At 32.1% G+C, this 72089-nt stretch overlaps 2 protein-coding genes across 2 annotated transcripts; both read right to left on the bottom strand.

The window, feature by feature from the left end:
* Nucleotides 1-3167: 3167 nt before the first annotated feature.
* Nucleotides 3168-16359, bottom strand: LOC134724496 (kelch-like protein diablo). The gene is made up of 8 exons (XM_063587546.1): nucleotides 16227-16359; nucleotides 12933-13943; nucleotides 12055-12201; nucleotides 10121-10252; nucleotides 8129-8305; nucleotides 7364-7510; nucleotides 5936-6101; nucleotides 3168-3680 (listed from the first exon to the last, which is right to left on the bottom strand). Exons 2-8 carry the CDS (start codon nucleotides 13888-13890, stop codon nucleotides 3521-3523), a joined length of 1887 nt encoding a protein of 628 aa, XP_063443616.1. The 5' UTR covers nucleotides 13891-13943; nucleotides 16227-16359; the 3' UTR covers nucleotides 3168-3520.
* Nucleotides 16360-29936: 13577 nt separating this feature from the next.
* On the bottom strand, nucleotides 29937-31543 carry LOC134726761 (uncharacterized). Its single transcript, XM_063591174.1, has one exon. It carries the CDS (start codon nucleotides 31455-31457, stop codon nucleotides 30486-30488), a length of 972 nt encoding a protein of 323 aa, XP_063447244.1. The 5' UTR covers nucleotides 31458-31543; the 3' UTR covers nucleotides 29937-30485.
* Between the last annotated feature and the right edge of the window lie 40546 nt (nucleotides 31544-72089).

Here is a 72089-nt window from a genome sequence, read left to right on the forward strand (position 1 = left end):
CTTGGAGCTTATTGTTTACAATTACTGGAATATTTATAGATTACCGATGGTTTTTTAGACATGAGAAGTTTTCTCAGCTACAATCTCATTTAAGGGCAACAACCCTGAGACGCAATGTCAGCGAGAAACATTCCTGAATTTGAAAGACCATTGATAATCTGTTTATTGCTATTTTGCTTATGATGTCTTTGATGTGTACATTGACAATAGCATTCGAGCCATAGTAGCTGATAGCGAGACGCGTGATTTGAACAATTATCACAAAATAATCTTAGGGAAAATACATAAAATAGCTTTAACTATATATTTATTAGCTAGATGAAAATATTATGCACTTAAATGTATCAGCTAAAATAGTATTCTTAATACTTACATCTATAATTAAGGGGGTACCAAGCACTATGACTAACAAAGATTTGGCTTGTTTAATTTTCAAAAAAAATAGGACAAAGAAGTTACTTGTCCTGTTACCAAAAACATAAAAATTTCAAAAAAATTGAACCATAAATTAACTAGAATAATTTTATTGGATATATAGCAGTTTGACAAATGCAATTTTTATCATTAAAAAGCTTGATTTCTCAATACTATTAAAACATTCAGCTGATTTTTTAAGAGTTAATTCCCTTATGTGTTTTCGTTACCCCCTTAATAATTCATTACTAAATAAATGCAGAATAAATAACACAAGATTGGTGGGTTTTAATTCAAATTGAAACTTTGGCACATGATTTTATTCAAACTGTGATCATCAATTCATTGATTGGTATTGAATCCCCTCACCCCTTGAAAAAATGATTATGTAACATAGTTGGTTTTCTCAATTAGATAAAAAAAATATGTATGATGATATGCGTGGTTAAACTTATCATTCAAAACTTCAATATCTATTCCAAAATAAAAATAGGTTTATTTTTCACAATGTCACTAGTTACATAATGAGAGTAGACTAACTTAGTACTATCTGCCTTCATTAATGATGGTTCCAGATGGTGTATACAAATTTGAGCTCACTGACTTTTAAACAACTGACCTCACATAAGAACCGGCTACCTTCAGTGACTTCAAACTGCTTCTATTATCAGGTGAAATTGACATTGAAAATCAGGAAAAAAAATCTTTCAGTAAATGAAAAAATATTTCCTTATATGTTGAAAATACTGTGGATAAAAAAAAATTCCCCCTGAATTTGGTTTTAGCTCATTGAGAAAAAATGATATTTTCTTGGATATTAGATTTTGTGTTTTTTTCAAAGTTTGCAAACAAGCATATAGAAAATTTGTACTCATAGCACACATACATGTGTGTTTAACCTATACTTATAAATTCCAAAAAGTTTGAATACAATGAATAATATATCTTCCAAAGTACTGTAAAAGTCTAGTCCTGCATTGGAAATTAAGATGCACAAATCATCCGTCAATCAATAACAGACAATATACAACTCATTTAAAGATGTTCACTGATACCGTTGTTCTTTTTTTGTCTTATATACAGACTCCTTTGGGTTTTTTCTGTTCAGTGCCAATATCAATTATAACTGCTAACCCCTACTTTTCTTCTTAAAATATACTGAACGGCTTTAGAAACGCAACACTAGATTATTTTTGTGTTATTTTTGAATGAATGTGTCAACGTCAAAAGCGATGACTGCCTGTTACTAACGCCAAAATGATTGTCAGAAAGGTCAACAAATTCTCTCTGACATTTTTTGGGTTCTGTTTTACACCTTCTGATTTTGCATTTGTTCAACCCATTAATTGGTTTTGGCAATTATGCGGTTGGAACTTGAGGGCTTTACAGGTTTTCCTTCAGTCAATTCTTTGGCAATGCAGTTCATGTGAAACATTTATGGCATGAATCTGTACTCAATGGCACTTCGCAATTTGGTTATCAGTTGACGTTGCGGCCGTAAACATGATTGGCAAATGACGTTGCATAATCAAATTATGTTGTTGTTTCATTGTCACTACACGTTGATCTGTTCATTGATCGCCAGCAACAAATCTTGTCTACTTGTATCGTTGTCGGAAGGACAGTAGAACGAGTTTCTGAAGTCATACGGTATGGTTGCAGCACATTTACGTTTTCATGTTTGCAGTATTCTTAAGGGCTAATTCAGTTCTTTGTTTGTTTTATTTCTCAGACTTGGCAAAATGGAGATGCAACATTTAAAAAAAAAGTAAGTCAGGCAAAGGATTAAAAGAACTGTTTCACAAAGCAAAAAAACTGAAACAATATTTCATGGGACCAAAATTTCGCTTTAAGAAATTCGTGTGACTTCAAAAATTCGGTATGTTCAATAACCACAGGTTAGACAGATTTTGATTTTTTGTAAGGAGAAAGAAGCATAATAAGCATGAAATGTAGTTGTAAGAGAATCAAAAAAGATTTGGTTAAAAAAAATCAAAAAAATGAGTGTTGCGTTTCTAAAGCCGTTCAGTATATGATTACATATACTTTTAAAATCTTATAAAATCCTAGTTATTTTTTCATAGTTTTTGAAAGAAGAAAAAAAGGCCAGTATGAAAAATCTATAGAGAGAATCATTTCCTTCCTAATTTTCAATATCTTATAATTTAATTTTGGATGTAACACATGTTCTGATTGGCTGACGTTATTTTGTTATGAGCCTATAGACATAATTTAGTCATGTGACCGTGACGTCATCAACGTTTTTCCATGGTTTTCTACGGATTAAAATGGAATTTAGAATTAAATTATAAGAAATGTTTTTGAGACATTTAAGGAATGACTGTAATATTTTTTCTGTCTATGAAGAAATAACATAACAAAATTTGGTGCACACTGAATAACACGCGTAACGAATTATTTAACAGTGTGCACCACATTTTATATGTTATTTCGAAAAGACACAAAAAATATTACAGTCATTCCTTAAATATCTCAAAAACAAGTACACACACCTTCTTTTTTCTCTGCTTTTTAGTTCCTTCATTGATACTTTGGCTTCATTTATTTCCATGGGTATTAATTTTTTGGCGGATTAAGGAAAATGTGCATTTTTCGATGGATTTTAATTTAATGGTTTTGCCAATCTGTGCATAAAAAGCCTAAATAAAATTTGCAATTCGTTGAAAATTTGAATTTGTGGTTCACCTGTACCCACGAAATCACAAAAACTGGTATTCAACAAATAATAATGAATCCACAGTATATTATCAATTAATAACAGTCTTTTAAAAAGCTTGGTATTTTGAAACAGTTCGGCATTCGTCCTTAAGCCTATGGTTGGAAACAGAGGTCAAAAGTACAAGAACACATATTGATTCACAATCAATTAGTAAACCTCCAATGGTATTTTTCAATGTAATCACATGGTTTCATTTATTTACAATCAACTATTGAAATTCCAATGGTATTTCTCAATGTAATCACATGGTTTCATTAATTTATAATCACATGATAAACCTCCAATGGTATTTCTCAATGAAGTCACATGGTTTCATTAATCTATAATCACATTATGCTTATTTTATTTTAAGTGGCTGCCATTACATTAGACAGTGCACTGGTGTGTCGTATTTCTGTCCTTGCCAATCAGATCTTTTCTTATCACCATGGAAACACAGCTTAACCAACTACGACTTGTTTGCATTTCACCGATAATTTCCCAGCTGTCACTTATAGGATCATAGCATTCAATTGTATCATGATATCTGAAATATCAAATGAATGAATAATATGTAAATAGCTTCACAGCTTTATGTTAAAAATTCTTAAATAAATAAAACTGTTGCTAATTCTAAAAAAAAATACTATCAAAATAATAAGTCATACATTTCCTAACAGTGCTTGTTGCTGTTAAATACTCTATTTTTTTTCATATTTGTCTTTTTGGAGAATTTATATTATTTTAGCTTTGATGGAAGTCTCTGTTCAATTTATGTAAAAATAAAAATCACAAAAATACCAAACTCTGAGGAAAATTCAAAACAGAAAGTCCCTAATCAAATGGCAAAATCAAATGATAAAACACATCACAGGATTAATTAAGCTTTACAAACTGCCTATGACTGTATGTGTAATATCATTGGGTTTATTATAAATCTCTTAATGAGATATACTCTACATCTCTTTTTATCTATATCCTGTAAGTTGAGGATGTACTTATGGGAAATTAAAAAAAATTAGAATCTAAATTTGATACTTGAAGTCAGAAAAGCATTAGCAGTGATTTTGCTAGCGCTCGTCACTTTCGTATTTTACGAAACGGTTTTCAAAATGACGAAAATATTTCATATCAATTTCGTCACTTAAATTTGGAAAGTGTAAAAATATTTACACATTGATTTACTTGAATTCTACCTGTCTTTATGTTTCTGACAAGTTTATGACCCTCAGGTAATTAACGTTTACCAAAGGTGTTAAAAGTTGTGATGACAGGTAATCCGCCTATCAGATGGGTCACTAATCCCTTAATTATTATTATAAAACCTCATAAATGACCATCATAATAATTTATTTAAGTTAAATCAGTCAGTCATCATATCATTTTAATCATTTCTCACAATTCTGTAGTATTTTCGTCATTTGAACAAAATTAATAATCTACACGGACATTTCAACTTTATTTTAATTTCAATATTTCCCTTACGATCATAATCATAATTTGCAGTTTGCTTGTCGTAGTTTCGTCATTCTAACGTATTTTCGTCATACTTTATATAAATATTCATCAAAAACTTTCGATGGTGTTTCCTGTTCTATGTATTGCGCATGCGTAGAAGTTCGTAGATGAATCCGGTTTTATTCTGAAATTATAATTCAATTGTCACTTCCTGTTTTCATTTCATTTCGTTTTAAAAAAACAAAAGTAAACGTGATCTACAGTCTACAGTCATTAGAATCGTCACATTAAGTATAGATGCAGATCCTTCTATCCAATATTAAAAAGAAATTGATTCCAAATAGATATTTAAACGTATTTTCAAGGATATAAATGATTGTGAAGTGAAAAAGTTCATTTGTGCAGTGGTTTAAAAAATAAAGGCACCCAACTTTTGTTGATCAGGGGTGTGCCCTGAAAATAACTGAAGTGAAGTTGAGAACCATATTACCAGATCCCTGTTCTTATCTTCATATCTTAGCATCACATCAGTCAATTCATTCAATATTGCCAATAACTGCCTACATTAGCTATCCTAAAGTCTTCAAAGATCCAAGACTAGTTCCTTGAAGGATTGGACATATATGTATAGCTAGTTTGATAAACATCCTAGACCCCTTGCTATTATAAAAAATAAGGCTGATTTTTATCACGCCCAAAAGTGACTAAAGCCCTCAAAATCCTAGCTGAAACCCTGGCATTAGTTAAAGAAAAAATTAGCCAAAAAAAGTGATAGGTTATGGAGCTCCTTTTTAAGATATTTAAAAAAAAAATTAAATGGCCGGAAAAAAATGACTTGGACTTTTACCTTATATTTGCATTGGTATTATTTGGGCCTCAAATCGAAAGAAAAGAAATCTAGAATCTGCTTAATTTTGGTTAATGACCTTTTATCAGCAATTGAATTCTTATATGAAAAGAAAAAAGGGTGTTATGGGGCAAAATATTTTACCCTGTATTGTAGGGGGGGGGAAAAACCCAAGGAATCCGAAAATCTGACATAAATATTCCTTAACCTGACCTACCTGTATGTACATTCTTAATAGATTTTTATGAGCATTTATCATTGTGCTAATTGAACAATGTACACACTTGCAAGATTGATTATTATGTTTTGGGTAAATTCTGCTTATCAATAAGGCTATTCAGATTTGAAATGTTGGGTTTTCATTTTTTGAAAACATTATGTCTGAATTTTGGTAATAATGAAAACAAACATCGTAAAAATGTCTGATCTAATAGAACCCCTGAATGATTTCATAATGAAAATCACTTTAAAAGCATTATGTGGATTTTTAAACATACCTGTCCCACCCTTCTTCTCCCCCACAGGCATATATTTTACCACCGACCACCGCTACACCTGGCCTATATCTTCTCTCATGTAGAGGACATCTTTCTATCCATGTGTTCGTCTTTGGGTCATAACATTCTACTCTCTTTGTGTTCTCTGTGGAAGCATGCCACCCTCCTACAAAATAATAAAAATTAGGTAATTTACAAAAAAAAAGGCGGCTTTCCATTTAAGTAATTTTCAGTTAGAGAATTATGCACAAATTCTTTCATGACTTGTTACATTGATACTTAACTTTAGAAAAAGTTACTTTCAGAACAGTATTCATTCCTTTAACAGGCCAATGGAAATAATTGGGACTAAAACTATTACAATGGAAAATTATTGATTACTGTAAATTATGAAATGTTAGCTTTATCATTGTCACGAATGATCAATTGACAAAAATATCATATTTACTACAGTAAATGTTACAAAAATATAAGAGACCAAATTTTAAACTTGCAAATAGAACATAAAAGCTTTCAGAAGTTCAAATCTATTGCTAAATTTACTTAACTCATACAAAGGCAACTCCCAATTTAAATAAAATGTTTTACAGAGCTTACAAGTTGAGTCCTGTGTGTAGTTTTGGAGATTATATCTACTATAATCTATTTTTGAAGACATTTTAAGCATTCAGGAGTTATCTCCCATAGCTGAGGATATTATTACAGATCTTTACAGCTATCTGCCATTTTGAGAATTAAATTTTTTTTCTACAGAGTTTAAGAGATATCTACCTTTGCCAAAGATGTATTTAAAGGAGATATAGTTATCTACCATTTTAAAAAGTATATTTGTTTGTAGAGTTTTAGAGTTATCTCCTATTTCTAAAATATTTCATAGAGTTATCTCTTATTTAACCAACACATTTTTAATATATAATACTTTATTAATTAACCTCAGACACATAGATGTACAAGAGGACATCATATATACACGTATACACATGTTTATACATTCACACTAAACATAATAATGCTACATACATGGTAAAATATAGCAGAATGTCAATTAACAAACTACCATAACATTCAACTTCAAATAACTATCTTTTTTCCAAAGAATTATCTCCCTTTTGTATATTCAAGAGAACAGTTTACTAAAGAGTTTGACTAGATTTTTTTACTACAAACATGACAAACTTGGAATAATCATCTCCCTTTCCGAAAGGTATGTTTTATGGAGATATAGCTGTCTCCAACTTTCTATAGAGTTTTATATTTATCTCCTATTTCCAAAATATTTTTACAAAGATGGAGAGTTATCTTCCATTGCAAAATTTTTTTAGCGAAAACATGAGTTATCTCCCATTTCTAAAATAGTCTGCTGTTTGACTTGATCCTTTTTCTACAGAATTATCTCCCTTTTGTATAGATAAGAGAACTGTTTTCTACCTATGACATAGATTTTTCCATCCAGTACACAGGCACCTGAACCAGACCGTGGAATCTTCATTGACCTCATTTCACTCCACGTCTGGGTACGTGGATTAAATAACTGTACAATGTCAATTCCATCTCCATCTTCTAACACAGCGCCACCTACAAAGTATTGGAATAATTGAAGAAAGAGGATATGGTGTATCAACTCATGATAAAATACCACTGCATGTACATGAATTCATGTTTACAAATCCTAATAACATTAACATGTATGCATTTAGGGGAGCAAAATATAGGTCAGAGCAATGTGGCATGTAAACATAAACATTAAAATTGAGAATGGGAATGGGGAATGTGTCAAAGAGACAACAACCTGACCAAAGAAAAAAACACAACAGCAGAAGGTCACCAACAGGTCTTCAATGTAGCGAGAAATTCCCGCACCTGGAGGCAACTTCAGTTGGCCCCTAAACAAATATATACTAGTTCAGTGATAATGAACGCAATACTAATTTCCAAATTGTACACAAGAAACCAAAATTAAACATGCATATTTAGGAGAGCATAATATAGGCCAGAGCAATTTGGCAGATAAGCATTATATTTTATTCCCTAAAAGTATATGATTTGTTAAAATAAAATGACTTATACACATGTATAAAATATATAAGATATTCTGTATCTATGTTCATACCCTGTTTTAAATGTTATATTTCCACCCTAATAATCTAAACAATGTAAAGTTTTTAAGTTTGTGCTCAAATTAAAAAAAGTTACCTGTCACATATAACATGCCATTGAGAGATACACATGCAGGACTGGTCAGTGCTATCTTCATAGGTGGTATCATGGCCCAAACATTGGTTTCTATATTGTAATACTCTACACTGTCCAATCTAACGTTACCATCCCAGCCCCCTATAGCATACATAAATCCATCTAACATCACCAAACCTGTAAATAAAATGACAATATATTGTAATACTCGACACTGTCCAATCTTATGTTGCCATCCCAGCCCCCTATAGCATACATAAATCCATCTAACATCACCAAACCTGTAATGAAAATGACAATATATTGTAATACTCGACACTGTCCAATCTTATGTTGCCATCCCAGCCCCCTATAGCATACATAAATCCATCTAACATCACCAAACCTGTAAAGAAAATGACAATATATTGTAATACTCGACACTGTCCAATCTTATGTTGCCATCCCAGCCCCCTATAGCATACATAAATCCATCTAACATCACCAAACCTGTAAAGAAAATGACAATATATTGTAATACTCGACACTGTCCAATCTTATGTTGCCATCCCAGCCCCCTATAGCATACATAAATCCATCTAACATCACCAAACCTGTAAAGAAAATGACAATATATTGTAATACTCGACACTGTCCAATCTTATGTTGCCATCCCAGCCCCCTATAGCATACATAAATCCATCTAACATCACCAAACCTGTAAAGAAAATGACAATATATTGTAATACTCGACACTGTCCAATCTTATGTTGCCATCCCAGCCCCCTATAGCATACATAAATCCATCTAACATCACCAAACCTGTAAAGAAAATAATTCTGTAATATTCTTCTACAGGTTACAAGAGCGCAATTATTTGTTTACATTTTAAGATGGCATTCAGAATAGAATCTTGTACCGCTTGTGATTGGATGATGCAGGATTGGAATTACTTTTGATCGAAAGCTAATCTATTTAATTACTGTAAACTGTAATTACGCGAAATTAAATAGCCGCGAAGTAGTCAAGAAAGGATAAAACGCGAAATAAAGTATCCGCGAAAATTAGTTGGTTTACAGTAATTAAAAATCCAGAAAATCAAATTTACATTTAGCAAATGAAGAAATTATCTTCCATTTCTGCATGTAGGAGCCAATTAAAAAAATTGCATTTTTCATTAGGCCACAATTAAAAAAAATTTGGTTTGCCCAAACCCTACCCAAAGGTTGAGACAGTGGGTAGGTAGGTAGGCATTTTCTTTTTTTTTTTCAAAAAGAGAAATTGAAGTATCGGGTGTTTATTAGTCTTCATGCCTATCTGATTAAAAAAAACTTCTTCAATCAGGACAATAAAAGAATTTGAGTAGGCAGCTTTTTTCTGGGTAGGTAGCGTTTGGGCAAACAAACCTATTATTTATTATGGCCTTAAGAAAAAAAAAAAGGAAGTTATTCAACTGCAAAATTTAAGTCAATTTTTGCTGCATGACCATATACATTTATTTTGGTTGTAATGCAACACTGGTAGTTCTAGTAACAGTAGCTTGGTTTTTTCCAGTTTGAATAGTCTTTGAGAAATAAAATATGGAACACCACTGATACCCTATGAAAGTTGCATTACAAATATTGCGCTCTTGACACCTATAAAACTTGTAAAATAAATTGAGTTATCTCCCATTGTACACTTAACAACACACCGTGTAAAAGAAAAGTAATAGTTTGAATTTTTACCCAAATATTATGAATATAAAGTTCATGATATTAATATCAATAAAAATTGATGCATGAAATATGTTAATGAGATAGCCACCAAATTACAATAAACCCAAAAAGACATACTATCTAAATGGAAACAGTAATTATTGCAACATTTGAAAATAAATTCCATTCAATACATAATTTGGCTTTAAATTGCCATAAAAAAAGTAATAGACTGGTAGAATGTGGAATCTAACCCTTCAAAATATTTTTCAATGTCCAAAGAAAATTATAGTGACAAAGGCTGTTAAGGCCTTACCTAGTTCAGATCTAGCTATATTCATTGGTGCCACTTCTGTCCAAACATCCAGGCAGGGATCATATCGCATTACACTTTTGTTGGCTGACCCATCAGGGTATTCACCACCAGCCAGGAAAAGATAACTATCACCTGTAATAACAATATATATCAAACATTGAAATGAGGCCATTCCCAACAAAGCACTTCAGCTCATGAGGTTTTTTTTCTGATTTCCAGCTACTGGAAATTGAAAAGAGAAAAGAGTTGGGGAACTGCTAGATAGTAGGGTGGTAGCCTTTCTTTTAGATTTGACTTAAACTTTCTTTCTTACATCATAAGACTTGAACTTACACATATTTACTTTATATAGAAAAGAATTAATTAAGCTTTTCAATTTCGATTAAAAAATATTAAGGTTATTTTTAAGTTTGCCAAAAAGGACTGTTCGTGATAGGCTTGTGGCAAATCCAGAGCTGTTGTAAACCTATATTCTTTCTCCGACTTTCATTAAAAAAAATACTGTAGATTAATTATTGTTTGTTGGATATCCATTTTCATGGTTTTTGTGAGTACAGGTGAACAACGAATTTAAATGTTCAACAAATTACAAATTTTCTATCCTATTGTACATGTTGTATGTTGATTTTGCAAAAACCATGAAATAGCATATCCTTAAGAAGGAAACTTTTCTGCAATCCCTGGAAATTGGTATCCACTAAAAAACTAAGCCACAGTAATTTCTCTGGCTTATTGTAAATATTGCTACGTTTAAAAAATAAATCAAGTCCGTGAAATCATGGCAAAATGTGAAACAAACCAAACAAATCAAGTTTTCTCTTATTTGGAGTAAAACAAATTGTGGACTATACGAGCCTGAATTTTAGGTAATTATATCTTGGTAGGATTGACTTCTAACATCAATTTTTCTTTTTATACACGTGGAATTCATATAATTAATTTGTCATGTTTGTGTTTAAAAATACTGTTTAATTTCATTATTGAACTGTTGAAGTCAATACCAGCAACAGGTTTATTGTAACCTTGGCAACTTGTTACCATATACACTTATACATGTTATAAATATACAACTCATCTAAACATCAACCCAACAATGTTAGATCTGTAAATTTGCTTTCGCAAATTTTTGGTTCTTCCCTCGCCGGGATTCGAACCCATGCTACTGTGATATCGTGACACCAAATTGCCTGCACTGCAGCCGTCCCGCTATACCACACAACCACCTGGGCTCTCAAAAAAAAGAGCTTTCGCTGGCCATGTGTTACCTTTCCACGTCAGTTTTAATCTAGCGGCGTACTACAGTACATGATATATAAGGCATGAAGATGTTATTGTTACAGATCAGCTAAATTATCTATAGTAAAGGATCCTACAAATTAATGTAAGATACAGTCACAGAAAATAATTATATTCATAAGTACGTCTGAGTCAGTGACAACCCTAGAACAGATGTATCCATCGGATCGCCATCAATGAAATAAATATATATATATATTTCTCTAATTCTGTGGAAATTTATCCCTTTCCGAACCCATTGTATACAAAAATTTAATCAACGTGTGGTTGCCGGTGATCTCAGAAGATCATTGGATGATTTTATCGGTCATGACCTTTTAAGCCATCAGGAATGAATCAAAATATGCTATAACAGGTGTTAATGAAATTGACAACTTCATGCAATGTGAAAGGTACTCGAAGGGGATTGTCGGTTCAGAAAAAAAGAAAAGTATTTTTAAATCATTAGAGAAACAGATTCTTACATAGTTACTCGTGAATTATCGGATTTATCCAATCTCGATAGTTAAATTATAAATTTTAAAGTCCTCGCCGAGGCGGCTCGGACTTTAAAATTGATAATTTAACTATCTCGATTGGATAAATCCAATAATCCACTGGTACCAAAGTAAGAATCTATATATATACAATACATTTACCTGCTGATACAATTCCATGTTTACTTATTGCAAATGGCAGACAGGCTAATGGTTTCCATGACAATGTGTTAGGGTCATAGGTCTCCACACTTCTAAGTACAACTTTATCATCTTCCCCTCCTACAGCTACAATGACTTCTGTTTTATCTGTATCAAAAATCAATAATGAAAATCTACCCTTACATGTACATGTGTCTTAACTTTCTCAAGGCTACATGATTATACATTTTTTTATGCAAAGTCTGAAATGTAAGTAATTCTTGAACATGTTGAAGCAGTTTCCAACTTGTTTTCTATCATGTCTATATTCATGGTGTTGTCATGGTTGTGCAACTTGTATTGAAATTTACAATTTAGCAATGTATAATATGTATTGTGTTTTCTTCCTATTGCATTAGAATTCATTGCTGTATGTACATGTACAAATAGAAAATGTACCCCATATGTATGTATATATAGTTGTTAACTTCTATGTCATTTGGTCTCTGATGGTGAACTGTCTCATTTGGCAATTATATCACATCTCCTTATTTTTAAATATGTGTAACACAAAGAAGATGTGGTATGATTGCCAATGAGACAACTATCCACAAAAGACCAAAATGACACAAACATTAAAACAACTATAGGTCACTGTACGGCCTTCAACAATGAGTAAAGCCCATACTGCATAGTCAGCTATAAATGGCCCCAATAAGCATGATAAGACAATGAAAAACAATTCAAAGGATAAAACTAACGGCCTTATGTATGTAAAAAAATTAACGAAAAACAAATATGTAACACATACATGACATAAACAAACGACAACCACTGAATTACAGGCTCCTGATGTATATATAACTATATATATCCATGATATATGACACATGACATACCTGAAGATTTCCGAACTTTTGTACGTGGACTAGAGAATTCAGCTCTCCTATCCTGCAAGAGATGAAAATCTTTGGCCTCTTTAACAAGCTTTTGACATGCTTGTGAACATTTTATAACTTCATGGCTTTCAACATGATCATGGATAAAATAACAACTGACTAGTGGAAGACGAACACATTCTAAAACACTTTCAAATCCATTCCTACGATTTCCTACATCATGGTCAAGCCATTGTATGGCTGCATGATAAACTATTTCTTCATTGTCAATGTTGAGATCATCATCAGATAAAATTTCCACTAATTTTACTTTGGTTAATTCAAGAAATTCTTCATGTTGCCATACTGACTGAAAATGGTGTAAAATGTAAACTTTTGATTTTTGTTGTAATTCCGAGCATGAATGTAGTTCAGCAAAGCAGTGTATACCAACACAATTTAATTCATCCATGTTTTTTTCAAGGTACAAACAACAAGCTTCTTTCACTGGAATAATTTCTAACAAATTAGCAGCAGATAAAAGCGATTGGACGTTTTGTCTCGTAATTACCACCTCTGACGTATAACCGTAATCTATTAATGTTTGTACCATAGCGGGTTCAACACCATTTAGTGAAACTTTTCTTTGTTGGCTTTCAGCTAAACCTCCACCAAACATTGCCCTAAAATACTGACTAAATGCAGATAAAACAACTTTATGGCATGGAAATTCCTGCCCGTCCACTGAAATTATAACGTCACAAAACTGTGTTCGGTTTTGGAGGTCTCTTAACCCAGACAAAAGCTGAGCAGGATGGGAAAGTTCAACATAGCGATGTTCTTCCTCCGGTTGTATTGAGTCTGGAACACTAGCAACAGAATCGGTGCTCACAGCACTAGCACATGCTCTTGGAGACATACATGGAACAAAATTCACAGGGAAACTTTTATCTGTCCCATCATCACCAGAATTGGCCATTTCTTTATTATTGTATTTTATCTTTACTGTTTCTTTTGTTTTATGCACATCTCCTGAAAAAAATTTGAAAAGTAAATTTTGTAACAATGCTAATGTAATAGATGTGCCTTGATGTGCCTAGGTTAATTCCCCTTAATTTGGCAGATTAATTATTTAGTATTTAAATGTTCATTTTAAGTTTAATTTTATTTAAACACAGTAAGATAAAAGTAAGGATTGTTAATTTAACTGTTTTATTATTTAACTTTCGATGTTTTTATATTGTTTTATGAATATTCATTTATTCAACTTTTCTTCAGTACCGTTTCAGTTAAAGTTACCCTGTTTAATGACAAGTTTAGAATATCAATTGATTAATTAGTTTGAGTCGGCCTTGCACAGGCCTCCAAATACTCGCCGGACTGTAAGTTTTTTCTGCCCTTTATGAGATAACTGTATTGCATTTTAAGCTCTGATGGCATCAATTGGGGATTTGATGGTCGCAAATTAAGTTTGCTTAAAATACAATATTGTTATCTCCATTCTAATGAAACTGACAGAAAACAACGTTAAAACATGTATTTAAAATCTTTCATATGCCGTCTGCGCTTGCACGCACGTCCCATAGCATCAATTTTCAATTGATGCCATGTAAGAAAGTGACGTTATCCAATCAAAATAAACGTTGTTGCATTAGAATTAACATTACATGTACATTCACTCTGTCAATGTCTGTAAAAAAAAATACATTTGTATTGGTATTTTTATCTGTATTTTATTTTTTTCATTTACATGTTTTTCTGTTAAATCAATCATCCTTAATAGAAAGATAGTTGTATGTGTGAGTGTATGCAAGTGGGGGAGAAAGGCTTTTTATTTTTACTTTGTGTGATTAAATGCTTGTTATGAGCCCTATTATTAGGAAATAAAATATATTTATCTTATCATATGTGGTTAAAGTTTTCAAAATTTTAATAACTTTCTTAAACTATCCTGGATTTCTACCAAACTCGGACAGAAGCTTGTTTATGATCAAAAGCTAGTATGCAAAAGCAAATTTTGTAAAAATATATTTCCAGTTTTCCAGTTTTCCACAGTTTTTTGTGTGTTACTTATCATGCTTATCATGCTTATCAATGATTACATATGGACTTAGTTTTCTTCCTTTTAACATTACATACAGTCTACAATTAAATTTCTTAAAACATAAGTTATATTCATAAAGAAGGTAGGACCCTTACAAATTATTCATCATTACATAATTCAATTTTGGATGTACATGTAATGCGTCCTCTGATTGACTGACATCATTTTGTTTATCATCTCATAGACATAATTTTGTCATGTCAGCGTGAAGTCATCAACGTTTTTTTCATAATTAACTCCGGTTTAAAATGGAATAAAGAATTGAAGGAGGTTACAAATGTACCAGGATTTCAGAATTTCTGAATATGATGATTCATGATAGTTTGTATAAGTGTAACTAATGAAACCTTTATGTCAATAGGGGGGGGGGGGGGGGGGGGGGGGGGGGGGAGGGGTAAAAAAACAAGGTTACTGAATTCTGGTGCACATTTAGTGCCTTACAGTAACTGTGAGTATTAATTTGACCAGTTGATACAATTTGTTACATGTATTTGCTTTTTGTCATTTATTGTTTACTTTTTTCAAAAGTCATATCTTTGGTCTCTGTTTGTAATTTATTTATACCAGCTTTGATAACTTTTGGGTAAATTCTTATAAATTTTCACCATGTCCATGAACAACAAAATTAATTATTTGGTAAAAAATATTTCAGTTCCGCATTACTCTTCATCATGTTCATAATTAATTTCCTTTCCCATTACAAATTATTTTATTTGGCGGCATTGGTTCAAGGTTTACATTGTTATATCATTTGTTCAAGAATATTATAATAAACTGTCCTCAGAAATGAAAAGTTCAAGTGAATTTATAATTTTCTTGTATCGTTCACATTTTATTCCCGATCATGTGACAGTTAATTATAAAATAAGTTGCTGGTATGTGCAACCTATGAAGGCTAATTTGGCTATGTATATCCGCATGCGGGTACGTGCAAGACACTGCCATTGTTTATTATCTCAACCCTTACATGCCTTATTTTATTGATTATGTATTTAAAATGTGTCATAGATAAAATTTATTCGCTTCTTGTATATTGAGTTGTTTGTTTCACCTGGTCAGAATAAATTGCCAACCTCTGGTTTATGTGCATATATATATATGTGTGTATAATATTATGTATACACTCTCCTTTCACTTTCTAATTTCTTGTCTGGTTGGGAGTACTTTTTCAATAAAACATTAACCAGAAATGAAATAAAAATAATATTTACATGGTGTTTAAGACATTATATGTTGGATTCTACATTAAATACAATCTAAGCATGGAAAATACTGTAGACGTCTAGTTCCTGCATACACTAAAATCTCAGAAGTCTTCGATTTTCGATACCGGAAGTTATATCGAAGAAGGGACGGACTAAAAACATGAGAGTTAAAAACCGGAGCAGTTATTTAAGACACGTTTTATTGCTAAAATCCAAACTGTATAGTAAACAACCAAGAATAGGTATAGTATACAAATCTTTGAGAGAACAGAATATTTTGTAACATTACTTGTATATTTTTTTTAACCAAACGAAATTAAACTAAGGATATAAATACTGAAATTTTATTAACATTTTCTAAAATATTTTTTACACTGAAAACAACTGTCTGTCATAATATTTTTGTACTATATATAAATTATGAATGTTTTTAAAAGGCATTATCATACCAAAAAAGTATATTTGAATTATTTTTAAGTTTATTTCAAAGATATTGGTTATTCAAGTTGACTTTTTAATAATGTATTCGTTAGTCTAATTCCGATAAGATTCCAATATCTACAAACATATTGACTTTGAAAAAAGAAAATGATGGCATTTCATCCCTCTACACGAATAATGGGTGTATAGATAAGGTCACTTAGACATGAAAGAGCACTAACACTAAATTTTTCGTTTATAAGACTGAAAAACATGCAGAATACACAAAAAGTGGTCGAAAACGGATTTCTTTGTGGAAATCCCTAGGATTACATTACAGTATTTATCAGAAGTTTTTATATCAAAAACTGTGTATACCTATATGCTAATGATGCTCTTCGGGTAATGAATCAATTTAGCGTTGATTTTTGTATATATAATGTTATATTTTTTTGTAATTCAACTTCAGACAAGATAAAGCTTCATAGGACAAATCACTTATGACATATTCATCTTCACTATGAATCTTCTTCGCATTTTAACTGATTTATCACCATTGCAAAAGCTTTTAACATATTTGTAATTTTGAATCATATATATAATTTTGATTTTTTTCTCCTTTAAAAAACAAACTGTAAAAACAGTCAACAAATATAAAAGTTTAAGTTGTAAAACGTTTTAGAATAGAAAAAGAATAAAATATTTATTATTCCAATCAAGGGCCATTGATGGACAGCATGATATGTACAAATTAAACAATACATCGTGATTTGTAACAGAAAAAACTTTTTTTTACACATTGAAATGAAATATTCAAAGTTCAGACAGATGTTATTTTGATATTTCTTCATTTTATTTAAGTCACATATATTCAATTACAGGCAAGGCCAGTACCATAAAATCATTTGTACAGTTACAGTTGCATTGTTTATTACAATGACGAACCTATCTCAAATTATACAGATGATAATTATTTCAATACTAGATAAAATTGAGAATGGGAATGGGGAATGTGTCAAAAAGTTTGTGTTGTCGATTTAATGCAAATATAAATTCGAGAGTTGTCTCTCTTTCATTACTCCGAGGAAATACGAATTTACCGATTTAGACCAGGATTTAGCGCATCTTTTTTCCAGATATATCATAATGGCAAATATGTATTTGCCGTGTTGATATTAAATCGTTAAACTGCAAAATAATTTGTTTTCATCCTTTGTCCTAACATTAGCGTAGGCAAATTCAGTAAAAATAAATTACTGAAGGAGTTGTTGACAAAGAAAAAATTATCATTTCCTCGTCCATGGAATTACACGCGATTTGTTATTTATTTTGTCGCATTTTTATGAGGCACGCGACTCTCATGTGCCAATAATGTATCAAAGTTGCGGTTTTAAGACGGTCATAAACTTTCTTGTGTAGGTTTTCTTAATTCACATCTTCTTGAAAAAAGTGTGTCTAATATCTAAGATTGACAATAATTCATTTGATTGTATATAAATAACAACTTTGAATGGGGGACACCCCCATGGTACTTATTCGATAATTTTGTCACATATACCAAAATGGATATATTTCAATAAGTGACTTCAAAGTCGGACTTCATAGGTGACAAAATCAATTACCTAATTCTTGTTTTTTATTGCGCAGACGCAAATCAAATCAGAACACGAGTAACGATAATGGTTTCTTAACAACATACTAAAGAGGCAAACTGTTTAAAGTAACGGGCCGTGTATTACACGTTCACACGTTACAAAAGCCTTTAGAGAAAACAAGTTCGGAACGAGACATGATAATGTATACTATACACTTAGATATATGTTACTGTCTGTAGCAAAACAAAATGGTTTAAATAGTGATTTGTTTAATTCTTGTGTCCTTCATTATTGATGTATGCTGTTCTTTCGTTTATATATACATTATGCCATGTAATAAAAAAAAATTTAATTATAATAAATTCCGTCCTGTGCATGTGCTTAATTCTTTGTAGAGCTTTTATTGAAAACATAAAAATCTTCATACGCATATATACATGCATTTTTGTATCTTTGCCATGCAGTTTTAATGCATCATCGTTCTGAGGGTTCGGCGATCTGTTTTATTTTTTTTTTTGGAAGGGCCAGGGGGATTGCCTCAAATGAATACCAAGGCATTTAAAAAATTTGATTAGCATAGCAACGGACAAAATTGCGTATTCCCTCCGATAAAAGTCTGTCTGTCTGTATGTCTGTTCTTTCGTTTATTGAACTTAACGAGAAACATTCAGTCTAAACATAGTTATCTATAGTGGATTGGGAAACAATGTACATGTCATGAACCAGTCCGAAATCGAACTGACTCCGACAGTCGGGTTTGGAAGATTGGTTTGAGTCGTGCATGAAACTAAAACATTTAACAAATACATACTCCATGCAAGCATAGAAGTCCTACCCTCCACTCACTAAATGAAAATCAATTGATCGTACACAAACACAACATACACGAAGAATCACTTGCGATGTTCATCATACACTAAATTGTGTACGTTCTTTTTTAAAAATGTTATAAAAATATGCATATACATGTTGACCGCTTAAAACTTTTAAAGATGCAAATGTGGTTTCGTGCATGCTCAAGTTGCATGCATGTATATAGCGCTGATTGATTATTGCTTGATTAATACTTGAAGCGTTCCATCATATGTTCTGGGCGATGGACAATAAGGGTATTCTGGATAAAGAGGGGTCGACACTGTTCTTTGCAAAAGGGAACATACAGACGCTTCGAATAATTGGGGAATGGGTTTTTGTTAAGGATCTTGGAATCCTTCCTTTGTATAGGGATTTGGATTTTACGTCCTCGTCCAAACAGACGTGACTGCGTGTTTATTCATTCATCCTGAGACTACTATAGCACAGTAGTCTCAGATTCCTCACAGTTAAAAGAACTAAAACATTTAACAAATACATACTCCATGCAAGCATAGAAACTTAGTCATCATTTGTAACGATATATATTACCATGAACAGGGGCGGATCCAGCCATTTTTAAAAGAGGGTTCCCAACCCAGGACAAAAGGGGGGTCCAACGATATATCCCCATTCAAATACATTGGTCGTCCAAAAAAGGGGGTTCCAACTCCCGGAACCCTCTCCCTGGATCCGCCACTGCATGCTTGATCTTTGAACTGGTTCAGGGGTATTAGGGCAAAAAATAATAATAGCTATAGACACGCGGCAGTTCAAAAGGAGTCTGGTGTAAATATGAACAACTTATGATATAGTACTTTTCAATTATGCATGATTTTTTAGCAGTCCTAAAAATAACAAAGAATATAGTTCCATCAATTAGTTATTGTCTCGTTTATAAATGAACCCATTGATATAACTAAATATTTTCTATGAAAATAGTTCATTAAGAATTGTATAATTTTACAAATATATAAGCGGTTTCCTGTTTAGAATAATATCCCGGGGTATATGTAACTACCTCCATTGATTGGATAATTGTGCTAAATGTGCCAAGTCATGTCGATTAGTGAATAAAATTTGCCACTTGAGATATTGGAAAATTGTTCCGAAGACCCAACATCAAAGGAATAGATCGTCAAGTGACAAAAACAATTGGTCAATTTCTGAGTATGACGGTTAAGATCAAAATAAAGAAGCAAGAAGTGTAAATGGAGTTTTAACATCTAAAGATTAAAATTAACAACCAATTCAGAAATTGACGGGTTTTAAATAGGATAACGGACCTTAAATCAATAATTCACCAATTTATATAGCCCCTTGTATCTGTCTATACTTAGAATGATGTGTCATTAGGGCGAAAATGTAAGACGGTCATGCCTTAGATAAATAACAAAACAATTTCACGCTTGTATGTCCTCTAAAATGATACTGATTCCAACATGCTCAAATTAGACATTAATTTCAGTATCAATAATTAAGTTAAAATTAAGCCAACTTCTAGTAAATATATTATTTATATAAATTTAACATTCACAAAATGGATTAGATACAATAAAATCATACTTATGAAGTCTTCTCCATAATACAATATAAAGTTAATATAATGGACATGCATATAAAACAAACAGTTTATACAATATAATACTAGCTTAAGCCTTTTATAGGTTAACAAAGAGGAGAGAAAGTAAAAAGAGAAAAAGAAATTTTGAAAAATCGTATAATTCTGTGATGATGACTTGTGAATTGATGACAACGATGACGTTCCGCGTCAGTAATAATAACGCTCTATCAAGGCATAAGAAATCTGTTTGACCTTTTCAGTATGAAATTTTGAACATGTTTAAAAATTTGAATATTTTGTTCGTTCGAAAATTCCAAGTGTCTGCAAATAAATAGTTTTGTATCTAAAACAAAGTTTCCAGATAGCCAGTTAAGGTTAAGGAATAAGGTTTCTCTACATAATGTGTATTTTGGGCAAACGAAGAAGTAATGGTAGACATCCTCAATGATCGGACCCACATTGGCAAGAAGGATCATTTATAATGTTAACTCTAAATAGGTCATTGTTTAAGAATGCGGTCATTGTTTAAGAATGAGGTCATTGTTTAAGAATGAGTTATATCTGACTACAGAAGATTTCATGCAATAATGGCGAGTAAATGCAAATCATCCACAGATCTCTGACTTAGTGTCTCTACTGTTGTTGTTTTTTTTTGTTTTTATTTGTTGTTTTTTTTTTTGCTTTATATTGATCTGATTTGTATAAAGTTATAGAAATGGTGATGTGGTATGATTTTCAATGAGACATCTTTTCACTAAAGACCAAATGACATAAAAATCAACAAAAACATCACCCTACGACCTTTAGCAATGAGCAAAAACCATACCTCGGAACCCTGAAGTTATGATCTCGTTATAGTTGCTGTAACACCAGTATACAAATTCAGGTGGAGGGTTGGATGCTTGCAACATGTAAAATGTTTAACCCAGTGACTTTCCTTTTGTGTCTGTCCAAAGACAGGAGTCTTTTATACCATGGTAATCGGGTTTGTTTTGTAAAATAATATTTGTTTTTGATTTATTGCACACAAATCAATCCGTTATTTTTCTCGTTTAAATTGTTTACATTTATCATTTTCGATCATAATGAAAAACATAATGATATGATTAAATTCAAAGTAAAATTCTCACTGCATTGTGTGTTAGGCACTTGTAGGGAAAGACTTTAAATCAGAAATATATGATTTTAATTATATCATTATGGACATTCATGTTGAGAAAAACTTAATTTACATCGAGGCACATACTATGATTGAGTACTCTGTATGTACATATGTGTGGGCTTAATAACAGAAACCGAAAAAAACGCAGCCAAGCAAAAAGAAGGAATACAACACATATAATATGATCAAAATTTGTTATGATTCTTTCCAGCGTCTGCAACTTGTTCAAGTTACGTTTCATTTTTGTACTTCTGACAGGACCTAGGCTAAAATGTCCGCAAAACATTATTTTGCTCCTCGTATCGCCTTGAGGATTTATCCGCCCTTTATCAAGTTATTAGTCTAGCATGTAAATCGTTTAACAACATTTTTCTTTAATTTATAGTTATTTTCTCATCCATAATGTCAGTTATCACATAATATTAAGATTTATATTTTTAATTTAAGGTTGACGAACATTTAGTTTTCCGCTTTATCTAAAAACTAGAGATTTTCTTTTGAATGGACACGATGTCGATGAATGCAAATTTTCTGATTTATTCAGGAAACATGATCTTTAAATAGTGCCCAGAAATTAAAGATATTACTTTTTCAAAGTTGTTACAGTGGAAAATGTAATGAAATTATTACCTGGTCAAAATTGCATAAAGTTATTTGTTAACCTAACGGAAACAGACGATTTCCCGTCGAGAACTTCTGCTAAATTATTTGAGCGCGTGGCTTTGCAATGATAACGAGATACTTAGTGAAAAGGTCGCACGCGAACTGCACGCGACACCAACTACAATCAACTGGTATATTAGATCCGCTGCACGTGCGTCCGCATTGATCTTCGTAAATATTCTTTTTGCATTTAATTCTTTTCAACAACAAAAGATTAAAACTAAATTTATATTTTTTCTTGTTTTCTTGATGATGTTGTGTTTCATATTTTGATTTATATTTTATTTTATAGCCAACCATTCATTATATTTCAATAACAGTTATTTTTCTTCAGATTTCACCTGCCCTTTACATGGATCAGTCAAACTATAGCAAAAAATGAACTTTATTATTATAAATTATTTAATTCCGGACTAAGTAAAAGGCATATTATTAATCTAATATGGTATGAAATTGACGCTAGGATAAATTTCAAAGATCTCGCGATACTTTTCAGATTTCTTGCCCTTGTTGACACCAATGTATCAAATGTCGGATTAATTTTACTATTCCTTTATACCCAAATTTTCCGTTAAATAATTTTGTTTCAATTTCCTTTTTTCCTTTCATTGTTCCATCCTCTATTTCGACACTAAGAACGAAAACCCGTCGTAACATTGGGAGTCATTAGTATGCACGCGAAGCTTTGCTCTTTTGTAGGGGCGGTTTCAGATTCTCATTTTGGTTATGAAATACTAGAAGAACAAAAATTTTAACTTGCTCTTTTGCTAATGAAATAAAGCAACAAAACATTAATTGATATGATTGACATGGGTTGTAGATTTCACTATAAAGTGTGAAAAATGAAACTGATTGTGTTCACCTATGAAAAGGGGGTTCCTTATTAAATAGGGAATGTGAAATCGTCGATAAGATCGAAGGGACAGACGGAGATTTAATATTTCAAAATTAATTTATGTGTAATATGTAAAAGTCAGGTGTTGATAATATGGAGTAATAAAATTATAACAGTTAAGTGGGTTTTTAGCATAGATAAGAGTAAACCTTTACTTCCTAAACACTTTATGGCACATTTAATGTTCGTTTAATGCAGATACTGGATATGGATAATTTTCAGACTTTTAAAATCTGAATATTACAGAAATTTTATTTTTGTCATAACAATGGTAATTTGATTACATAAAATATGATTTAAGTTTTTATCAATTTTAAATATTCATTGATATTACTGTCCCGTGTGTTAATATATTGCACAATTTTTCAGTTCAAAGGTCAAATATGAAAATTAAGTTCTAATTGTTTAATTGGATTAAATTTCTGTCCTTTTTTCTTTCTCAAAATGCCATATGTTATCGCAGAATAAAACTGTATTATTGTTTTTATAACAATTTATGAACCTAATCAACGCATAATTAGAAATGTGTAAAACTTGATAGATTAATTATATGTTTGTATAACGGCACGCGGCAATAATAAACTAATTTAAGAATTTAACTAATGATCAAAAGATTAAGCAGCGCTATAAACAAAACAACTATTTTTAGCAAATGTTACTTTATATTATAATATCTGTCAAAGATTTAATTTCTAAAATAAGATAAAAATGAAAGAAATTAAAAAAAAAATGGAATATGATAATGATTTGTCACCTATTTCTGTTTGGTTGGCGCGTGGCACTAAATAATTGAACGTCGACGAAACTAGGATACATTTCGGGAAATTGATAACAAGTAGCTCGTCACGATTGACACTGCATCACATGAAAGAAAAAATATGTCTACCATATCAAATTGTAATAAGATAAGATAATACTGTTTACCAAAATTATAAAAACTTCTGTGTGATATTTTTTTCTGATAATATTGCTCAAGATAACGCAATACCAATATTTACAACAGGGAAGCTGACTGAGAGGTACATTAATTTATCTGCAAAGGGAGAGAGAGAGAGAGAAAGAAGGCTCTTTTATGAAAATGTTTTTATAGCTGAGGTTGTAGCTTTTTTACTGTTTTCTGCTAGGTATTCACAAATCTTTTATCCCAATTTGCGATAAACTTTTGTTATATTTTTAAAATACCTAACTTTCCCTTTTTTATCGGGGGAGGAGGAGGAGGAGGCACGTGGTTATTTATGGTTTGAAGTAAATAAAGGATATATTTTGGATAAAACTTGTGGGGCATAAATCTCATGATACAGTAGCTGATTTTTATGTTGTTGGGTTACTATATCATTGATATGCATGTACTCGATATCTCTATTTATTTTTGGCTAATTGTTGTACAAACGTGTTTATCTTTTGCAAGTTGCATATACACATTCTACAAATTTATGTAGTAGAAAACAATTTCAACCTCCATGGAGTTCCTTGGTGGTCCAATACAGCGGGTGCTCGCCTCGAAAGGTCTCTGCCATTTATAAGTACGACTTGCAGTAAGAATAATGTCCCCGGAAAGGATAACCCGTTTTACAATGAACTGTAACGTTGTGTTGGCTTTATCTGGTAAAATAACCGATTTAGCGTGTCCGTCTATTACAAATTTGTATATTATATTGTTCTCATCCTGCATGTATTATTTGCTGCTAGACTTTACACATTAAACCAGCATCGTAATCATGTTCTGCCTTATATTCTAGTGAAAGTCACGTTCACTTACAAAAATATAATTACGTAATATTTTATTGGGATTTAGAAGTTTGTTTAAGAGCCAGGATATTTAATTTCTTAAATTCAAATACAATAATATAAGTTATAAATCTCAAATCTTAAGGAATGTACAAATTAAATTATTGATCAACATATTTTAATATACAATCTATATTATATTTATAAAATAAATACGTATCGAAAATTGATGGCACGCGCGTCCACGCGTCTCGGAGAAATATCCTTGTCGGATTAAGGATACAGACATAGTCACTATTATTGATCTAGTATCTGAATAACTCTTTCCCTTTAACAATGGGTAGTAATAAAGGGTGGCTATTCAACACCTTCTTCATTTCAGAAATGGACATCTGACCATAGATAAATAACCTCTGGGGCCATTATCAAAGACCAGGGGTTAGAAATCGATTTGTCTTTAGATCATGTTCCGTCAAAATTTAATCAAGTTGAAATAATTTGGAGGCTTCATATCTAATAAATTATATTTGTGGTAGAATTATAATGAAATAAGAATGAATGAAAATATTTTTATATTAAGTTCAAAGCGAACTTTGTGTATCAATAGTTTTCCCTGGCATTTGAATTATAAACATTGATATTTTATTTATTTTACACAAATCCCTGTAGGGTTTTTTACAAGATACCGCGATAACAACATGGCATAATTTGCCGTTAAATCAGGAACCAGTCCATTTGGACTGAGGAATAAAAAGGGAACGTAATCCAAATTTGCAAATTTTAAAAAAGTTAGGAAAAATTCTGTTTGCAGCGTATCTTTGTCACGCAAATTGGCGTATTTTGTCTTATGAGTGGAAGAACAAAATCTAAGACACCTTTGTTTGTTTGTGCAAATTGAATTGTCAGAAACAAAGCAAAGTGTATTTAATTTATTTATGCTTTTATTTTTCCTCTATTGATACATGTCACGAGCCGGTTTATATACAGAAGAAAACAATTTAAAAAAAAACCCTAAAAGCTATCATTTTAAGATTAATATGTGCGTTTAATCAGAGACATATATAAAAAATAAACGTGAGAATGCATGCAGAGGTATGCATTTTTAAAAGCATAAATAAAACAATATAAAGCTATGCGAACCGGCAAAAATACACACATACGCGCGCTCATGAATATTTCTTATTTCCTTTGCACACGAAAGTATAACGTGTCATCTCGTATATTCATGTTTCCTTCGATTACATTTTGACAAATATACACGCGTGAAAAACGACCAAAAGGCGCACTTATTATTTCTATAATTTATTATCAAAAGGATCGAAAATGAGATGCAAACTCTCTATTTTTCACACTCCTTGTGCTTTTTTTCTTCAACCGGCTACTGTTTCTTTTCAAGTTTGTATCTATACATCAATTATACCTCAACATTTATTGACATTTGAAGGACAAACCGCCTTACCAATACTGAGGCGTTTGCATCTGCGTTTTACTAGAGAAATAAAATAGGGAAATAATCGAGCATTACTACGTTTTTAAAAAGCTGTATATTAAGGGAAATTAGTATCATGGTCTACCTCAGACCATTAATGCAAATTTTAAAAAATACAAAGGATTAAATTTCAGGTAAAACCAGCATAATGTGCGCTCATTTGTGGCTATTAATGACCCAAACCCGTAATTTTAGCATTTTATTGTTAATTTAATTTTCACTTTATTTTCATTCAACCGTAACTAAGCTATTTTGGACAATACAAAACCAAGACTGCCTTTGAATACATGATTTTAACAAAAAAATATTCCGTGAAATCTAACATTGTTTCCTTGATTATGACTTTAATTTTATGCGATACCTATTTTATCTTGACCATTTTAAAACTGAATAAATCAAGGTGCGATCAAAATTCATTTGTTAAAAATTTTACAGACCCGCCTCTGGCGTTCGTACATTTCTACAAACCCAATAAACGTTTCAAAGATTTCATTTAATGAAATCTTAAAATTATCTCGCTGTCAAATCCAGGCCTAGGGTTCGATACGGTCAAGACAAGACAACAAAAGTTTACGTGGTCATACTTGAGGGCCACGCGCGCGGCGTCTTTTGATTTTTCAACCTCGCGACTTCAGAATAAGTTTCACAGAGCACGTGCTGCGTGGTGTATTTATCATTGTTTCCCCATAATAGTTCATAATGGACTGACCAAAAGGGAAGAAAAGCAATAAAATTAAATAAAATCATTAATAATCAAAGAAATGATTATACACGATTTTCATCTTTATGATTTTATTGATGTTTTTGTGTGAACATTCATTAACTTCATTTGCGGTAGAAGATTATCATTTTTATTTTAAATTTCGACCATTTTTCTCTTTAATTGCCAATTAACATTTTGATACTATACTGGTTCGACTTTGGCGATCGCATTATTTCTTTAAAAGTCGTACATTTTGCACCTGAACAACAAGGTCTATTCAAATCGGGAAGTCTTCATTTTTCTTCTTTCTTCTTATCATGGTAAAAGATAAATTGCTATCCTCGTTTTATTCAGAAATTGACAGGCACGGATCGATACGACGCAATCATCACATTTTACATAAAATCAATTTTTTATAAGCAAAAGTAAACTAAGAAAAAAATATTCAAGTGAAATTCAAAACTGTCCTTTTTAATGCAAAAAATACAATAACAAAAGTAACAAACTCCAAAAGAAATTCCAAACCCTCCTTTATAAAACGGAAAAGTCAAAAGCTAAACAATCTTTGGATCGGAAAGCAACTGTCATATTCCTGGCGTAGTACAGACATACATACATTCTTTAATTTGGTGTTTGCCAATTGGAAAGGGAAAATTTCTAATTATTAGAGAACTTTCTATAAATTTTACAAGCTGTTGAATATTACATATATATGCATTGTTCAGCAGGTCATTCCTCTTGTATTCTATATATCTACATGTATAACAAAAATACCAAACTCCAATGGAAAGGAAAAACGGGAAGTCCTGTATAAAAAGGCAAAATCAAAAGCTCAAACACATCTAACGAAGACAAAGCAACTGTCATATTCCTGAATTGGTACAGACATACAAACATATTGAATTAGGTATATCCCATCTGCAAAGGGTTCTGAGCGTACATGTAGATATAATACAAGAGGAAAGTTTGATTTGTTTTTCCTTTATGGTTTGCTTCACTATAATTCAAGATTCAAGATGTATTATCTTATGAACCATCAAGAATCATACACACAAACTACCGTGAACAATTTCACAGTAATGTTAAAGTCATTTTTCTGAAACTGAATTTGAAAACTTTTCTCTTAAAACTACATTTCATGATGTGTGTTGATTGAGTCCAGATGTGAAACAAAACCTCGACAGAAAATAAATTCTTGCATGGTATCAATAAACTTGAAACGAGAGTTGTCTCGTTGGCACTCAAACCACATATTCTTATGTCTAATAACTTTCTGAAAGTTACAAAACTTGTGCTAGATGTCAAGACATATAAGCCAAGTATAACTTCAATTTACATAAGACAACCTATTGACATAGATACATCCATCCCCTCTCGGATACCAGTCTTGACATGGTATTTCAATATAAACAAAAGTATATGAAATACACAGACAAAAATCCAGTCGGGTTTATACTTGTGCCTTGTAAATAAACTCATCATAGATACCAGGACCAAATTTAGTATATACGCCAGACGCGCGTTTCGTCTACAAAAGACTCATCAGTGACGCTCGAATCCAAAAAAATTATAAAAAAAAAAAAAAAAAAAAAAAAAGGCCAAATAAAGTACGAAGTTGAAGAGCATTGAGGAACAAAATTCCTAAAAGTTTTGCCAAATACAACAAAGGCAATTTATGTCTGAGATAGAAAAGCCTTAGAATTTAAAAAAATTCAAAAATTTAAATTAAAATATTGAAAGATATGTTTCTGTTTGATTTTGTCATGAATGCATACGATCAAAAAGAAACAACAACACTAATCATATATTTTCTGTTTCAGTAAAAATCCAACTTTTAAATATTAACATTTCCTTGTAAATATTTGCATGAAGTGTTTCTTTTTATCTGCATGTTTTCTATTCAGTTTATCAATATTAACGATCTTTTTAGTTGTGTTAAGATGCTTTACTTTGTTAGATAGCTGTCTTTTTGGCAAATATGATGATACCGCATCTCCTTGTTTTAGATATGTAGGCAGATGTCTTGTGAATAACAGCATATTCTAAGAGAGATGTATTGAAACTTTCAATAATAGTTCTACCCTCAAATATAAAACAGAAGATGTGGTATGATTGCCAATGATACAACTATCCACAAAAGACCAAAATGACACAAACATTAACAACTATAGGTCAGCGTACGGCCTTCAACAATGAGCAAAGCCCATACCGCAAAGTCGGCTTAAGTCAAAGTATTCTTGTTCATTTGCATTGTGTATTATATCAGGATCTTTAGTATTTTGCATAAGGATATATTCCTATTGCTTTTTTTTCTTCTTTTCTAATATAGTTAGACGACAATTAACAATCATAATGGTAACAAGTACAAAACAAATGTCAAGCTCGGAATAAAATTCTACAATAGTCTAAGTTTAACTACATGTGTATGTAAGGTTCAAATTTCAAACTACCTATGGTAAAAATAAAATTTTATTTCGAGCTGAAAATTTGAATGTACTTCAAACAATACGGTTCAAATACTCGGACCATTGATATCAGTGAAACTGACAACAGTGTAAATGGTTGTAATAATGTCGATTTCATCACTCATTAATGGGTATTTATTATCTTGCTAACATGGTCACGACAAACAAATGAGACATGAATTAAATTATATATTTATTCATATTCAATTAAATTGAAAATGTCAATAATATTAACAATTTTAAATTACAAAATAGTTGGATTTCCCCGATAACAAATAGACAAAAATGGAATGTGTAGTATTGTCTTTAAAACGACATGATAAATTCACACTTATAAAAATAAGATTTGTAATAAAATCTGTTAAACCGTGAAAAGGTACAACTTCGTTATCAAATTCATTTACCTTTAAGCAAATAAAACATCTTTTGAACTTCTGGTTTTTGTAATGATGTACAAATTTGTCAGATCGCAATCATAATTATGTAATAATTTACAACTTACTACGAAAAAAGATGATTTAGATAAAATATTATGTAAAGATAATTCAAAAATAATGATATGTCATTTGCAAAGCGATTTTATAAATGTTTTACAAAAATAATTTCATATATACAAAATAGAAATAATTTATAATTAGGAAGCACAAATATATCACAAGTTCCAAGATACGAGATCTCGTTTAAACACAACAAAGCACAGTTTGTAAAATGTTAATTTCACAGTCAAATTCACGGAAACATTTCATAGGCAAATCCGTCAGAAGTGTCTGAGTACTCTGTAGGACTTCCAGGCTGCGGTCTTTGATACATAGAATTCCAATTAAATGATTGTCCATAGTTAGAAAATCCAAGAGATGGGTGCGCCATGTTTTTCATAATATGTCCTGTTGGTAAATTTTGGTGTGAGCCAAACACTGGCGACGATGATGAAATAGGCGAAAATGTTTCTGAGTATGTAACAGGTATATCTCCATTGACGGGAACACGTGAGGTAGTGGTTACTGCATACATATCATGCTGCTGAGCCTGGAAATAACTGTCTTGGACACTTGGCACTGGTGACGGGGTCTGACATGTAAATTGTTCCGCTTTACACAGAAAAGAAGATTCCTGTGATATAGCACTATTTGTGATATTGTCTCTTGAAGGCACTTGATCGATTTCAGACACGGCAACAGAGGTTTGTGGAGTTTTGTCAACCATTTCCAAGGTCTGTGATAGCATCCATATATAATTGTGTGCCATTCGGAGTGTTTCTATCTTTGTAAGTTTGTTTTCACCAGAAGTGACTGGCAATATTTCTCGAAGAGTTTCCAAAGCATCGTTTAGTCCGTGCATACGACTACGTTCTCTATCATTAGCTTTGGATCTGCGGGTTTTCTTTATCTTCTCTACAAGAGCTGGACTCCTATCTCGTCGACGAGACTTGTTGTAGCGTTTCCTCTTTGGAGGATTTTCAGCTCCCGATAAATCAGGTTTAGGTAGTCCTTTTATTTTAGTGTCAGGAGAAACATTATTAAAGTTTATCTTTTCTACTGGTGATGCGGCGCTGAAAACGTCGTCATTTTCAAAATCACACTCCGATAAACTATCAGCTCTGGAAATTGACGATTGTGATGAATATGGATAAGCAGTACAAGGACTGCTAACGTTGCTTGTTGATGGAGACAGCGAATAACTGGAATCAAACTCCGACTTCATGTTTGATTTGAAGTTTAAATAAAAATAAAAGTAACTTAATATTGTTGCTATGATCGATAGAAGAAGAATGTGACTTCTGTTTGACCGAGCAGGTCTTTTATATAAAAATTTGATCAAACGGTCGCACGACAGGTATTCTCATGCAAATGAGTTGATCAATGACACTTGACTCGTGGGGCGTAGAGATTATGAGATCATCCAATCAAAACTAACGATTGTGCCGTAGGTCACGTGCCGGAGTTCTCAATTATCTAAACATGGAAATTACTTGTAAAAACAGCCCAATACTGATTAACTGAAATAAGGTGAAAAAACACTTTCTCGTGTCGTTAAAATCTTCAAAGAGTTTTTCACCTAAATAAATAACGGCACGAGTAGGGTTGAGAAATCTTAAATAAACAGACGCCGAGATTATTTTTAACAAACATACTTGTAATTTAATTTTTACACTTTAAGAAAACTAAATTTTGAATAAAGAATATACCGACAAATTTTGACAGATGGAGCACAATTTTATGGAGTTTTGTTTTTAAAGTAAACAAAAGAATTCTTTGCTATGATTGAATTTTATTGAAAACAATTTATATTAATTTATTGTGCTTTTTATCTTATATTCTCTTCAATAATTGAATTAACTTTCAATATTGCACCAGAGTGTACTTTATTAAACAAATGCCATGTTAGTATTAATTTAAGATTCATATATTACATTAAAACGAAAATTTAAGTGATCAAATAAATGAATTATAAATTTTAATATTTCACTTTTTTTTTGTCTACAAATACTTTATTATTTTCACATATAAAAGTAACCGAAATGGATAAATGATACCGACTTTAACTAGGGCTGATGTATACGATAAAATCAAACACTTGTAATGATATTCTAAACCCTTAATTTGGTCTTGTCGCAATAGTTTTTTTGGAAAATATTTATTTATCATAAACGATACTTTTATTTTTAAATTTGTAAATTTTACTTTTTCCCTATTCAAAAAGCAATATTCAAGTTAATAGCATTATCAGTCATATGATACTGATGTCAGGTGAATTCAATCATACTAAAAAAAAATTGTTATCTTTAATTGTTTATTTCTGTTGGTAAAACTTCTATAAATAATATGTATAGTCATTTATAGCTACCTAATTTTAAGAATGAATAAGCTCAAAACTACATATATTTGATATAAAGATTGAAATAAAAATGATGGACTACCAAACAAGTAGGCAGAGCAATTGGACATAAAAGAAGCTGAAAAATACATGTTATAGGAATCCCGAACATAAAAATAGATTGTGGATATATATATTGTTTGTTTCATAAATCTAATCATTTACTGTCGTGAAATTGATACAACGAGTACATAATTTTGATACCAAATATATTTTCTATATTTATTAAAGTGTAATACATAATTTAATGGTGTAACATAAAAAGAATCTAGGATTTATACTTGTTAATTATTAACGAATGTAGAAATAGTGGTTATGAAACTAATCAAATTGATTTCGTTAGTGTCAAGTTTGGCACTCGAAAGGGGTATTTCAAAGATGAGAGAGACAACATAAGGTTTAACCCCTTTCCATAAACGATTATTAAGGAGTACACACGGATTCTTGTTTTTTTTTTTTGTGCCGCGAATTTTACGAAAATAAGATTAACAATGCTAAAAAGGCTATCCGAACATGAACTCTATGGTCCAAACATCTTGGAGTTGCAACGGCAACGTGAATTTTTAGGCTTTTATGAAAATTGTTGACTTTTTGTGAGAGTCGGTAGTGTCCCGCGACTCATATATATCATTTCTTTCCATCCTTTGAATTTGAAATTTGCCATCCATTTTACTTATAGTTGTCTCGCTATGGAACGTTATTTACACAAGAGTTATAAAAACGAAAAACAAGGACTCGCTGTATTTCAGTTCGATAATTGCATCATGAATGTTCGGAACACAACTTGACGGTATGGGCTTTGCTCATTGTTGAATGCCGTACGGTGACCTATAGTTGTTAATGTCTGTGTCACTTTGATCTTTTGTGGATAGTTGTCTCATTGGCAATCATAACACATCTTCTTTTTTATATGTACATATTTCTTATTTACATTTCACTAAATAAGATCGCGAGTGTCTTTTTGTCGCATTTGTAGTTCATATTAACCTTTTTGACAAAGCTCTGCCTTGGTTGATTATTTTCATAAATCACAGTACAAATTTAGAAACTGGTCCAAAAGAAAATAATCAAATCCCGTCTTATTAGTGTCAATTACTTGTTATAATGTCATTAATTATCTGCCAATAATTAATTTACCAATACACACATATTTGTAGTCTTTGAAACACCCAACCAATGTTACACAGTGCAGTTCCATTGTGCTGTTAAAGAAAAGAAAACTTTCACCAAATTTAGTCACTTTCTTACTAAAAAAAAAGCCTTGAATCTTTATATTTTAAAAACTCTCCTTTTATGTGTTTTTTTTTTTAAAGGTTCCTATAAAATTTCTTAGAATTCAACAACTATAATACATACCTATACGTGCATGAACAGATATAATTTTGAAAATTTTAGTTATTGTTTTAATTTAAGGATATCTTTAAACAAAATTAAATTTCGGAATTAGATCATCTTGTACATCGCTGAGTGACCGTCGTACTTCATGGACGAATATTCCAGTTCATATCAACTTTTAAAATCACTCCCATGTTACGGTTTTCAGAGGACCTTCGATGCCGAAACGTTTGTTCCAAAATTTGCAATAATTGAGGGTTTTTTTTATTCATAGAAAGGCATAGACTTGAAATCTTATTTTGTTTTAAAATGATTGTTTGTAAAATAAGTCGAAAGGAATATTGATAAAATAGCGATCAAGCTTATTCAACTTTTTTCTGTCACATAGCATTTTTAATTTTTAACAACATAAAATGTCTTTTGGCTAAAAATAAAAAAATAAAAAGGAAACCAGCATGTTTTATCAGCCCTTTATGAATCGAATAATTTGTCCCTTTAACTTTTTTACGCTGCCCATGAACATATTGCATAGTTGCAAATTGTGGGTGTAATAGGTTTCGTTTGGCCTCGCGCGCACGACTTTATATTCACTCCCTTTTCCTCCGACTATAGTTACGAAAACATCATATACTTTCAACAGTTCTAATGCATTGCTTCCCCTCCTTCTCCCACAATGTGTTTGCGGGAATAACTTTAGTTTTCCCGAAGTGTTTGTTCATTGTATTGCGTTTATCGAACTTATTTATCATAAAGCATTACATTGTGCGCCATTTTTAAAACATTATTTTTCTTTCAATGATCACCAAATCCTCTTTTCTAGTTGAATTGTCACCATCAAAAACATGTATTATGTCCATAGCTCATAATACAAATATCAAAACTCCCACTGGGAAATCTTCTTACTTGTCTCATTCTGTCTTCTTTAAACATAATGAGATCTTTATTATTGAAATTATCGAACAAGTGGTCAACGCGTATGACAATACTGCGGATGAAAGCACGTGCACTTAAATCTATAAAATTTGAAAGGATCAGTTGACCGTCAAATGTTGCGCTGTTTTGCGATGGACATAAGCGGTCCGCAAAAAGAACATTTAATTCGATAGAAGAATTTAGAAATATGGAATGATTGTTTTATGTCCCGTGTCTTTTAATTCAAAAAGGGGTCGTGGAATTAAACAAAATTCAATGATACCAAGGCCAAAATAAATTAAGCTAGAAAAAAGACGATGAACAAACATTTTGAAGTTTCAACAAAATAATTACAAACTTAATCTTGAAAATGCAGATTATAAAGATAAATTTCAGTTTACAACTGAAAATCGATGCTTTTAGAAATAGAAAAGAATTCAAAATTGTATCAGTTTTGACAAATGAAGCCTATATTACAACTTGCATTAGACTAAGCGATTACAATGTTATAGTTGAGAGAAAACGGAAGCTTTTAAAACTCCAAGACAAAAACAACCATGTCTACCCTGTAATACATTGGAGGAAACAATCATGTCTACCATGTAATACAGGGCAGTATAACATACATTTTATGTCATAAAAACTGTCTAAATTTTTTTTTTTGAAATTTTACATCCGTTATAAATACATGGCAAGAAGTGAGAAAAACAAATGTCTTCTCTGCATATCAAACCGAAAAGAAGTAGAAGACACCTTTCTCTAGATTAAACAGACATTAAAACTAAGGACTGGGAACACTTACTTTATTTGTGTTATATACACAAATAAGAAGATGTGGTATGCGTGTCAATTATAGACAACTCTCAATTCAAGTCGCTATTTATACAAAGTTAACAATTAAAGGTCTTATAGGTCTTATAGGTCCTTCATTGATGAGTCTTGACTTACACCAAACAGTAAGCTATACAGTCCCAAAATGAACTAGATTGACGGATAAATACACGAAGGACGTCTGAAATATTTGCGACTGTCACATATGCTTGAAGTTTAAGTTTTAGACTAGACATTCTACCGATTTTGCGTCGTTTGAATTGCTTATAAGGCATGCACACTTTGGAGCTGACTGGGTGATTGCTGCCTCATCGACATATATATTCCACACATACATTTCGTTCAAATTAATAATCACAGTAGATTTAATAACTTCCTATGTGAATTCACTTTCCATAATTTAGCTCTAAATCAAAACATATTATTAAACGTAGCATTTCATTGTGATGCGATAAGATCAACTTCTCTCTCTTGTATGCTTAAATGCATAATTGACTATACATATATATATAAAAGAAGATGTGCTATGATTGCCAATGAGACAACTGTCCACAAGGGACCAAAATGACACGGACATTAGCAACTATAGGTCACCGATATGACAATGTAAACCAATTCAAACGAGAAAACAAACGGCCTTATTTAAATTAAAGAAATGAACGAAAAACAAATATGTAACACAAAAACAAACGACAACCACTGAATTTCAGGTTCCTGACTTTGGACAGGCACATACATAAATAATGAGGCGGTTTGAACATGTTAACGGGATCCTAACCGTCCCCCTAACCTGGGACACTGATATAACAGTACAACATAAGAACGAACTATAAACATCCGTTTAAAAAGGCTTAACTCATCAGATGGACAAAGAAACAAGTTGACGTGGCCGGGTACTTGTACATCCCGACAAATGGACAAATAAACAAGTTGACGTGGCCGGGTACTTGTACATCCCGACAACAGAAAGACAAAAGGAACATATTTGAGAGTACTCGCAGTTATCTAACAGTTAGTTTAAAGCCACTAACAAGTTAATTGTAGATAACATGAATGTGTATGTGTACAGTATATAACATACTAGTAATATGGAGTTTGCTTTTAATTTAACAAAATCAATATTTATACCAATAAAAACAATATTCAATGATTTTATTACAGTGTTGAATTGGTAACCTTTTAGAATAAGTTTATTCAAAGGAGCGGTCAGTTTGCATTACCATGCAGTTAAGAATTCAGCCCTCAAATATTCAGTTGCACAGTTTTGTTGTTCTCATGAAATAACGTGGACCATAATGTTCCCACAATCTACTTCGATATTTTGAATCGGTATATTTTGCCGCCATGCTGATAACCGCTTTACAAGCCCGGGCGGAGAGTAACACGCATTCGGCTTATTTGCTTGAAATCGTGGCATTGATCCTTGATTGATACAACAAAAACTTTTCTTTAAGTTTTTTTTTATTATAAATGAGACACTTATCCACCTGGATGAGAAGAAACTATTGGTAACCAAACGACTTTCAACACTGATTCAACTGTATAACAGGTTATGTAAAGCCCGACACGAACACTATATAATTATTCGAACGAGAGAGCCAATGTCTGTTTCGCTATAATAACCAGCACCATGGAGTAACCGTAAACTGTGAAAGCCTCGAATTCACACTGGTGTGTCCGAGGGTAGAGATGCCGATCTTCCTACATACAGTTCTACGGAAGAGCGACCATGGTTTAATGTTCTATACTTCGAATATTTACAGGCACGTGGACAATTGCTCGCCTTGAATATTGACAAAACATACATGTATATCAATGAACCTTACGCGGCTAGGTTCATAGCCAGGACGTCTCTGATGAAGTTATTTGATGTCATAACTCTCTGAATTATCTGAAGTAGTATATGTTGTTTGTTTTCAAAGGGGATAAGTCTGAACCTCCAAGCTATATACGAGCAAGCAGTATTCATTCATTCATTTCCGAATTATTTGAAAAAAGCAAACATTTATTTTAATATCAAATACCATCTTTTTTTCTTTTTCTTAACAAAAGGGTCTAACATTTTTTTTTATATTCAAGTACATAATTTCACATTTAATGTATTTTAAATAGGATTCATTGCAATTATATGTTCTAAGTTAAATCAAATTAAAAGTTAAATACTCCATTTATAAATTTTATAAAATGAACTACCAACACTATACATGTCATTCCGCACGTGACAGGCTTAAACATCTTCATTTGCAACGCAACCAGGTAAAGGGAAAATAAAAATTGTGTTATTAAATGGTAATTTTGGACAGCAGATTCTTAAACTCTCATGTAAGTACCTGTGGCTGTTTTTTGTCCATTAGGTCAGGAAATACAAAAAGGTCAAGTCTTTTCACAATATATAATCATTAAAAAGATCTGCACCTTTTAACATCCTCATCCAGGTGAAAATAAATGTAAATATCAGACTCCAAACATTAAGATTTGTATCTCTCATATTTTCGTGTAATTATTTATCTAATTCATAATTTCTATTTGCTTATTTTGATTTACAATTGTCAAATAGTTTTCGACTTTCCAAATTGTCTCCTTCCGCCCAATGAAAGAAGTATCAACATTAAACTGAAATATAAGAAATTTATCTAATAATAAAACTCATAAAAGGTTTAGAATACACAATGCATCGCTAATACTGCAAATAATTTCATTGTGACGACACACCCACATGAAAACGAAGTTGTAGTGTTCAATTATACATTTACACGTCATTATTAAACAAATATTTCATATAAAAAATATTAAAGAATACCCCACTTCGCCTTTGTTAATAAATAATCTTTGAATAATGTTATTTACAGTAACACCTTGGCAAATAATATTTCAATGTGAATAATAGGTACTACATAAAAAGTCGGAACAGACGACAAGGCCTTTCCGTCTTCTCAAAGTTAATCGCGCATGCGTGACAATTGGATTGGCGGGGAATTTCAAAATAATAACTAGCATTTGAGACGTCAATTTGTCATTCCATCTTTACGAGGTTTTATTCGATTTCCTTACCGTTTTATTCTTATTAAAAGACCACATGGCCATTGTTTGGATATTACTTTCATGTCATTATAACTTTTTATGAGGATATTTGCAGAAAGCCTGCAAGACAGAGCGTCTGCAGATTTATGCCGTCTGCTGCAGCATGCAGTGTGATATGATAGTCAGTCTTCTTACACCTGGTATTAGATGCCATTTAACGGGACTTTTTAATGAAAAATCATCTTTTCAAGTCTATTAAATTCTATACTTAATTGAAGATGCATTTTAAAGCATTATTCATCAAAAGCGAACACGTCCTCGAATATGGCGATTTCACCTGCCAAATCAAAAGAACGACCATTGTTCGTTTCTCGTGTGTCATGATGCAACACATTTGCCTCTGATTATTTTTAGAACCAGGCTTATTTACTTGTGCTTTTGTAACATTTTGTGATAGGCATCGAGAGATTTGGTACCTGCGCCGTGAAGTGGCGCGTGCTTAAATCGCTAGAAACAGTTTGCATAACGTCTTTTGATTACATGGGACCGAATGCACCGTCAATTGTTTCCAAGACAATCTTCAAAAGCCCGAATGATGCTGAAGACATAAATTGTTTATCTTTCTCATAATAAAGCTTCCATCTGCTAAACATATCTTTGCTACAGGTCAAAAGTCATCGTAAGCACCAGTTTTGAATGTTATAAGGGACAAAAGAAAAAACAAGCTTAGGCATGGTTAAAGTGGCCCCACGTGTTTGTCCATACAAGCCTTTATATGATTTGATAACTTAGAATAAGGAATACGTTACATCGATGCAATCTGTAATAAAACGTGCATGCACGGTAGCAGACGAATTCGATTAGTTTCCAAATTTGGTTCCATATGGCACTGAGAAAATATGTTTGAATTAATTTTTAAAAGTGATTATGAAATACGAGATTAATTAAGAACTTCTAAGTAGCAGAAGGACCATAAAATGCATTTTAAAACCAAATTTAAGTAATATAGGCGATTCCATGAATAGATTAGGCCAATTATGAGTTTGATCTAGATCCATTTTACCAGAACATCAAACAATAAAAACAACAACAAGGCCAACTTTGAACAAAAAGACAACAGTCGAAATTGTATAAGAACACAAGTAAAATGCATGCTGATTACTTTGAAATAGAATTTAATGCTAATTTATTGACAGGAACCGTGGTTCCACTAGGTATCGTTTTCAATCACGAAATCTTAGATCATATGTACTTCAGGAAAATCAACTACGCCTCTTTAAAGAAAACAAAACATTTGCAAATGTTCGTTTACGATTTTAGCTTCATACAGACAAATCAGTGTTAGCATGTTTCTCCATTTTTTTTTTTTTTCTGGATATTTTATTTAAAATATTTCTTTTCTTATGAAAGTAGTAGATAGTCTTTAGTATAACAAACACATATAGTTCATGTCAATGCTTTTAATTTTTTTTTATTAGTCACGCCTTTTAAAAGAGGGGAGAAAGAAACCAGAGGGACATTCAAACTCATTGATCGAATATAAATTTGACTACAACATGGCTAAAAAAGAAAAATACAAACATACTAATAATAGTATTAAAGACACAAAATAGAAAACTAAAGACTAAGCAGCATGACCCCCATCAAAAACTTGGGGTGATCTCAGGTGCTCCAGAAGGGTAAGCAGATCCTTCTCCACATGTGGCACCAAGTTGAAAGTTTCCCATATGATTTTTACCAGTTGTTCTGATGTTTGGCTGTGTAACCCTCTTCAAGATTTAGAGAAGTTTAAGCAATCACAAAATCATGTTCAAATCCACTCCATTCTGTATGTGCTTGATTCAAGTCGGGAGACTTGTAATACCTGTGTTACAGCTGGACACTGCTATTTCCCATTTGTCGTAACAACGTACTCTTTTCTTAGATTGTGGCATCACTACAGAAGATGCATCGCCGAATTTTTACTTACCATGAGTACAATGATGAGTGTCACTACAAGAGCAGGATATGTCTACCCTTCAAGAGCACCTGATATCACATATATAGCTTTTGTAAAGTTCATAATATACAATCATTAGTTTTCCCAGTTGTGTTTTTTGGCCTTGTTTGTCTGTTGTCGTCCTTCTTTTTTTTATAGTTTCCATGGCGTTGTCAGTTTCTCTCGACTTATGAGTTTTGCTAGTCATCTTGCTATCGTTTGCCATTTCCCCCTATTGCCATTGGTTAATACCAGTCATATATGCTATGGTGTGTGGTTTTAAGAATAATCCATGTAGAGCAGGATCTGCTTACCCTTCCGGAGCACCTAAGCTCACTCGAAGCTTTTGGTGGGGTTCGTGTTGCTTACATATAGTCTTTAGTGTTCTATGTTGTGTATTGTGTACAATTATTTGTCTGTTTGCCTTTTGTTCATTTTTAGCCATGGCATTGTCTTTTATTTTGGATCTATGAGTGTGAATGTCCCTCTGGTATCTTTCACCGCTCAGATAGGTTGGCTCTCCTTTGAATTTCTTCACATCTTGTAATGCATTTTAAAACTGATTTTTATTATAATAATTTACAGTACGTTATGGATGTTGTTCCTTGTTGAAGGCTGTAATAACACTTCAATACTAGTATAGTTGTCATATTTCACATATTTTTATATATATTTGAGTGTAATGTTTTTAGGTTTCACCTTAGTAAGAGTTCTATGCCAATTAAAAATAGAACACATTATACACCAAAAGATGTTTAATTTATTAGCTACGACAGTTAAAGCAGAGGGCGAACCCAGCCAACTTGAGTGTCTAAATGTGATTTCGAGATGAATATCACCATTATAATGTTATGCTGTGTTTGTGTCCTGGGATTTGTTCAGTGCGTGTAGATATTCGTTTCGTGAAAAAAATAAAATTCAGACTTTGTTTCCTAGTGTATTTAGGAATTATGTGATCCGATTTTAGATAAAGGGTTCCAGTAATATCTGAAATCATAAACGACGATGTTTTTTTTTTGTTTTCTTGTTTCTTTGTAACACTTATTGCCTTTTAGGACCAAATTTATGATAAAATCTCGGGCTAAAATATTCAACTTGGCAGCAATTCAGTTAATGAAAAAGTGAAAATTGTTGCTGTTAGATTTACTCATAATTTGTTCTACAATAACGATGCACGTTTCACAGATTTTTTCCAATTGATTCTAACCGGAATTAGACAAGTGTTCTTTCCGTTCTTGCGCATCATCTTTTAGTTTTGCCTTAGTCTAAAAAGTGTATGTCATATGATTCATTTATAAATCCTGCCGACACCCACATACATGTAATGCTTGAAGAATTGCATCATACACACCGATATCGATGAGACAGCAACATAAAAGTAAAAAAACGGCTGACTATGTGGTATGGGATCAGGTCGTTGTTGAAGGCCGTGCGGTGACTATTATAACAGTTTTTAGTTTCTGTTTCATTTGGTCTCTTGTGAAAAGTAGTCATATTGGCAATCTTACGAAATCTTCTTTTTTCATATAATAATAATAAAAACAAGAATGTGTCCATAGTACACGGATGTCCCATTCGCACTATCATTTTCTATGTTCAGTCGACCGTGAAAAAAACTATAATTTGGCATTAAAATTAGAAAAATCATGTCATAGGGAACACTTGTACAAAGTTTCAAGTTGATTGGACTTCAACTTCATTTAAAACTACCTCGAAAAAAACTGCAAACTGAAGCGGGATAGGCGGACGAACGGATGGACGAACAGACTCACAGACCAGAAAACATAGTGCCCATAAATAGGGCATAATAAAAAAAAAAGACACATGTAATGAGAGAGATCTTCAACTGATACATAATGTATCTTTTCATCTATACAAAATGTCAAGCGCCAGGGATTACACAAATGTATCACACCGCTCTTATATCTCCCCTGGGATTCGGGTTTGTGCTGTTTTGAATATGAAGATTGCTGATGTTTTTTATCGTCAAAGTTTCTATTTTGCCATTACGTTGTCTTTTTTTTTTCGATTTTTAATTTTAAGTTGTTCTCTTGGTGTCTTCTTCCATTTAAAAACATAAGATCTATCAACCTCGAATCAAATGAAGACCAAATAGTTCTAAGATGTTACTATTGACAACCATGCACTGTAAGAAGCAGGAAATCTAAGTTTTATAACATATAAGCATTTACATCACTGTACAATTGGTTTGTAATAAAACTAATTCGAACTTATATAAAACGGCACATGTATATTCTTCCGTATAACTTGATTTGTCGTTCTATGGAAATACATGTATAACAAAAGGCAATTGAACGCTATTTTTGTATTAGATCTGATTTCTTAACCGTAGAATCCGAAAGCTTGAAGGGTTATCTGGTCTCAGTACAACATGTTCAACAGTTAAGATAAAAAAAAAAAAAACTATCTTACTAATTCTTCTCTGAGAAACATATACACGCGCAATTGTTTACTTCTGTATAAAAGGAATCTCTTTCTTTTTAGATATTTAAAGTCATAAATTATAATGAATTGTAACTATTCAAAGAATTAAAACGTATTATGGTCCACCCACATAACGAGTAAATCATCATGGACCATTATTTGTTCTATAACTGTTTTTGATATTTAATTGCATTTACTATCAAAAGTCAACAAATTTAGCAAATAAAGTTAGCAGTAAAGAATTATATCAAACAAAAGCTCTCTTTACAATTTAGATACATCTGTTTCGAGGACTGAAACAATTTTAATCCACATTGCAGAGTATATTTACAGGCGACATGAAGATCTCGCGAGAATTACGGATAAAGGCGTGAAAATCCGAAGCGATTACAATTTGGATACTTTTATCCAGCTAGGAATTAAATTTCTAAAGCCTTTTATCGACATTTAAGATTAATTGACTGGTTAAATAAAATTAGGGACTTTGTGTAAACATTGAAACGATGTTCGCGTGCGAAGAACGCCGATTATACGTCGCTACCACAAAATTGTTTACATAAAATTTGATAAATGAAATTTTAATATCTTTAATTTCTTTGGTCCTCATTTTTAAAATTGTCCACTGCATAATTTTACTTGAACTTGAATAGTAATTGTTTGTAAGGAAGTCAACAAAGTATAGTTTCGTAAATAGCCGTCCTTTGTTTCATAAAACAGTTGCATTGTAAAATTTTGAAGACAACTTATCATTTAATAATATATTCACCACCTGACGCATATAATCGAACGAGTGTTAAAGTATAAATCCCTAGCTACGCTGTCATTCTTGCAATAATCTTTTTGCATCTAACAATTATTCAAAGTCAACTTTTTCGCGTCTTGTAACTCAAATGTAGATGTAGAAAATTGGAAAATGCACCGAATGGGCCAAAAGAAGAAAAAAAAACAGACTTCATTATCGTTATAGAAAACAAAAAAACAAACAAACACAAACAATAGTCCACACAACACTACACAGAAAACTAAAGATTGACCAGCTCTGATTTAACAAAAAAAAAAACTTGGATGATCTGACGTCAACAACTATAGTTATACCAGTCGATTACAGTGGCAGATCCAGAAATTTTCGTAACAGGGAACCCATTTACTGCCCAAGAGTATGCCCGTCCAAGTCATGCTTGATTGATTCTGTTTATCATCAACCATTTTTATCTCCACAATAGGTTGGGATTGGGGGGCCGTCTCCCTCTAAATCCGCACCTGGATCATTATGATTGTAAAGAAAGATTACTAGTCTAGAATGATAAGAATTAGTTCAGCCTTCATCTATAAAAAAAAATGATGACGCGCTCTAACTCATTGTACATCGAAGATTTTGTTTAGAATAAGGGTTAATTAATAACTTTATGTTTAACGTCCAGTTGCAAGTATTTGATTCAGGACGGTGATTGTTATTGGCACATATCCTGTTAACTCATTATCCATTGCGCGAAATCAATATTGAAGGTACAAAGGGGTCGACCCTAACAATCCCAAAATTCCAAGCGGAAGTCGCTGAAAGTGATGCCATCTATGTACCGTTCCTGTTAATTATAGTTTGAATCAGTGTGCAATTTTTACCAAAACCTATGAGTGAAAGCCAACTTTCTTAAACTTTAAAGCAAAGTCCTTGCAATAATTCAACAAAATACTACAAGGATGAATCGTTAATTTTCTTGTTTGAATTGTTTTACAATTGCCATTTCGGGGTCTTTTAACGCTTAATTTATGCGGTATGGGGTTTGCTCATCGTTGCTGACCTATAATCGTTAATTCCTGTGTCATTCTGTCTCTTGTGGAGATTTGTCTCATTGGCAATCATACCACATCTTCATATATAAAGACTGAGAAATACCAAAATCCGGAAAGAACTTATAAAAATACAACTCTTGATAACCACATCTTTTACAGTCACTTTGTTATTAAAGAACCCTCGTTATCAATTTTCTAAATATAATTTAAGACCAAAGACAGTCTTGACTGTTTCTGAAGTATCCTTTGTTTCAAGTTAAATGGGAAAGACAAGTTCAACATAGTCACTAAACTTTGCATTATTTTGTACGATAGAGGCGAAAGATACTAAAGAAACTCATACGTCGAAATAAATTGACAACGCATTTCAAAAACCAAAAATCCGTTACAAAACAAAAGATATTAAGCAACAGTACACAAACATTGACAGTAGTAAAAAAACTAAGCAACATGAATCCCATCTAAAATCGGGGTGATTTCAGATGTTTCGGAAAGATAAGCAGCATGTGGCACCCTTCATATTGCTAATGTAAAGATACAAACCTGTCGATGTCTAATTTCGACAGATCACATGCATTTGTGGAAAGAGGACGGGATTGTGGTTAAGTCAATCGGAACAGATCTGTCGTCACCAATTGGGTAACTTAAAAAATGATAACATCATCTTTATAGGTGAGCATTACATCAAACGATAATTCTAGCCACCTTGTGTTATCTTTAAGATGCTCCAGTAAAGATTCCGCCTCCTGTATAAATATACGCAAGAAAGGAGCACATTTTGGTCCCTCAAATTTGCCCCTCGAATCGTTGTTGGTTGAAATCAAAAGAAACTATGATTATTGAGGATTTGCTCATTTGAGTTACCATGTGAATTGTTCCATTTCAAGCAGTTATTGTAATGCAATTTACACATGGATACGCTGTCGTTTGGGCTTTATCTGAGTGAACAACCAAATGTATGCCACGGATAGGGTTATAAGCATTGTAAGTCAGGTTTTTTTTATCAGCGCCTGGGTCTTTGACGATATGTGACGCGCGAGTGTTCGTGTCCGTCGTAAAATGTGTGTCTGCAACCTTACACGCTTAAAACCCATTTAGAAATTGTATATCAATATACTATCCAGAAACGCGTTTTGGCCAAAACATTTTTTAAAATTCTATATATTCTTAAAAAAAAAGATTTCAACATCCCAAGGTAACTTGACCTTAGGTCGTTATGGATATTACGCAAGTCTAGTGTTGGCATGCTCGCCTCGAGTGCAGAAGATCGTTAGTCGAACTCCTGCAGTAAGTCAAGACTTGGGAATTGAAATCAGCGGTTCTACCGCTTAGCGCGCGGCATTCAAGAAGAAAGACTGGTCGAGTCGGAGTCAGATTAAAGTGTCCAAAACCATAACTTGTCTTCTGTACATGTGGACGGTACTCTGGTGAACAGAACATTAAAAATCAAGCTGAGGGTTTTAAATAGTATAGACAGCAGGGTTTATACCAATTTTTCATGGTAAAATCCTTAATATGCATTTAATTTGCCACTGGACGATAGTTTTATATCTTTATTTTTAAGTGGTACATTTCTTTGTTTTGATCAATGGTTTTGTCTCCGAGAATTTTTGTTAATATCTGACAATGAAGTTATCAGTATTATAAGCACATACTTGTCTGTGTTCTTGTAACTCAATTTTCTTGATTTGGACAAAACCATCGTAATATTTTAAGTGACGTGTCAAACAGGATGCCTGGGGCGCCTCACTTTTTAACTTAATTTGAAATGTCATCCGCCCCTTTTTATTGAAATATAGAAGTGTCCACCTTTAAGATTTGTCTTAATATAATACGACAATAGAAAGACCAAAATTTGAAAAATGTTGTCATGATATTTCTATTTGTTTATTTTAAATTTGCGTGTTCATTTCAAAATAAGTTAAATCTCTGGTCATTATTTTAGATAGCGTGTTATGTTATTTCTGAAAAATTGACAGCAGAACAGATATTACTCAAACAATGTAACGGTCTACCCTTCATAACTGTTGTACGGACTCTTCAATTTGACATGCTTAGTGTGCTTTTATATTCCATGACAATTGTGAATGACTATTATTGATGGAGTCATAAAAACAGATCCTGTTATAGTTTTTCAGTTGAGAATTGAATGAATAGTTCTATACCCTATTCTTTTAGAATTGGTAATACAAAAGCAGTGTCAAAAAGCGGTGCGAATATGTCTGCATTTGCCAATCTCGTTGAAATAATAAAATGTGTGTTCCTCCCAATTTCTATATAAAATATCAATAGTGAACCATCATCCGAGATTGAAATATGCAGACATCTTTACAAGTTGATTTTTGGCACACTGTTGAATTGCCTGATGATCAAGATTTTGTCTCCCTTGCAACCTTCTAGTTTATTGCAAATGCATAATAACTGCAAATTATAACTAACCCGTTTGGGGTAAGGATATAGGGTTGCTCGATCTATAGGGAACGACAATCTACTGAACTTCACAAAAAAGGGGAGGGGAATGGGGTATGGTTCTTTCCTTAACAAAGTTTTGATCCCAAATTTAATGAAACAAAATTAAACTGTTGTGGTCAAGCAGATGCCCAAATTTTTTAAATTTTCACAATATCTTACAATGTTTAATAAATTCTGACAAAAATCAAACTACTAAATAAATGATAGCGCTTTGCTTGAAAAAAAATCAGACTCAGACAAAACAAAATCACCCTTTTTAAGTTAAATGGTCGCACACTTACTAAATACATCAAATGTGTTGGTTTGTATATAAATTTTTGCTGTTGATCGTTTTTTGATGGTTTTTTTTGCCATGGCTGAACAAAGCAAAACATACACACATTTTTTTACACTAAAATTTGATTAATAAATATGAATGGTAAACGTGTTAAAAGTTACATGTACCATTAAAATTAAATCTAAATTTCCCGTATAACTTTTTTTTCGTACTTAATATCACATTCAATTTTTGATAATAAAACAAAGCAAAAAGAAGAAAAAAGAGAAAAGAAACGAAACGAAATGAAACATCAGATATAAATGTGAAACAAAACCACAACAAAGTATGCAAAACCAAAATGACAAAACGAAAGGAGTACATAAAAAGTTGTCAAAGATACCAGAATTATTATTGTATACGCCAGACGCGCGTTTCGTCTACACAAAATCAGTGATGTTCAGATCAAAATATTTATAAAGCCAAACAAGTACAAAGTTGAAGAGCATTGAGGACCCTCAATTCCAAAAAAAATATGTGCCAAATACGGCTCAGGTAATCTATTCCTGAAATAAGAAAATCATTGTTTTTTTTTCGAAAAATTCAAAGTTTTGTAAACAGGAAATTTATAAAAATTACAATATAATTGATATTCATGTCAACTTGATCAAGTTTTATTTTTTGTTTCCAAAGATTTGGATTTCAATAAATTTCGCCTTTTTCTACTTTCTGTCGGCCTAGCTCACCCCAAATAATATTTATCCAGGAAAACGCAGGAAAGTTTCATTGACAAATATTATTTCTTTAACATACCAAAAAAGTATCAGATCGTTGTCAATATAATGGAATATGATGCGACTGTCGTACAAGTGAGAGGTTTAGCTATAGCTATAAAAGCAGAGTCAATCCACTATTTCCTACATATGAAAACCCCTGTACCAAGTCAGGAATATATTACAGTCGTTATCTATTCGTTTGATGTGTGTGAGCTTTTCATTTTGCCCTTTTATTAGACACTTTCCGTTTTAAATTTTCCTCGGAGTTCAGGATTTTTGTGATTTTACTTTTTATAGTTCTGTTATCTATTACTCTCTAAATACTGACCGATATTGACTTGCACTAGATTTACCATAAAACAAATTTTTACTGTTTTTCTGTTTTCAAATAGAGTAAATAAAAACTGACGAATTCTAAAAATTTGAAACATCCCTCGGCTAAATAGAATTTAATTTTAATCTCGTTCTCATCCCGCAGGTGGTTATTCAAAAACAAACCCATTTCCTATGGTAGGTTGAAAGTCACCCTTGAAATGTAAACACTGAACAAAAAGTTAAATTGATTTTCTGGTTTATTTTCTTAACAAAATCAACTCAACATTTGATTCTAAATCCGGGATTAAATCGAACGGGATTGAAACACACAAAATGGCACGCGAACAAATAACTTTTTAAAGATCAATTGGCATTATAAGCATGACGACCGTTTCTCGGCAATACGAGGATTTGTGGTTTTTTGTCTTATTTTTTAATTTTGATATGTTCGTTTTTAACAGTACCGATTCTATTGACAATATAAATTAAAGATGACCTGGTGAAATAATTAATTTCAAGAGATTATAAATGAGATAGAATATGAAATTAATTAGATTTTGATACACTTCCAGAGAGCCAATGTCATGCCTCCTGTTAAACGACCTTGAAAACGTAGACACGATGAAAGAGAGTAAAAAATGAAAATAACTTTTATTTCATATTTCTGGCTTTTCGTATTTTAAAACTATGATTGATGAGTTTGTATGTACACGGTATAATATTGCATAAATGCAGATTATTTCCCTATTTATAAGCTCATACAAAAGTGAGTTCCCAGTCTTAAAAAAGTCCTATCATTTCAACTAAAATCGATAATTTTCAAAAAATTATTACGAAGTAACTGTATGAGCAATTTTCTAAATATATAAACCAAAAGATGTAGAAATATCTGAAGTTTTATTGTTTATTTGGTTATAATATTATTCATTCTCATTTTGATTTTCTGACAAAATAAACACATGTTTAAAATATTCTTGAAAAGTTTGCTATCATTCTAACCAAATTAAAATCGTAAAAATTTGCATTTGTGTATAACTTATCAGATGATGAAAACAAAACTCAAGAAAATTATGACTAAATAAACAATAAAACTTCATACATTTTTACATCTTTTGGTATCTATTTTATAAAAATCGCTTATACAGTTAGTTGGTAATATTTTTTTGAAAAATATCGATTTTGGTTGAAATGATAGGACATTTTTTGAGTGAGAATTCACTTTTGTCCCATGACTGTAGTAAAACTTTTATGTCGTATTTTGTTTCTGGTAGAGAGTTGTATTTTTAGCAATCATACCACATCTTATTATTCTTATATGATCAACGACAGAAGGGAATTTGCTTTGAACAATAAACCACAAAACATCCAATATTCAAATCGCCAAGAGAATAAATAGCCTGGTATTTTTTGTAATGATCGGAGAGCGCCAAACTCCTGCGAAGGTAATCGGAAGTAAGGTATTGTATAAATGACCCTTTGCGACTCAAAATTTTCTCCTCCTTTTTCGACTGTAAAATTTCTCGATTATACTGCAATCGGCACCACTTAATGATCTCATGCTGAATAGATATTCGATGTTTGTCACTGAACCAAAAGCAAGAAAAAACAATCATAAATAACGAACAAGGTTTTATGCCCATTTGGAGGTATCACGATGAAACAAGCTAGTACATGGAACAAAATAACTCTATTCATGTATTTATATGCAATATAACAATCATGTCCGTGAAACTGTATGGAAGCTTTGTGTTTTTCAAAATTAAACATCGAGGAATACATTTAGTATATATATTGCTGGAGTATGAGGATGCCTTGACGCACAACAGTTGGTTTGGGGGACATGTTGCTGATGGTCTCCCAAAACATCGGTTTTCAGAGCAATTTAAGACCATGTAAAACTGAACATCGAGTATATGTATAGCCATTGTCTTAGGATTCCTTGACGCACAACAATCCGCCGGTTTTTGGGGATTGGTTGACGGGTCCCAAGACTTCAGACAATTAGAGCAAACTCTGACTAGAAGTAGTGCCTAAATGACAAAATAGTATACGACAATACGATACGCTTATTTTAAACTTTGTGGGAGATCCCGTTTTGTCTCTCTCATACTTTTAGTAATTAAGATTTTTATCTCATCCTTTATAATAACTGGAAAGATTCTTTGATGGAAGAAATCAAGGAATGATAAAGTAAACTTGTGATAATTACGATACGGGGTTGTTTTATTATGATATTATTACATTTCCTTTTATGTACGTTCTCTATAAAGAGGCAGTGTAGCGAATAATGTTGATTTCTCGAAAATGGGCGTTTTATTTGATTTTATTACGTTAATTTTATAACTTCACATATATTTTACAACATGATAAATTCATTTTGAGTAATAAAAACCAATTTGCCGTTACAAGTTGGGAATCCATTCACTTTTTTTATTTGTTTGAATTTCACATCTGTTTAAGTATTGAATTCAATGTTCAAACGATGTTTCTACGAGCAAGCTTTTGTTTGTAACCAACAGTTGATCACGGACCGATAGTTTATACACAGGGCTGAATTTGTTCCTCGCGAGATTAGGTCTATATAAAAGAGATCTTGCGCCATCGTTCTGAATAAAGTGAAAGGAACCCTTTTATGTGATTTTATGCAGTATTATTATGTCCAAATGTAAGTAGGTTATTAACTTACAAATACTTTCGGAAGACCTTTATGTCGTATTCTGTACTTCGGAAGTAAGGGTTTTTGTGTATGAATGTTCCACTGTTAGCTGGCACGCGCCAGTCACGCGACCGGGATTTAAAAGAAGCAAATTATTTCTAAGGAAACAGACATATGATTTCCTTCTTTCTTTTCATTTCTTTCATAATTTTCTCATAAAATCAAATAAACTGATCTTATTGTTTAATACGTCTTATGCATAAATCATCATACCGATGATTACCGGTGTCGTCCGGCCACCGGAACAGAAGGGGGTAAAATGAAGTCAACATTTTAAATATTCAAATTGAAAAGTGTGAAGTATATGAATATTTACAATGTGCATCTTTTTAAGCTATTCAAAATCCATACAGTTTTTGACAGACGAAATTTATGTGTTTGCAGTCATGTGGAAAATAGAAATTATTATAAAGTAACGGAAAATGAGTTCTTTTAACTTCGAAATGCAAAGCTATTTTATATTTATAAAAGAAGATTTTGAAATATGATCAAATGATTAAATATTTTGTCAGGATATTTATTATTTACAGGTGATTTCGACGGAAATCTAACAAGATTTATGGATATGAATACATCTACTTGAAATGTACCCTGATAGAAATGATCTATTTTGTACAGGCATTATTTACTGCGGGGTTTACACCTGCCACGTTTGATATGAGATGCGCACGATTTTATGCTCGCTTTAACATTTATTAATTTGCTAAGTTTTTAGAATGCACCAATTCGACTGAGTGACCAAACGATTAATGGCGGTTTAATGCTGCGTCAATGAACTTTTTTGCGAAAAGAAAAACTTTTTTTTTAAATTGCGCTATTGTTTTAAAATCCGTAAAAAGATCTATATATGTTAAAAATAAAAATCTCTTTGCTCAGAATTATGTTAATTTTCAAACATAAAAGAGAAAACTCTAACTTACTTCAAGGACCTAAAACGGGTAAGAAATGTGTTTCTATATAATTAGATGTGTAATGTTTATGCCCTTACCAGTCATGTCCAAAAAAGTAACATAAAGCCAAATCATTTTCAAACTTATACTCTTTACATATTAAATATAAATTCAGGATTTCTAATCAGTCAATATGCAGTTTACATTATATTAAACCTCGCCGGGACTTTGTCCTCGGTCAATATAATCTAAACACGGTCATATATAATGCATTTACCTCGTCAAGAGTAAATATTGATAAAATATATTTTATTGACCCTTCCTTTGGACCAGGTGAGCGAAATACGTAACGTCAGATTGTTTCCGTAATAAACTTTTTGCTATGATTTCCTGGTAACTCTGGTTAATGTTTGAACGAAGCGGATATACAAGATGAAGAACAGGTGAACCAGTATAATCTGCATCTCATTGTCATCTGACTTTGTGATCGCCCTTGTAATAAGACTATCGAGTTTCAGAAACACTTTCATTTCAGGAAGAAGAAAAATCTTTCGCTACCCTCACATTTTAATAGGTTGATTAATGTTATTTATAATCTTAAGTCGTGTTAATTTGGTGTAAAATAGTTTTAATTCCAATTCAAAACCCGCATTATTGTTACTATTCATTATGGAAAATTAAAGGAAGAAAACATCTAATTGACCCGTGAAATAATTTTCACCGACAGGTGTCGTTAGCAAAAATACTTCTCTCATAATACCAGAATGAATAACGGTTTAGCCCGCATTATACGATTAGTTAGTCTTACAAATCACTAAATTCTTAAATATTTTTTCAAATTAGTGAACAAATTTGCATAATTTGACAGTTTTTGTAGATCTTCCTTCTAGCTAATTGACAAGTGTAACATTGAAACAAATTGCGAAAAGATTTTTTTTGAGAATTTTAATTTATATTATTTACGCCCGTGTAATAGCACTGAAATGTAAAATGAGAACTTCAAGTGAATAAGGCGAGACAAAATGAAACATGAAAACACAAAGACAATTTTTTCCCTATTAACGAAATAAAATCTTAAATATAAAATTCAGCAACAACTGCATAAATGACTAGAAATCAACATTAACTACAGCATCAACCAAGTTCTACATGTAGTAATCAACATAAAACAACAGTATCAACGACTATGCATCAACAAAAACAACATCTTTAACACCTAGCAATCAACATTAATAACATCCACAAACCAACAAAAATATATTAATAAAACAAAAAAGAATTAAATGGCTCTCTCCTCTTAAACAAAATAAAATTGAATGCATGCTTCTACATATATACTCAATACTAGCCTATGATAGTTTAACTTACTTTTTCCCAACAACACAGATTCGTTGCCAAACTATTTACGCGTTTTTGTCTTCGTATTTTTGTTTTGTCGCTAAAAAGGGTATGGATATTGTAAAAGGGATTACAGGTCTCATCAAGAAAATAGCTGCCACTGTCATATACATGTACATATTTCGTTTTTTTTTCATTAAAATTTTTAGGTTATGTAAATACCAAGCGGCGTACGCATAGTATATTTTGTTGCAGCGTTTTTCCAGGTAAGCCTACATCTTATTTTGCACTAGTTTTCATATTTATAAAGGACATCTGATTTATACAATAAATTAAAAATTAAAACAATATCTTCCACATGAAATAAGGCACTCAATTAAAACTTTTGTATAGAAAGGTTTGCTTAGGTTCATCATTATATAAGCAAACTAATGTTAAATATATTTTTTTTACCTTGAACGCAATACCCTTTCTATTAAAATGATATAAGGTCTTAACGATGAACATGACATTGAACATGACAACGTGATACAGAGTTCATCATTTGGACTGCTGCAGACTCCGATACTTCATTTTAAAAATGTAGGGACAAAACAACATGGCTACTATCAATGTCCTTAAGGTATAATCGGCCACGTGCAAAAATAGTTGTCCGTCAGATAATGACTTGTTTTATTTCTTAAGACAAGAAATGTATCCATTGATAAAAGAAAATCACACACGTGAAATTATGTTTGTTTAACGGTATCGTCTTGTCAGATACTTAATCTTAAAAACCCGCAGACTATACATGGCACGTGCGACTCTCGCGACGGTCATCGTTTTAAAAATGGCCGCTTGAAATGGATGAAGTATCATTGTCCTGTCAAAAGATGAAATTTGATATCATCCTTTTGTTCAGTTCCTGACAGAATTGTCTAAGACAACAAGAAAAGTCAGATAGTTTTTCAGTTTACAGAATAATCGCCTTTCAAAGACCGATAATAGTATCATGTAATGTAGCCAATCACAAAAATTTTGACGTGATGATATGTTAGCCTAATGTTAGATGTATTTGGGGAGTTGAGGAGGTTCAAAATTTATAGTTTTAAAATTACAACGTCTGCTTTTACTGTTAAACAGGTGGACTTAAATATGGAGATTAAATAAATTACGTACATTAAATAAAATTTTAATGGCAAATAAAATGATTTAACATTTTGAAGTAGAAAAAAAACCGGGAAAACTAATTGAACATTCAAATCCCATAATTCGAAGAAAAACTGAAACTGCCGTTGAAATAAAAAAACAATAAAAAGACTTAAGCTATACATATGAAACCCCAAAAATCAGCAACAAGAACCCTACCAAGCCTGCTTGATGTAATTGTTTAGAGAGATATACATACAATACATCGATACGTAACGTAAACTAAAAGAAGACAAGACAAAATTCTATAAAGACTTATATATTTAATCAAAAGACAAAAGATGGGCCATAAAGTATTTACCTGACTACTCTCCAACCACCAAATACTAGTCATGGAAATTATACTGTTTTTGGTGTGATAGCTTCTTCTTAGCCTCTAGTTTTATCCGTTTAGTATTACCTTTTCCACTTGTATTTTTTGTCTATCTGATGAGTTAAGCCTTTTTCAACTGATTTGTATAGTTCGTTCTTATGTTGTACTGTTATACCACTATCCCATGCAGGTTAGGGAGAGGGTTGGGATCCCGCTAACATGTTTAACCCCGCCACATTATTTATGTGTGTGCCTGTCCCAAGTCAGGAGCCTGTAATTCAGTGGTTGTCGTTTGTTTATGTTTTTACATAAATAAGGCCGTTAGTTTTCTCGGTTGAATTGTTTTACATTGTCTTAACGGGGCCTTTTATAGCTGACTATGCGGTGTGGGCTTTGCTCATTGTTGAAGGCCGTACGGTGACCTATAGTTGTTAATTTTGTGTCATTTTGGTCTTTTGTGGATAGTTGTCTAATTGGCATTCATACCACATCTTCTTTTTTATATTTAGCCCCTAGTTTTACCCGTTTAGTGTAACCTTTAGCTTCTAGTTTTACCCGTTTAGTGTAACATTTAGCCTCTAGTTTTACCCGTTTAGTGTAACCTTTAGCCTCTAGTTTTACCCGTTTAGTGTAACCTTTAGCCCCTAGTTTTACCCGTATAGTGTAACCTTTAGCCTCTAGTTTTACCCGTTTAGTGTAACCTTTAGCCCCTAGTTTTACCCGTATAGTGTAACCTTTAGCCTCTAGTTTTACCCGTTTAGTGTAACCTTTAGCCCCTAGTTTTACCCGTTTAGTGTAACCTTTAGCCTCTAGTTTTACCCGTTGAGTGTAACCTTTAGCCTCTAGTTTTACCCGTTTAGTGTAACCTTTAGCCTCTAGTTTTATCCGTTTAGTGTAACCTTTAGCTTTACGGCCTGAATGCCCACCATGATCCACGAAACTAAGGCAGCAACCATTTGATTTTCAAGTTTTGTTTTCACGTTTTGGTGAAAAAAATTATTTGTTTTGGACACTGAGAAAAAAAAATTGTTCGTTTAACTCTCAGATGCCACTATATGTAATGCTAAAATTGAAAGAAAAAAGTTGTTTTCGGTTTGTCGCTAAAAAACCAGATTGTTCTTCGCCAAAGGCGAGAAAAAAAGTTTGCACAGAAAAAAAAACATAGCCCCCCCAGAAAATCAAATGGTTGCTGCCTAAATATACAACACATTATTTTACTATAAGGCGGTGTGCTGCATTTGCCAAATAGACAACTATCCACCAATGTCGAAATGACGTGTATAAATAAACTCATAATAGATACCAGGATTAAAATTTTATAATTATGCCGACGTGCGTTTCGTCTACTAAAGACTCATCAGTGACGCTCGAATAAAAAATATACAAAAGACCCAAACGAAGTTGAAGAGCATTGAGGATGTAAGCAACTCTTGTTCCACGTACGACTTACTTAGTAAATTATATCAGGCCCTGAAATGAAGCTCAGTCATAAGTGTACGTCCATATAAAGAGTTATTTGCTGTCGACTATATATATTTTGAACTTGTTGGAATATTTTTCTCATTGTGATTTTCAGAATGTATTTTGTGTTTATTCTATATCCAGTTTTGGCATTTGTCTCTATTTATTTTATAATTATGAGTGAGCTCTTGAACTAAAGGAAATTTAAAAATGTTTTGTATCAAAATGTATTAAGGCATTATTGTTGAGATTACCCCCAATAAATAAAAATTCGGAAAAAGGTTAAATTACAAAGTTACACAAACAAACAAAAACAGAATATAGTCACACGCTATTATTTGGTTTTAAGATACTAAATGCAAGAGTTATTTACACAAGAAACAAGGTTTGACATCGGTTGTTACATGTAAACAAAAACTTCACCTTGCTTCAAGTTGGAACAAATGTATTGTTTAAACGTTTAGTGTTGGTGTTAAATTGGTGGACATTTCGTAGAAATCAGTTATTGGAAATCATAATTGACACTAATTCCTCATTACTTTAATAAACAGGTGTAATAGATTTCATTATTATTTCATTACTGTTATAACTAGCAATAATAACCTCAAAATTTACAACAATCAGACCATAGTTAATGCTTTTAGCCTTGGCACGAGAATTCCAACGGTTCAACCACGCCCACGCGTAAACAACTTGTCTATTTCTTAATCTAATCTGTATCACCTATTATGAGTATTCATTTCAGATTTAAATTTCATATGTAACTTTTTGTCACCTTGTTTGAATTTATACAATACCTGTTAAATTTTAGTATATAAATTTAAACAGCCATGGTTAGGCACGAGCGCGTGCGCAGTCTACTGTATAATTTTTAAGATGACTTCTATATTAAAATCATTGGAGTAGAAGAAAATGAAATTCTTCGTGTCTGTTTACAAAATAATCAGTTCATAATAAAGACGTTTTGAAGTATGAATATAACTTTATTTGGCGCGGAAATATTTCTTTACATGCCATTTAATTTTCTTTAAAGGTTTCTTTTAAAATATGTTCGGCTTTTCATATACCATGTGCATACAAATAATGAAACTCTTGAAATCAACTGCGCTTTTAGCAACGTATGAGAAATAAGGAAAAAGTAATCAACTTGACAACCTAAGCTGCATTGTTTGGCATTATATCTCTTTCACAGATGCTTACAGCACAGTTAAAACACCGGCATAATTATATATATACAAACAATATAAAAAAGAAGATGTGGTATGATTGCCAATGAGACAACTATCCACAAAAGACCAAAATGGCACAAACATTAACAACTATAGGTCACCGTACGGCCTTCAACAATGAGCAAAGCCCATACCTCATAGTCAGCTATAAAAGGCCCCGATAAGACAATGTAAAACAATTCAAACGAGAAAACCAACGGCCTTATTTATGTAAAAAAATGAACGAACAACAAATACGTAACACATAAACAAACGACAAGTACGTCTGAGTCAGTGACAACTCCAAAACAGATTAACATTGTTGGGTTGATGTTTAGACGAGTTGTATATATATATATATATATTGGCAACTAAATCCGGTTTTAACGGAAATGAAAAGTTGTGCTATGAGACAATCGCTTTATTTTCAATGACATACACATTGCTTTATGATTCAGATTGAAACCTTTCCTTAGATAATATATCTAGGTTGAGTTCAATATCGTAGCAGCTACGCAGCGGCTACGTAGCTGCTATCAATATATATGTAACAACTAGTCTATAGCTACACGTTCAATATAGTCAAAATCTACGTGGCATTACGTTGCCGCTACGATGTTGAACGCAACCTTGTTGTCTTGAGAAACGACGATAGTATGTCGGAAGTGAACGAATAATCGTTATGGCTGACCTGTGTGAACATAACACTCTTGTTAATATTCGAAAAAGAGCAGGCTAATGCCGCTTCAAGGCAGCACTTGCACCAGCAAAAGCAATAACTTGTTTCCCAATCCAGTATTTTAATAAATATGTTTAACTTGAAAGGTAGGTCAACGGTATGTATAAATACTCAGATTTACGTCGGTCGAAATGGAGATGATATATTCGATGCCTCGTGAAGGGAGTGCATGCAATTTACATAAACCTTTCGACAAATCCGGTGGTGTTTTTTTCGAAAAGTGATTGAACAATATTATTGCATCAGTACAAAAAGCGGAAGCGCTTCGTATTATAAATGTGATTAAGATCAACGTATTTACAACCCTTTAAAATCATTTATAAAATAAAGGCATTCATTTCTTATAATACTAAAGCTCGTATTACACACACACAAAGTTAAGAGACATACCAAGTTTATCGTTATTTTTTCCACACTTTGTCACGACTAGAACGCGTAGTTATAGCTGCTTGACTTTTTATACGGAAATAACATATGATATTGCAGTAACTGTGCCTTGCATGGTTGCCAACCAATTAAAATAACGATCTCTAATAAAATATACATGTGATGTTATCATACGGAAATACAATTTGATATTTGAGTGCTTCGCGATTGTTTTCAGCCAATCAAAATTAAGGAATTTTATTCAAAATACATGTAAAGTTATTATTCTGTGTTAATTTTCATTTTCTAATTTATATTGTATTTTATACAAGCAAGGAGTTATCAACCAGTCTATGGCAATATATAATTATAATATTGACAACTTTGAAGAAAAAACGTCGGGCTTTCCCGTCATGCAACCCTGTCAATGGCTGTATTATTACATACTTGCTAATGAACAATCAACCTATACATATGTTTCTTTCATGTTAGTGACAAACTTATTTTTTTTAATTTCAAACTATTTTCATGATTCAGAATAGACTATAAGTATCAGAAAATGCGTCATAATTATAAAAGAAGAAGATGTGGTATGATTGCCAATGAGACAACTCTCCACGAGAGACCAGATGACACAGAAATAAGCATATTTGGATGGCTGATTATTATGTATTTCAAAACATGAATTTATTTGTATTTTCAGGTTGCACTATAATAACTAAATCTACTTCATCTTATATAGATTCATAAATATGAAATAAGCATACAGCTCATCTGTTTTGCTAGTATCTAGAGATTCTGTACAAATGTGTTGTGTTCTATTGTTACATTTGTGCTTAGTTTCTTTGATATTTTTTTGCTTTCTAATAATCTATGAGGTCGTTTAACTTTTTACATATGAGTGCAAATTATATTTAAATTCAAATTAAACACTATATTTATGTATGCCTTCTTTACAACGTCGTTTAAATCTTTTTTTTTTTACCGTGACCTCAATTTTGAAAATGATTTTTTAATGACCTAGTTATGTAATTATCTGTTTTTAACAGGTACAACTTTATCTCGGGGCTAGCGCGATTTGACGCGATTATATGATTTTAAATGAAAATAGTGTCAGCACTTACATTTTAAATCCGTGAAATTAGTATAAAATATCTGAACAAAAACACGCGTTTTCTCGCCACAGGCATTTTGAAAATATATGAATCGGAGTCTTCTATACGAGACTTTGTTTGTCTAAGATGAGTGATATGTTATGAAAAATATAATAGATATTTCGATAAGAGCTGATCAACGATAAACATTTTGACATCTTCCAAACACAATATTTTTATCATTTCTATTATATCAGATTAGCGTTTTTATCATTATACACTTACAGTTCATAATAAGTCGTGAAGTGCGTAACGATTAGGAATTAAGAAATAAGAAATTGTTCTCAAAGGTGTCAATAATTATAACTTGAAAATAGAGAGAAGAGAAAAAGAGAGAGATATAGAGAGGGTTTATATGCCAAAAAGGACCCGTTGCTTAACACACGTGCAGAATAGCCAAAAAACTCAGGTAAATATAGTCAGAGAAGAACTAACATTTCCAAGAAGCGATCACAATTCCAAATCGAAGTAAAGAAAAAAAGAGATAAAACCTTCGTAAGTAGATAAAAAGACTTACAAGTAAAAAAACTGAAAGTGATGAAAAAAAATTGGCAACACTAATTCCAGATTAAATTCAAAGTTCACACAAGTGCTTTGAAATGGTGACCATCTCAAGAGGTTAAATGCTTAGATAATGGAACACATACACCATGATATACATGTACATCAATTCACCAGCTTCCGTATAACCCGAATTGATTCACTTATACACAGACACAAACAAATAAATGACCATGGTTCAAAACAGAGCACTATACAAATCAGTAGCACTTAAACAAAGGTCGAAACACCACAATGTGCAATATTAGCAACTTATCAAAACCCAACAACCGACGCTGGGGAACAACAATCAAAAAGGAAAGAAAACATCGCCATCTGAGAAATAGCACATAAAAAAACTCACAAAGATAACGATTGATAATATACATTTAAATGATTTTCAAATATTCTTTATTGTCAAATGAATGATAGAGGTGTTTTTAACATGCAGTGAGCGCGGTCCCTCATCTAGACGAGCCATCAGATTTAAGATTTCCATTCTGACCAGACGTGACTGTATATATACATCCCACATAGCTGAACGGATGACACACTTACATTAAGGATTTAAATTAAGGAACGGGAGAAAGATCAACTATATAATATACTATTGGGATATGTATCAGCATTAGCCAAACGTTGTTCACACATAATCTCTTAACTATCGTCTCTTTTAGAATAACTTTGTATCTCTAGTTCGGAATATCATTCTTAGAGATAAATGTGATAACATGGCATTGGTATACACAATTGGTGGATGGAAATTATTTTCTAAAGATTTTTTTTTTGAATTATTGATAAAAGCAGGTGAATTAGGATGAAATATAAATAAGATATTAATGGAAATTAAAATCGGTTTAAATTTCAAATAAATTAGTGTCATTTCCTTGGTGTAACGTTAAATAAATATTTTCCAGAGAAATGATTTTGGAAGACGATTGGTCCCTCCCTCTTTTATCACAAGGATGGGTGTTATTCAAGTTTGATAATTATCCTATATTGTTTTCGTATGATGTAAGCTGACCGATAGAGATATTACATCCTCAAGTCAAAAAGTATAATTGTGATGAATAAAAGACTAACTGTATGATATATATATACTGCAGTGCAGGCGATTTGGTGTCACGATATCACAATAGCATGGGTTCGAATCCCGGCGAGGGAAGAACCAAAAATTTGCGAAAGCAAATTTACAGATCTAACATTGTTGGGTTGATGTTTAGACGAGTTGTATATATATATATATATGACATTACAGTATACAGTTTTTAAAAGCATTGTAAATGACCAGAGACTTGCTACAATTCTCTTTCTTTTATTTATTTCTCACTAATTTATATGTTTACTGATAAGTGCCAGCCTACTGATTGGCCTTTTTTTTTTATCCCTATACTAATATTTGAAATAATAAATAACTGGACAGTTAGTGATTAAAAACTGTTTAATGCATTTATGTAGTTCAAACTGTAGTGGTATTCTTTAGTTATAGCAGTAAAATTGTTTAAGGGGCAAAATTGAAAAATAAACATAATTAAAACAATTGAGAGGTCTTTCCTTTTATAATGAAAAATACATGTTCCAATAGACATAGAATGCATTGAAAAGCTTTAAAATACACTAAAAATCCTTTATATAAGGTTTAAAACACTAAATTCGCTATCTGGGACATGACCTTGACCTTTGACCTTTGTCAAGGTCATTAGTCCCCAATGCCATTACTGAAGACCCCAAGGGTCTAGGACCTTTAGTTATATAGTAAAAGCTGATTTTGTCTTTTCAGAAACCTAAAACAGGGGTTATGCCCCTTATAGAAAGGTCAAATCTCTTCGGTCAAAATGTAACAAAGTTGCGCCATAATGACCCAAACATTTTCCACTATTTAAAACTTCTGTAAGTATAATGGTTTCTGAGATTGTCCCATAACAAGGTGTTAGGTCAAAGGTCAAGGTCAACATACACATTTGACCTTGAGGTATTTTTCAAAGATACATGAATTGATGATGAATGGTGAAGATCCTAGGTGTCTACGACTTACGGTTTCTCAGTTTTGGTGGTCAACCGACACCGGTTAATTTTCATAGGGGCATAACCCTACTAATGAGTCGTTGAATCTTTTCAATCCAAATGTAACGAAGAACCGGGGTCTGGTCCTGAATAAATTTCACCCTTTGTTTTTTTTCTACCTATTACGGTTACGGTGTTGGAACGATAACAAGGTTTTTGGGTTTCGGAGGGATTACTCCGAACCGACAAAATATTTCGACTCACAGGGTAAGTTCAGGATAGGTATTCATGACACCGATACAAAGTGTGAATATGAAAGCGACACGTCTTACGGTTAACGCGGATAAATTTGTCAAAGTTTGGCGGAAGAATAATAATAATAAACAGAAGAAATACAGTAAGGTCTTTCCCTTTTGTAAAAGGAAAGACCTTAATTAGGAAGGGACATGTAGCAAGTCTAAAATGACATATAAACAGAAGATCTCAAGTTTTCATACGAATTAGTGCAAATTAATGTTACTAAGATCACTTTCAATATCCGCTTGAATTAATTGATAAAATGTCATATATATAATCACTAAAATTTTCAGGGTTTATGTATAATCACTAGAAAAAATGTTAGGGATTATACATAATAACTGAAATGAAGAAATAGATTTATTTATAAAGAAAATGAGTAAAAGTCAAATAATTTATTAAAACATTATTATAAACATAAATTGTAAAATGTTAGACGTAGAACAGTGGAGAACTTAATGAAATGTTAAATCACTTGCCATGGCAATTGTAGAAGGCTATATGTTGAAGATACCAGAGAGAGAACCAAACTCATAGATTGAAAATAAACTAACAAATCCATGGCTAAAACTGAAAAAAAGACAAACAGACAAATAAAGGAACAGGAGACACAACATAGAAAACTAAACACTTAGCAACACGAACCCCACTAAAAACTGGGGGTTATCTCAGATGCCCCGGAAGGGTGAGCAGATCCTGCTCCACATGTGGCACCGTTTAAGTTGCTTAAGTTATTACAAATCCGGTAAATAGTCAAATTAAGTAGATCCTGCTCAATATGTGGCACCCGTCGTGTTGCTTATGTTATTACAAATCCGGAAAATAGTCTAATTCGATAGGTCACATTTGTGAATAGGGAATGACCTGTTGGTTATAATATTGTTTTGCTGTCTCAGTGAGTGACGTTAATACACATCTCTGTTTGTCAAAGTTACTTATATATTACATGTGCTTATTCGAAAGGCGATTTTACAGTACAACTATGTAATAAGGGCAATTCAGCCAATCGCCAGATGAAAGACGGCTTGATTTCACTGAAAATGGAAATGACACAAAACCTGTAATTACTGTTTTTGCTGCAGTTTCTCTCAGATGAATTATGCCACCTTGATATTCAATTTATGATAAAAAAAAATCACTTAAATTGGGTTTATGTATAAATGATATGAAAATGTCTGACCTCAAAACAATAAGCTCTTTAATAATTGGATTTTTGTCATTAATTATACATTTGATCTATTTCTTAAAAAAATCAGGTGTGCCAGTGATTTCATTATTTAATTAAGGACTAAAACATATAATCTATTATTAATTCCATTGGTCCTTTAATAAATAAATTAATCGAACGTGAAAACAAATGACAATATCGTTAATCTTACCAACTGCAACATTTTTGATATCTTAGTTATGATGGTGGCACGCGATTGAAGCCGTGCTTCATTTGATTCGGGGGTACCAATAGGGTTATTTTTACCTAAAAAGAAGCTTCATGACAAAAATTACAACTTAACTTGCCGTCATTTGTACACATTAGAATACATTTTCTTTGTCGATTAAAAAAATCGCGCCTTTTTATCAGGCCCCATTTATTAAACAATATTGAATGAAATCTCGTGTAAATGTCGTATAACGTAGTGTCGCCCGTTAACACCGAAAGCTTTAATTTTATCTTCCGCTTTAAATTACTGAGAAAGAAAAAACGAAATTTAATAAAGTATTATTTAAACGAATTATCCGATTGTTATTGCAAGATTAACCTTATTTTCATAATTTGAATTTCATCATAATATGAATATAATATATAAAGGAAAAAGGATAACAATAACTATATAAATTGAAGAGCACAGATAAGACAATGGATAAATATTGATAATTAATTTTGTTCATCATCAAAGAAACGGAAGTTGAATTCCTGGTGTTATTGGAAGGTTAGTAGATCCTGCTCCACTAGAGACACCTATCGGGCAATGCGTTGATAAAGAGTTCATTGATATGACATCACACAATGGGGGATAGTGATGAAGGGTGCGATCTTAACTGTAAGAAAACATTACTGCTTTATAAAATCTCAATATATCAAATTGTCACAACCTTAAATATATCTTAATAAATACATGTACATAACCCAGATTTTGGTCTTAATCGACAACTCGTAAGGAATGAATTACTGATAAATACATGTATACACAAGTAAATAAATCTTTTGCCTGACAAATAATGCTTATAAAACGATATTGTTTTTTTCTCAATATAAATGACCGTACGTACGCTGTTTCGTTGTTATTCCCATATTGTCTGTTTGGTCAAAAATATGGTGCACACTGAATAACCCAAACAGCGAGTTATTTTAAAATGTGAACCACATTTGTTTATGTTATTTCGTTGATGATGCCACGGTCGTGAGACAAAATTATGTCTACGAGCTGATAGACACAACACTGTCTACCAATCAGAAGAATTGTCAGATCCAAAATTAAATTATTAAATAGATAGGTAAAAATAATTTTAATTATGTAAGGTTTTACAAATACATATGAAAAGCACCCAAGAGCATCCCCAGTGTTTTATGTTTTGGTGGGGTTCGTTTTTCTAGGTCTTTCGACATATACATACTGTTGTATGTTTAGTGGCCGTTTTCTTCCCTCTCGTTTTTTTGTAGTCAGTTTGTTATTAGACACTTCTAAGCTTGATTTTTTCTAAGACATGCAATGTTTGACCTTAAGGTATAACTATAGTCAATACGGGAGCTACGAGTCGTGTAGTCCCAGCTACAGTAGATGAGGTGTCTCCAGTTTATACCGCTCTTCCTAACAAAATTGATGATAATGTTGATGAACATGATAAAAGCTTTGTTCCGAGTGACATTTTGTTTTGTTCCGAATGACATTTTATCATCAATTTAACCGAATAAGAACCGTTGCATTAATTTCTATCCCTGCTGGACTCCATTAATGATGTGCTATTAACGCTTTATTGACTGGTCATACAGATGACCTGATACAACATTAAATTTGACCCTTACTCAAAAGTTTACTTTGATTTTTGAAATATAAAATAACACACGCGTTTGTCGTCAATTGTTATGTCTTTATTGATATTAAGCAAATTTACCGACCATAAAGTATTAAATTGAATACTAGGAAGTCATATTTTCTATAACAATGCGATTTTTTATAACCAGTTCAAAGGTTAGATAATATTGTGTTTTAATTCATGTTATTATAATTAATATGAAATGGACTTGTGAAAACGTTCCATAACATTAAACAGCAGTAAAGTGTTTATTAAACACTAAATAAAATTATATAGAATAGATAGATTGACTATAATTCCACTTTTATTTTGAGCATCTAAAATTGTTTATAAAAGCAAGATGACGGGTTGTATTCAGCCACATAATTTGTATTAAGTCGAATTCGACCTTAATATCTAACTAAAAATGACAACTGATAAAATTTTGATACAAATCCGGGCCCGTATATTTGTCCGTCTCTAATTTGTAAAAGCGGATCTGACGCCCAAAATTTACAAAATGCTATTTTTCTTTACTAGCACTAGTGATTGGTATGTGTATGCATGGAACTTGTTTTCTGCTGGAAATCTTGAATCTATCAAATAAAATTGTTCACATAAAATGTTAGGACATGACCCAACATAGAGTTTTGCGCACCTATACCCCTCCCCATTGATCTATATTTTATGTGTCGAAGTTTGAGAAGAGAAGGGAAATCTGATTGTTATAAATTATTTATGTGCTCTAGGAATACATTACCGGCCTTACCTTAACTTTTTTTGGCAAAACCTTTAGGAATTTTGGGTACTCAAAACTCTTCAACGTAATGCTTCAATTTGCCTTTTTGAATATTTTGTTTTCATTCGAACTTCTCTAAATATGCATTTGTAAACGAAACGCAGGTCTGGGCTACACAAGTGTACGCCTGTTTAACTATTAAGAGTGTTTTCACTTAGTTTTGTCGAAATTTGAATTTTAATATTTATTTTAACGAAACCTACAGTTTTGCCTTTAGAAACAATAATAATACCAGATCTGCATTTTGTCACACATTTTGTATTTTTTTATCATTAATTTTGACCCTACCACAATTCCTATCATTCCCAGTCAAATAGCCATAAATTTCAAGTCAAGCTGCCCTACCCTCATGGGGGAAATCGCTTTTATTAATAAGCTGTCATTTGTTAATTTCAGACTTCAAGTAATTCACGTGTAATTATGCTTGAACTGTACATTTATGAATGCACCAAGAAATTTAAACTCTGCGGGACCATGATACACATTTGCTGCAGACCTGTTATTATGGCGGAATCGTGTTGCGATAATGTCGCAACGAACGCTATGATAGATTGGGAACGGGATAGGGATGACAAAACTCTTTCACAGATGATTAAGGAAAAGCGAGAACAAAACGTCTTCAATTCGAGTGTCCTTCTATACTTCAGAGTAATGTGCTAGGCAAATTGGCATCTACGTTTTATCGCATTCATAGATATAGGAAGATGTGGTGTGAGTGCCAATGAGACAACTCTCCATCCAAATAACAATTTAAAAATTAAACCATTATAGGTTAAAGTACGGCCTTCAACACGGAGCCTTGGCTCACACCGAACAACAAGCTATAAAGGGCCCCAAAATTACCCAAAATACCCATTTTGAATTTTATCATAACCCATTTTTAACAAAAGTTTATTAATTAGTAAGTTACAGATAAAAATAAAAAACGACAGGGAGTAAAATCCATTTGACACCTATATCTTTAACGAATATAAAAGCCAGAAATATCATTCCTAGAAATATATACATATTATGTTTGTGTGTAAGTCTACAAAAAATAAATCATACATTTTGGAAATAATAATTTATATAGTTGAATATGTATTTCAAAATAATAAGAGTTATCTGAAAAACGATGAGGTCTAAATATGATGCCTTTCATTAGATTTGTTATATTTTAATTGAATATTCTAATTGTCTTTTTGTTACCCTGCTGGCTTAATTCACGAAAATGAACAGTACTGTCAAATGGTATTGTGATGTCCATTTCCAATTTTTAGAAATCAACTATCTTCCTTCTTTTACACGAATTGTCATCGATCATATTTGTTATGTATCGAAACAAAACGGACATGTTGAAATAAAAAAAATAAAACTTTATTTGCCAGTTAACATTACACCCGCACGTGCACGCGCCGTCTCTGGGGGTATTTGATGTCGTTTTCATTTTATATGAAAGTTAGCCTTCGGTTAAAAAGAAAAGTCAAAGAGAAAGTTTTTTCTTTCATCACAAAGTGAAGAATTTCAAATTAATATGCGTAAATGACAATGTCCTTTTCAATTTATTCCTTGTCCCTTATTATTAGTAACACAAAAGAAAAGTCGTACCCGGACCAGTAAATCCGGATGACGAATGATGCGGAGTGAACTATCAACTGCGAATTTGTTTGATTATGAATTTAGAACCCGAATGAGTTAACATAATTATGAACTAAGGATCTGCTATTAAGTCTAATTACAATGCACTAATGATACATCGAGTAATGCAGCGTTTTACACCGGTTCAGAATACTTAATTTTCAGAAAGTGTTTTTGGTTGCATATATGATGTAATATAGCTTCAGGACAATTACAGGACATGCATATTTCTATAATTACACGAGAGGCACTTCTGAGATTTCTGATAATTCTGGGAGCATTTGATAGACTTGATGAAAGAGTGCAATTTTGTTTCGTGCAACATTGTACCTTGGTCCGCCAGGCTATAGCCAGATGCATGCAGTGTATGAAAAAACATGTAACAATATAACCAAAAAAACATGAATATAATTAAAAAGAAACAATAGAATGGGTGGACTATTGAGTCACTGCAGGAAAAGACTAAAGACCAAAGTTAAAAAAAAGAATTGAATGATATTGACATCTACAAACTTTTAATCTCTGGTGAATACTGTAAACCAACTTATTTTCGCGGATACTTTATTTCGCGTTTTACCCTTTGTAAACTATTTCGCGGCTATTTAATTTCGCGATTTTCTAATTCTGGATATAGTTTAATAAGGACAGATCTAATTTTACATATTCGCGACGATTTATATTCGCGTTAATTTTCTACTAGCGAAAGTCGCGAAAACTAGTAAATCGAAAATATGAAATTAAGTAAGTTTACAGTAGGTGTCTGACGGGTAACAATTGTAGTTCATCTCCACATTTCATGGTGTTGTAGATACTTTTAATTGATATTTACCTTTATTTAGAATTTTGTCGATTTAAAGCTTGAAATTTGTGAAGACATTTGTCTTTAGGTTTATAGAAATCCTTTTTTGACCAAATTTATGTAAAAAATATTTGTTTCTGGTTTCAACTGTTGGGTAAATAAAGTCTTATATAATTCATAAATATTTCACTGTCCCGTCTCCCCGTAATCTTATCTCGCATCACTTTAACTTAAAAACTTGAAAAACAAATTCGACTCCTTGTATTATAAATTTTATAGAAGAAAAAAAAAGAAAAAAAAAAGTATCTAATAACATAATTAACACATATGTATAATGTAACTATTTTGTTATTTTTGAGAAAATTCACCATGGTCAATCTGACCATTCACTTCAATAACAGGGGTTGATATAACAAAACTTCTTATTAAAACAAAATGAAATTATATATAAAAAAAATTAAGTATTTGATGCCCACAGTAAAATTATTATTATAGAAACTTTAATGTGGTATGATTGACTATGGGACAAAGAGACGAAAGACTTTGAGCAATGCGCAAAACCAGGCCGTATTGTCAATGGAAGATTCAAAGGAGTAGAGGTTCCAGAGAGCGCACATCCCCGAAGTTCGATCGTCTCATGATTGTTGTATGTACCTATTCGCGAACTCTGTTTCCGCCCATTCTATAAAATGCCTCCGTATGACAATATGTGTATGTTTACGAATTTCGGACAAAGCCACAAGGTTTTTGGCGTACGATCATAAGTCTCTTTGTCAATATCATAAGAATGGTTTTATAAGGAGAAATGCTGTTTGTAAACTGAATGGAATTCTCATTTAAACCCTTGTGTGAATTTAAAAGTCAATATGAAGACTCTTTACTGCTTGTTCTTTATATAACGCAAATAGTTTTGATCCTTTATTTCAATATAGAGATAAAAGACTTCTTAAATTTTAAAAAATTGATATAAAATTCGAGGATGTTGATCAAGTTACTTTTAGTTTAAGTTTGAGGATTCTGAAGAGCAGAAAATTATCGTCGAAGTGGTCTGAAAATAAAATATTACTTTTGAACTTCATCTTGGCAAACATAACATTTAAATATTTGAAACAGACATCTCCATAAAAACTAAATAATTTTCGTATAAAATGGCGGTGGATAAACACTTAACGTGTTATTATCAAACAACTAAATGGCTACAAATAGTCAAATGTAAACGATTCGTCGTTATACGAGCATCCGTTTAATATTTATTCAGTTCAAAAAATCAAATTTTTATCAATTTAGTGAAGTGCAACCTTATCACCTAGCACGCGACTTTCTGTACATGCGCGTGCCATTAAATGACTTACGATCACAGCGGAAGAATAAATGATTCCGGCCACGCGTCTGTCTCGCGACCTTAGTAGGCAAACGATAGCACTGGTGGTCTCCAAAAATTATTAAAAGGCACGCAACCAATTATGAGGCTATTGATACTAACAATTTGTTAACAAAAGTTAAATCGAGGGTTATATCGGGTTTTTGTGCAAATGATTAAAAATTGGAAGATATTTAACACTTTTTGAGGCTTGATTGATGAAAAGTGATTTGCCTCGTCAGACGATCGTCAAATTTGTAAACACCGGCACGTGCAAACATACTTCCTGTCCGATTTGGAAACTAATGTAAACAGTTCGGTTACCAAATCATTTATCATCATAGCAAAAAAAGAAGCAAAATTTCAATGATTTGGTTTTAAAATGTGACATTATTATAATTTAATATGGAAGTCATTTACATATCGAATTCCTTGTCTAAAAGCGCGTGGATGAAACGTATAGATGTGACTTGAGAGCGGACATTTAATTTTAGAGGTAGTTATTTTATTCGGAAGTTAGATATTTTTTTCCAAATGAAGGTTTTCTGAAGTTTTAATTCCCGATCTATTTTATTTGGTTGTCTTTTATTTATCTTACATTAAATTGATACTATTATCCTAAGGTTTACATTTATATCAATTTAAGTTGATGGTGTAATTACATTTCAATAAAATTCAATTGAAACTTGAATAACAAGTCACATCTTCGTATAATTATTGATTTATAAATATTTGCTGAAACGTTCATTTGCAAATATTTCATGCATGTTTAGAACGAAGCTGGTGTATCGTAAAAAAACCCGGAGAATTGGAAAATCAAAATATATTGTCTTCACATGTAAAAAAGGTTTTGGCGGAAGACAGAAATTGGACCCAGCATACTGGTACTCGCTTGTATTTGTAATCTTTTAATTTTCAAGTCGGCCAAGTTGATAATAATGAAACTTTAAAAAGAGACCCAGAAACAATGAATTGAAATTTGTGTAATAAAACTCTGTCTACATACAGGTTAAAGATAGTTACACGATTCTATACAATTTTATTTAAAAATATTTATTAAAAAAAAGATGACCAGTTGACTGCTGTGATGACCTGCCTAAGTTGTTAAGATGTTTGACCTTACAGGACAGTAGACGATATGCAGCTCCTCAATTAACGCATGCGCCATTAAGAAATAACAATAGGCCATCCCTCCCACTTCGGCGACAAGATAACTATTCGAAGATGATCCCTTCTCGATTTTAAATTGAGTCTCTTTTAGATCTTTTAATTAAAACTGAATAAGAATAGAAATTCTGACCTTTTGACCATAACTTGTTGAATTCTAATTGCCGGACCGAGCCCGGGAAGGCTGTGCACACAGGTGGATAATAGGATGCAGCATTCGGAACAAAGGTTATCTCACCCTATATGACAAGATTTTTAGTTTGCAGTATACTTGAGGATTTGACCCTGATGTCAACTTTGCAATACTTGTCAATTGCAATTCAAACATTTAAATGCACTTGAAGTGCATTGCTATAATT

Source organism: Mytilus trossulus, chromosome 7, assembly GCF_036588685.1.
Source record: "Mytilus trossulus isolate FHL-02 chromosome 7, PNRI_Mtr1.1.1.hap1, whole genome shotgun sequence".
Classification (NCBI taxonomy): Eukaryota; Metazoa; Mollusca; class Bivalvia; order Mytilida; family Mytilidae; genus Mytilus; species Mytilus trossulus.

Bases quoted from the DNA above. Each gene is read 5' to 3' on its own strand.
- LOC134724496 (XM_063587546.1), bottom strand. From the start codon at position 13,890: ATGGCCAATTCTGGTGATGATGGGACAGATAAAAGTTTCCCTGTGAAT. The intron at 6,102-7,363 runs GTAGAAAACAGT...ATTATTTTGTAG, and splicing joins TGGAAAAATCTATGTCATAG to GAGGGTGGCATGCTTCCACA. The intron at 3,681-5,935 runs GTATGTTTAAAA...TTGATATTTCAG, and splicing joins GGAGAAGAAGGGTGGGACAG to ATATCATGATACAATTGAAT.
- LOC134726761 (XM_063591174.1), bottom strand. From the start codon at position 31,457: ATGAAGTCGGAGTTTGATTCCAGTTATTCGCTGTCTCCATCAACAAGC.